General features: G+C 41.3%; 1 long non-coding RNA gene and 1 pseudogene across 1 annotated transcript; both read left to right on the top strand.

The window, feature by feature from the left end:
* The first annotated feature begins 32,314 nt into the window (after window positions 1-32,314).
* On the top strand, window positions 32,315-52,579 carry LOC144323111 (uncharacterized). The gene is made up of 3 exons (XR_013388645.1): window positions 32,315-32,861; window positions 34,176-34,330; window positions 52,483-52,579. It is a non-coding gene; the product is annotated as an uncharacterized LOC144323111 (long non-coding RNA).
* On the top strand, window positions 41,862-43,023 carry LOC144323110 (large ribosomal subunit protein uL10 pseudogene; annotated as a pseudogene).
* Window positions 52,580-72,089: the final 19,510 nt, after the last annotated feature.

The raw sequence follows: 72,089 nt of genomic DNA, 5'->3' as shown, positions 1-72,089 counted from the left end.
ATCTAATTCATTTTCCAAAGCTCCCACATCTCATCCCTGATTATAAAACCTAGTATTGACAAGACACAGTAGGAGTAAATAGAACGTATATATTATGTGTGGAACACATGTGCAAACCCTACCAAACTGAAGCTAACATTGTGCTAAAAGAATAATAGATTATGAGCAAATTACCTTTATTTCCAGAAAATGAGCATAATGTGTCACAGCAAAATCAAAGTATTAAAAAACACTATCATTTGATAGGCATCGTAGAAGATTTCAATAATATTCAGCATTTAGTCCTGATTTTGAACAACAGCTAGGTAGGAAGAGTAAGGCTATTCCTTCAATGTTAAAAAGTCTATCACAGAACATCCATATTCATATCACGATTAATGTGAAATACTGGAATCATTTCCATTAAATCCAGAAGCAAGATAAATCTAATATGTCAATAATTATTCATTTCTATTCTGGAAGTTCTGAGGCAATAATATGAGAAAGAAAAAAAAAGGTAAAAAAGATTTTGAAATGTAAAAATATGGACCAATCAACAACTTTCTCATAAATGTAAAACAGATGGATTACATAATAAATAAATTGGTATAACTTCCTAAATTTAGAAAAGATCAATTCCATAGCATGCCTCAAATAAATTAGAAATAAATTACATTTTAATTAAATGTAAATGACTATAAAGCCACTATAAATAATTGTAGGTTAAAATATACATAATTGTGTAGGTAGAAAATTCTGTAAACTGAAACCTATGGCAAAAAAAAAAAAAAAACACTTAAAAGGAAAATAAACAAAATTTGAGAAAATCTCTTTTTAAAACAATCAAAATTTAACACAAGTTTTATATCCCTAGTAGAGAGTACTTGTTTGTAATTGCTGCAAGTTACAAACAAGATATAAATATACCAATATGAAAAATGGACAAATGTCATGAGTAGGAATATTGCAAAATGAAAAATAAAAGTAGCTAAGATTTGTCACTGGTAAATTTAATTAATGAATTATTGCTTTTCCCACACAAATCAAATTGATAACATTAAAAACGACAATATCTATCTACAGCAAGACATTGAAAATAGCCTAAATGAATAAAAATAGGTAATTGGCTAAACAAATTATGATATGACTGTACCATGAAATACTATGCTTCCATTATAATTGTCTGTTGTGAAAGAAAAACACCACGTGAAAATATAGACAATTACTGTTTAGTAAATAAGATAAGTTGCCTAATATCTTTGTAGTAAATATTCATTTTTTTAAAAACCAGTGCATAGACACCAAAATATTAAAAACATTGTTTTCTCCGTGTAATAGAAATAGGAATGAGTAATACCTTTGCCTTCTTTTTTTGCTATGCTGTCAAATTTTGCCTCCATTAAAAATAAATAAAAAGATCTCTTTGCAATAAAAAAAATGTATAAATGAATGATAAAGACACATGCTGTAAATGTTGAAAGCTAACCATAACCCTGATTAATAGAAGTAAATTTTATTTGTTATTCTTCAGCCGATAAAGAGACACATGCTTTTGCTAATCCTGATGTACTGCTTAAAAGTGGAAAGGGAAAAGGAAAGAAGAAAGAAAGAAAGAAAGAAAGAAAGAAAGAAAGAAAGAAAGAAAGAAAGAAAGAAAGAAAGAAAGAAAGAAAGAAAGAAAGAAAGAAAGAAAGAAAGAAAGAAAGAAAGAAAGAAAGAAAGAAAGAAAGAAAGAAAGAAAGAAAGAAAGAAAACCAAAAAGTGAAGAAGAGGGAATACTAGGCCAAACTCTGACAGTAAGATAAATGAATTTTTTTATTCCAGAATTTTATAGGCTTTTAATACCAAAGATAGTAAGTGCCCAAATTTAGTCACTGCCATTGCCACCCTCAGACAAAATGAGAAAATAGGAAGATTACTACCCAGTGATAGATCCTGTAGAAGAATGTATTTCCCTAGAATACAAGTAGCTGTAGCCATATGATGCAGGCTATTTTTTACTTTATTTATTATTTTATTTTATTTTATTATTTTATTTTATTTTATTTTATTTTATTTATTAATGTATTTATTTATTTTTTTTTAAGTTGAGCATCATCAGCTGGCGTGAAACAGGGAGAGGTAACATGAAGTCCAGTAACGTAACATGACCACACGTGTTTTGAAAACATTTAGCTCTGGATCCAGCATGAGCTCTAAGTATAGATCCCTAGATCCAATTTTCTGTTGGCCCTGGGAGGCAGAAAAATATTCTCCGAAGCATTGGAAGTGTTGGCAAGGTAGTAAGCACAGAAAATAGGAAATAATTTAATGTGGTTCTAAACGGTACTTGTGAAATGTCTTTAAAAATAAATCCTTTCTGACTCTTCATTATGTTGCACAAATGAGAGGCCCAAAAATTATGGCTCGACACCCATTTTACATTCAAGGTCAGATAGGCAACAATCAGGCGATGATATTTTATTCTCCTGCACATATGAAATTCTGTTTGAACTCATCAGAGTGAATTTATAGATGTGCTAAAGCACCCAATGAGAAGATTGCGTGTAAGTAGGACAAGTTCCCTTCTCGGTTTCCTAATGCAAGTAAATTACTAGCCAGGCATGATTTCACGTGGTATAGGGGAGAGAAGTTAATAATTTTTGTTCCAACCTTGACCAAAATACAGGCCTGGATTTTTAAGGACAACAAATTTAAATATCTTGGCAGTGATCATTCAGGAATATTTCTGAATAGGATACATTCACATGAGGCCCTTTTCCCTCTGCCAGCGTCTCTGTAACTACTAGGCGCTCGGAGGGAATAAAAACAAAATATCTGAGTGTAAACTGAACCAGAGTCGAATATTTATCCACAGCAATTTAATCTGAAGAGATGTTCTTCTAGCATTTAGGGTTTGGTTGAATCCCACAAAACCCTGCAATATTTAGAACCAAAATTGGAAGCCCTGTCCTCAATTCACCTCCCCATATCAGCCTTCTGTGGGCGCTAAGTGAGTCTCACGACGTTAAATTGTATGGTGACATCTACTCCGCGCCGGGTCATGTCAAAACGTGGACCTTAACATCTTCGTGGTTGTGACTGTGCTGCCACTTTCGTTGGATGTTTTCTTCTTAATATTTCAGAGGTGTGAATTCACATATTCCCAAAATACTCCTCCCTAGGCTGGGGGAGAGGCTCTGAGAAGGGGAAGGACACACGGTTTGAAGGACACACGGTTTCACGAACACAGAGTGTGTTTAGTTAATCCTCAACAGCAAAACAATAGAGGAGAGATTGGAGGATACCCCATATAATTAATAGGGTAGAACTAAGCACGCCACACATGCTTCCGAGAAGACCGCAGAATGCACTGCGGAAACACACAACACGATGCTTAATCACTTGAGAGAAATCATGCAGAAAGCACGACACGTACCACATCCAAGATGATGACCAAACCTCTTCCCAAATCATCCCATCTGGTAAAGCTTCTCCAAGGCCCAGATTGCACCAGGCCATCCTCAAGCATCCTCCCCGCTGCAGGCATCCCAAGCTAGCCTTAGCCCCACTTTTGTCCATGTCGGCAAATAACCACACAATCCTCCTGTCCATCTGGAGGCGTCCACACGTCTGTAAGCTTCAGAATGGAAGAAGGGAAGGAGGACGAACCACCAACTGGGATTTTTCCAAGGGCGTGGGGTGAGGCGGTGGTGTCTGGGGTCACACCAAGAGCATAGATAAGCTGATCTCATGCAACAAGGAAGATGATGATCCAAATTCAAATAAAAACCATGTCGTTGAGAACAACACACTCTCAACAGCAACATGTGATCTTTCGGGAAAACTGTACTAAGAGCAAATGAGTCTTGACCGGGTTAAATGATCTCTTGTGTTTAAGAAACAGACTTTTCCACCTAAATTATCGATAAGGCCACCGACCAACTTCCGAAAGGGATGCTTACGTCTCTTTCACGATCCCTGAATCTGTGTCCATCCCCACGGCTGTCCAAACCTATAGGATTGAACTGTTATGATTTTAATTAAACTTGTGCAAAGTGTCAGATGAAAAAGCAAATCTGACCAAAATACAATGAAGCAAGAGGGCGAGGCTTAAAACAATATTAACAACTAGTGTTTTGTGGTTTCTCTGCAACTGCCAAAGGAGATTGAACCCCGGGTGAGGGAGCATTGGCTAATAAATCGCCAAAGGAAAAAGAAACCACCTCTATTCAGTTCAGTGGAATGTATTTGCTGACACTCCAGGGAATTCTGGAGCAAGGTGAAACTTTGCACCCAGAATACTTTAGGTACTGAGCACATACTTAGCACTGGATTTCCTAAAAATACGCATAGGAAAATTCAGAATAGGAAAAAGCGCAGGGCAGCCCGGGTGGCTCAGCGGTTTAGCGCCGCCTTCAGCTCAGGGCCTGATCCTGGAGACTCAGGATCGAGTCCCACGTCGGGCTCCCTGCATGGAGCCTGCTTCTCCCTCTGCCTGTGTCTCTGCCTCTCTCTCTCTCTCTCTCATGAATAAATAAATAAATAAATAAATAATCTTAAAAAAAAAAAAAGAAAAGAAAAAGTGCACAGAGTCTTAACCCTTGGAGGGCTAGGGGGACATCACCATCAGGTTCGAAATACAGACTGTGGATAAAGTGCAGCCAAACACGAGGCTAATGTGCCCATTTTACTTCCTTCTTCCTGCAGCTCTGATTGAAAGGGGTTGCACACATCAGTGATGCCCTATGCATATGGTTTTGCATTAAATTTGCAATGTCAGGTTTGTTTATTAAAAAAAAAAAAAAGTCATATTTTTAACTGCTGGCCCCTGGGGCTCTGTTCTGGGCAGTTACAAGTTCCAGCCAGTTCGATTCTGATTTTTAAAGAGACAGCCCTCATTTCCTTGCACTCTCCATGGAGACCTTTCAGATTTGGAGCAAAACTCTTGGTTTATGTCTTCCATGGCCTTGCAGACTTACAATTCAGTTTATTTACTTAGCACAGAAAGTGCACTCCTGTGGGCCATGACTGGCGGGTGGCCACTGCTGGTCCTTGGAAGGCTCATGGAGTTTCTATTCCTTCTCCTTCCTTCTCTCTCTCTCTCTCTCTCTCTCTCTGGCTCTCTCTTGCTCGCTCACCCTCTTTGCTTGAACACCACTACTGTGAAAAGATTTTCTCCTAGTGCTTTGGAGACTGTTCACATGGTTTTGTTCCCATGTGGAACTTTTAACCCCATCCATACACCTAGTGGCAGCCTGATGGTTAATAAGGGGCAGAAATCTTTACAGTCTTTTCCACCGTGGCTGAAATTCTGGCTTCTGTAATGTATGCCCAGCCGTAGCACTGCTCCTAAGCAGTGGAGGAACAGAGGGCCTCCCATTCCAGGCTTTGCTGCCACTTCAAGGAAAATGCAGAGACTTAGCAGAATATTTATGAGAAATAATTGCATAGATCTGTTTTGCAGTCCACTCAACCACATTAACGTCGGAGTCGTTTTCGCTTTGGTCTTACCACGGAATTTTGACTTAACGTTATTCTCCATCCATTTTTTTTGTTTTGTTTTGTTTTGTTTTGTTTTACCCGCCTCTTTAGCTTAAGGGCACCAAAACATAAAGTGAACGTGATCATTATGAGGTTCTAGAAATATACTGTAGCTGGGATTCCCAGATAAGATGGTCATTAGAGGACTAGTCTTTTATGTCCTGAAAACCATATGGATGACTACACTGCAGCCTGAGACGTCAGGATGGGTGGGGGGCCAAGCGGTCACGACTCTCACAGCTAATCACTCATGCTCCATCCAGGAAGTACTGTTGTTTGCAATGTGGCTTAGGCTTGTATAAACTCGATTCTTCGATATCAAAAAAAAAAAATCACCTAGGGCAAAATTATGTGTTCAGTACAACTCAGCAGGGCAAGCTTTCAGCTGGAGTTGACCCAGGGAAACGGGCAGAGTGGAAACCTTCCTCAGGACCACTGTCCATAACTCCTGCTCTGCCATCTTCCGTCCCCCTGGACCTCTCCTAGAGCCATTCAGAGAACTCTAGAATATTCCCTGAGATCCTACTATTTTCATGGCAGTCCTGAGCAAAGAGAAATGTCACTTTTACACGGCAATTTCTCCCACCGTGGGACTGAGTTAGGAGCCACATGGGAGATGACACCATCACACGAGGTGTCACCTGTGATGAGTCATGTCATAACTTGGTAGGGTCGGATGTTAGAGCTGCATCATTGAGTCAGAGTGGTGGGGAAGCTAACACAGGTTTGCCTAAGTCCGTTAAGTGCTTCCTGGAAGGGCTATCCTGATGGATGGACAGTTGTCTGTCATCTTAAAAAAGCTTTCCCTCAACATTATCAACATCACCACCATTCTCAGCCTCAGCATCCAAGACCATTCACGTACTACCTATTTATCAATGACCCCAGGATAGCATTCTTATTTCAAATGACACTATGGTAGATACTGTATTTTTTTTAAAGATTTTATTTATTTATTCATGAGAGACACAGAGAGAGAGAGAGAGAGAGAGAGAGAGAGAGAGAGAGAGGCAGAGACTCAGGCAGAGGGAGAAGCAGGCTCCATGCAGGGAGCCCAATGTGGGACATGATCCTGGGTCTCCAGGATCACGCCCTGGGCTGAAGGCGGCTCTAAACCACTGAGCCACCCGGGCTTCCCAGATGCTGTATTTTTTTAAGATTGATTGATTGACTCATTTGTTGATTGATATGAGAAAGTGCACAGTGGGGAGCGGCAGAGGGAAAGGGAAGGAGAAAGAATCTCAGGCAGACTCCCTACTGACCACAGGGCCCGATGTGTGGCTCCATCTCACAACCCTAAGGTCATGACCTGAGCTGAAATCAAGAGTCCAACACTTAACCGACTGAGCCACCCTGGCGCCCCTGTAGTAGATATTGTATTTTTTTTAACCCCATGACCATTTATTTAATAGCTCTTGGGTTATCTTTGGGGGAATTATCTGTTTTCTATTGATAGTGGATTTGCTGGGCTAGTGAGGCCACATTCCACACGAGAGGTGAAGAGGTCCTCAGATATCCCTTCCTTCTTCATTCTCCCAGATTTTGATAATGATCACATCACACAGCAATCTCCTTGAGGATTCATGAGAGATTTTGGAGCCGTTTTCGTTTCCCAATGTCTCTATGCTCAGAGCCAAAAAGTTATCAGGTTCTGTCAATGGCAGTCCATAAATTTTCTTGAATCTCCTTTTCATCCCCTCTTCCCTCCATTGTCATAGTTAGGGCCGTTGGCGCGTGTCCTCTGCACTAATGCAATGGTGTCCTCGCCAGCGTCCCTGCCTTCCACCTCTCTCCACCCCAACTCTGCAATAATAAAAGCAACTTGAAGTAATTGATCCCTTATGATGGTCCAGGCATTAAGCTAAACACTTTTTCAAATCTAATCTTCGTAACTCTCCTGAAGTAGAAATTACTTTTCTGACCAGGAAAGCAAGGCTCAAAGATCATGAGAAACTTACTTGCAATCACCCAGCTAATACCTATTCTAACCAAGATTTGAATTCCGTTCTACAGGGCTCCAAATTCTATGCTCATCACCCCATACTCCGAACACTCGTTGGCATATGTGTTTCCTCCCTAGACTGTGGCTTCTTCAAGGTCTGAGCTTTATTGGCTTTCTTTCCTAGCTTCCACCCTGCCCCACTTTATTCCCCACCTAGTGATAAGGTGGGTCGTGTCATTCTTTTACTCAAAACCCTCCAGTGATTTCCCATGATGTTTAGAACACAATCAGGAACACGTACAGGGTCCTTCAGGCTTCATGTGCCCTGGCCACCTGCTGTCTCTTTACCTTCCTCACCTCTACCTTCCCAATCCTTCCCTCCTCCTCTGGATTCAGCCACATGGCCTCTGAGCTATTTTTTAAACAGGCCAAAGACACACCTACTCAGAACCCTCACACTGACCATTCTTCCTGCCTGGAAGGCTCTTCAACCAGAGGTCTACCTCAATGTTCCTCTCATTTCATTCAGAACTCTACCAAACGTCAGCTCCTTAGAGAAAACTTCTCTGACCATCCACATAAAATATAAACATAAAATCACAACCATCATCACACCCTTTACCCTTCTTCCCATTCTTGACACTGACTACTGTCGGTCCTTACCCACCCACCTGGGTGTACATTTACCTGTGTCTGCCAAGCCCACTGAAAATGAACAGGCCTGTGACTCCTTTCTTCTGGGCTACACCCCCAGGGCTTCTGCAGCAGCTATTTGGTAGGCATAAGTGAGAATGTGAATCTCCATTTTCCAGTGTTTACAACATTGCCAGGTGCACTTCAGGAGCTCAAAACATAGTATATGTTGAGTGAATTGTGGTGCCAGTTATATTAAGAACTGCCATGGAATTCCCCTTGCGAACGTGACAGGTCAGAAAAGACACACCCAAAGAGACAGTGCAGGAATTAATTAAATAATAAGAAGATCCTAATTTGACAGACAGTAACACAGGAAAAAAAAAAAGAAAAGAGACTTCTAAAATGTAACTAAAAATTTTTAGAGATGTTGTGCTTCAGGATCTCGGGACTCACCCTGCCACACATGTCTTCATATAGAAGTCCTTCCCGATGTCATCTCCAGAAAGAAACCAGCTTCTCCTTGTTCACTCACAGACCCTTCATAGACAGGAATGCTCTAAATCAGGAATACCTAATCCTTTCCTCTCTGACTGAAATAAAGCTGGAATTCTCTTCTAGGACCACGTCCCAGAAATGTATTTAAGTCCATTTTAGCATAAGCTCTGAGCCATCAGTAAGTCCTCTTAACCTTTAAAGAGCCAGGTGTCATGGGAAAATACCGCTTTTACTGGGAAACCCTACAATTTCTTCCCAATGTTATTATTTCCCTCTTTCTAAATGTCCTGGTGTGTTTTGGTATAAAATATTAACCTTTATCTGTAAATGACTCCCATTTCCTCTTTAGCAATACTACCGCTTACTCAATACTTTTTCCTGTAAATAGAAAATATATTCCATGTATTCCAGTTCTGTAAAGTCTCTCTCTCTCACTCTCTCTTTTTCTCCCTCCTTCCATCCCTCTCTCCCTCCCTGTCTCCCTCCTTCTCTTCCTCTTTCCATTCCTCCCCCCCTTCTCAGATGACTGAAGTTTTAAGTCTGGGTGACTGAGTCCAGGGATGCTGTTATATTAGAAATTCTGAAAAGATTTGTAGAGAAATTAAGTTTTGAGGAGAAGGGAATATATTCTGCTTTGAAAAATTCGAGCTCAAGATGGCATTGGACAATCCAATTCTCCAGAGTTAAATGAATATAGGAGCCTAGAGCTGTGGTTAGATTCCCTACTATCTTCCAATTCACCCCAAGCAACAGTATGAGATGGGAAACAACTCTTGCTCCAACATACTTTGGTATCTTTGCTTCTCTACAAAAGGAAGGAAGGAAGGAAGGAAGGAAGGAAGGAAGGAAAAGAGAGATAGAAAGAAAGGATTCCCCATAATTCCAAAAATAATGCAATTATGCCCAAACATATATTGAGGAGCTATTGTGTCTCAGGCGTTGCCCTTGGTTTTTTATATATACAGACCTTTATATAGTCCCAAGCAAGCACTTAGTAGACCCTTTAGAAGTCTTACAAAAGCCTGAGTCTTCAATCTGAAGCCTGGGTCTTTCATCGTGGTGAGGGTGCAAACCCCTAGCCCTTGAAGTTCAACCTGTAGCGACAACTGTCACATGTTAACAACACCTTCCAACACTTGAGTTTCTGTCCCTGCAGACTCGTGTCACGCTCAGTTTGCCCAGCATGCTCCGGCTACCTCAGCCTGACCTGGGATGCTTTCCCTGCTCTCTTCCTTCCGTTCTGTCCCCTTCCTGCATTTTAAGGTCCAGGACGTGGCTCTGCCAAGGGACGTCTCTGAGCACTCCCACTCTTTCTGATCACAAAGGGCTCTGAAGTCTGGCCAGAACTTCAGTACTTGAGTTTAAGTCCCTGCTCACACTTTGCTGCTTCATGTGAGCTACTCATTCCTTTCCCACTGCAGCACAAGTCCCTCCAGAACAGCAAACCAGCGTCCGACCTATTTTGCAACTTTGTCCCACTCTGAGTCCTTGCTAGCTCAATGAGTACTGGCTGCTGAAAAGAGCCACCAACGTCCCCGGTACAGCCATTTGTAGCTGAGAGGACGAAACTTTGATGTTCTGTTAGAATTGACCCAAATAAGCTTCTGTTCAAAATGAACTGTCATAAGTGAGAGCCCTGGACTACACCACAGAGTGTAGGCTGGGTGGCCTTGTTGGAGGATTTCCCTCTTGCAGGAATAGATGGAGGGCAAGGGCCTCCTCCCCATTCCCACCTGGACCCAGACGTGGCTTCAACAGTACTGGGACGATAGGACATAAGGCAGGTATCTGCCAATGGCACTAGCATGCTGGTTCTTGGCTAACCCAGTGTCATCTGGGCTCCAGGAAGTTGCAGAGTAGACTCTGACTTACCGAAGGGAGGGGTTCCCACTCACTCTATATCCTTAGTCTACTTCAAGATTCTGTGGCTTTGTCAATTCCCTTACTCAGGTTCCCCCCACTTCCAGTCTGTCTAGGCCTTCTTCACTCCTCTCAACCCAATCCAGTAGGAAGGGCTGCAGACCGTGTTGATTTCGGAGAGGGTCTCTCCTTCATTCCAACCTTTCCTTCCTGGATAAAATGCTTTCTCCTCCCCTCCCTTACTCTTGTCTTTTCCTCTCCTTTTCCCTTCCTTTGCCTTCCTTAATCCTTCCCACTTGCTTAATCCCAAAGACCAGCTCCAGGAAATCTGGATCCAAGCTCCACATTCTCTCTAGCTCACCTTTGGTACACTCACGATGTCATTGATGGAACTTCTGTGTGTCTTTCCCACCTGCTCATCTAGTTTCCCATATTGGGCAGAACTTGCCTTCTGTTTTCTTTTGCAACAACAAACATACAGGGAGAGATGAATGACTTGGCAACATATCTCACAACTCAAGGAGGAAATTAGCTGCTAAGGACCAGCTCCAACCAGCTGCTCTCTGGACTGACCCCATTCACCTTGAAATCAGGGCATCAGAAAAAGAAAGAGGAAAGGAAAATTGCGTGCATAGCTGCGTTGTTACATGCTTCTGAGAGGGAATGCGTCTGTGTGCAGTGAGGGTGAGGGAAGATTTTTGTGCACAGAGGAGAAAGCTATGCAATGGGACAAGAGAGAGATTTGCCTCAGTGGTCTTGACAAAAATCAGGGGAAACTATTCTATTCAAAGGAATTATCCTGTACCTACACAGAAGAATGCCTAATTCTATCCCACTGTGTAAGTCGCCTCATTTTTGCTGGGTTGTAACTTTAGGTATGTGGGCACGCAATTAAGATTTTTCTGGAATCACCTCACTTAACCCAATGACAATGGGGAGCAGGATTTCCCCATCTTAATAGCTAGTTCAGAGCCCAAGCGGCCGTCCACCAGCAGCCGACGTGAGGAGAGGCTGAGTGGCAGTTCTAATTGACCATTTCTACCCATGTTCCTCTTAGGAACATACAATATGAGCTGTCACAGCTTCCTGCCAATCACAAGAAATCTGACCTAGAGAAAGCACCATCTCAGAGTAAGGGCTGTTTATACATCCAATGAATTCAGCTTCCATTGCATTATCTTATTTTTAGGCCATTGCAGAGAAAAGCCTGCCTGATCACATCATAAAATCATGAATTTAGTAGATTATAGAGGATGACTTCAAATCTAAATATGTCCTCTGGCTGCCCAAACAAGAGGCCATTTAGCATTTGACATCATCTAGTGTTAGACTCTAAGTTTGTTCTTTGGGGATACTCAGGAGCTTTGCAGAGTCACAGCTTCCCAAACACTTGGGAGGTGCGCTGTTTTAGGATGTGGAGGAGAAAGAAAATAATGAATTTGTGCTCTCATGTACAACGAAGAGAACTTCCAGATGCGCTATTTTCTTGCCACACGAGGGGTTAAAGCAACGTAGGAGATTTATGCAGAGAAGTTACATGCCACACTTGCCTGTTTTTCCTCCTTTTACGGTCAATGAGAGATGTTCGCTCTGACACAATTTCAACAACACACATGTCATAAGCAATGGGGACGGGAAAGGAAGAGAAGCCCACAAAGGCAAACTAACTAGACAGACAGCAGCTCATCAGTGCCACCTGCTCACACTCAGCTGCCGTGGAACTGTCTTGCCATAATAAGGCCAGACACACGGATTTCTAAATGTCTCTCCAAGTGGTTAGTTAGCAAGGTGGCCACACACCTACCGACGCAATGACAGCAAAACTACATGGGAAAACACAGTGTTTCAGTTTGTGCCTGCCAACTCCACTCCATCAGGGGACACAGTTGGTACCTTCTCCCCCAAAGTTAACAGGGTGTGGGAAAGATAGAGGAACTTCTGATTCCCCACCCCAACCCGGCAGGAGGGAAAGGAAGGTTGTCAGACAAAGAAATGCCCTTCCAAATGCCCCACCATGAATGGACACATAACAGGTGTGCTTCCATTTTTCAGGCTCACTTTTCAGCCTGTCTCTGGCCAGTGATTAATTCTGCAGGAACTATGGCAACTTCGATTATTGCTCACAAATATTCATGGCCCCCTCTCTGAAGAATTATATTTCACTCCCTATGGACTGGGCTTAGCCATGCAACCCATACTAGCGCAATGAACTCTGTGGAAAATGGTGTGTATCGCTGACATGTAGAAGTTTTATGAGCCGATGTGTAGTCTTCAGGCTCTTTTGTCCCCTACTTAATGACAAGCAATGTCCCTTTGGGGTATTGCTTTGTCAGTCTGGGTTCTGGAGCAGATAGAGAGTGAACAAAGTGAACAGGGAGCAGTACTGAAGTACTCCCAAGATGGATATGACCAGAAATAGCCCCTACTGTTACAAAATTTGGAACTCATTTGTTACTGCATCATAACCTAGCTTATCCTGACTGACATAGCCTCTTTCAAGAAAACTAATGGAACGTCTATGATAAATCCAAGAATGGGGGCATCCTTGCTTGAGACATTCAAGCATTTTCTCCCTCTTGTCATAATCTCTTTCTTACCACTTCTTACCTCTTGGGTTAGTTCTGTCCTTGGTTTATTAGTCTAATCATCCTCAAGTGGGGTATTAGGAAGGACAAATCTCTAGATCTCAGAGACATACCAGTGAATACAAATCAAGCAGTTGATGGATTGGTTAATTCAACTTGAAGAAGTGACTCTGGATCTGACAATTATAGAACATATTATCCTCTTTGAAAATCAGTTTACTGTCTTTGCAATGGACATATTTAGCCAGTTTTATAAGAAAGCATGTTGACGTTATCTCTTAATATTAGAAAGATATGACCGGAGAGCCATATGGTAAGAAAGATCTGTGATAACATAATATGATGGTTTTAGAGACTATATGAAGGGAAAGAAAAGCATCTCAAACTTAACATGGTTGGAAACTATGACAATGTTCCAAGAAACAGACTACATGCTGTACTTTAAGCATAAAATCCACTCTATAGCAAGATACTTTTATCTCATTTACCCAGTTACTCTACACTGATATATATCTATATACATCATGTGCATATATGTATATATATATATATATATATACATATATGCACAGCATTGTGTTTTTTGCAGGAAACAGTTTTGAAGCTTATCCATACTTTTTATTTAATAATTAAAGGTAATATCCATTTATATTTAACCTAAAAATTGTAAATTTTTATCTTATTTTTCTCCTTCAGATTTTAAGTGCTAATTGCTTAGACAAGTGGAATATCTAGATCTGAGTGGATGAGAATGTTTCAGAATTACCAATTAATTATAAATTACCATTAATTATAAAAGCAGAGCAGTAATACAGAATGCTTAAGGTTTGACATCACAGTTAGGAAACAACATTCCAGCACCATTGTATATTGGCTTTGAATGAAAGCATCTTGGGCCCTGAGGCCCAGAAAGGTTTAGCAACTCACAAAACAGTGGTAGAGCAGAGCCTAGAGTTTTGAAGCCACCCCTCCAATATGTTGGTCCTCCCCTTATAACTGTGTGCTGAGGATGGACTAGACTTAGTTAAGAAAGTCCATTTAAAAAGATAGAAATTTGTTTCAAGAAGAACATAGAGTGTGGGAAAATTAGGAATATGGAAACTGTGAATGCCAACAATCCACTCAACACAGGTACTTCATTCAGGAAAATACCCAACAGTCTCTCAGCTTTTGCTTGGATGTCTCTGGTGACCAGGAGCTCACTGCTCTTTGAGGTGTCTATTCTGTAATGGGGCCTTGCTAGTTAGCAACAAAGTCTTCCTTGGGATGAACAAATACTTTCCTCATGGGCATTTCCATAAGCTGGTTATAGTTCTACTCTGTCCTATAAAATTAATCTAGGTCAGTGGTTTTCTTTTGCATTTTTTTTATTGGAGTTCAATTTCCCAACATATAATATAACACCCAGTGCTCATCCCATCAAGTGCCCCCCTCAGTGCCCTTCACCCAATTACCCCATCTCCCCGCCCACCACCCCTTCCACTACCTCTTGTTCATTTCCCAGAGTTAGGAGTCTCTCATGTTTGGTCAGTGGTTTTCAAACAAAGGTATGATTTTGCTTCCCAGGAGACATTTTTTATCATCACAACCGCCAAAACTCTTACTGACATCTAGTACATAGAAGCCACGAATACTATTAAACATTATAGGGATCCCTGGGTGGTGCAGCGGTATAGCACCTGCCTTTGGCCCAGGGCGTGATCCTGGAGACCCGGGATAGAATCCCACATCGGGCTCCTGGTTCATGGAGCCTGCTTCTCCCTCTGCCTGTGTCTCTGCCTCTCTCTCTCTCTCTGTGACTATCATAAATCAATAAAAAAAAAACATTATATATAATGCACCTGACACCCCCACAACAAAAATTACCCCAAAATGTCAATAGTGCCAAGATACTCTGATCTAGACCAATTCCCATTTGCTAATATAGCCTTTCACATATTTGGAAGGTCTTTCTTTCTAGGTCTTCTTTCCGCTGAATACCTTTAAGTTTCTCATTCTGCATATGACTTAGTTTCACCATCTTGCAGTGACTGTTAGACGTGCTCCCCTGGGTCCTTGTCTTTCATTAATTGAATCAAACAAAATGGCACACTATCCTCTAAATCATACGTAGATCCAGGGGACTGTTAATTGCCATGATCATAGCACCACAGGTGCTCAATGCACTGAGAAGTACCAACAAACCATCACTAGAAGCCTGAAAAGAGTCCGATGTCTTAGATCAGAGTGTGGATTCAGTAAGACTCCATGGTACTTAGATGATGGGAGGAATAACGGTAATTGCAAAAATAATACCTACTCTTTATTGAGTACTGATGCTATTATGCCAGACACCCTGCTAAGGGCTTTATATGCCTACTCTCATTTAATCCTCCCAGCAATCCCATGTGATAGTTGTGTTATCATCTTTTTACAGATGAAGAAATCTGCTTTAGGTTTAAAAACTTGCCTAATGTCACAAAGCCAGTGATCCCACTGGCCAGGACTGGCCAGGACTCAAACCCAGATCTGCATTATCTCAAAACCCATGTTCTCAATCCCCACAGCATGCTCTAACCCCACCTCCTCAAAACACGGCACATTTTACAAGACAGTAATACACTACCATCAAGTAGCTAATGCATCCATGTTAACATGCATGCACATATCTTGGCAGGAGGTCTTACTCCTTTGCAACCTAAGACCAGAACAAACTTTGCAAGAAAACAAAGCTACTAGGACACATAAGTCTCATATTTTAAGAGCCAAAAGCTTTGTGTGTTTTTAATAGTCTCTCGGGTAAAAACAATTCAACAGTAACATGAAGAAAGGAAATGTTGGCAACGTTCTCATGGCCCTCTGTTCAAGAAAGTTGTCCCACTCAAAATTGAAAATTCTGGTCTGGACCATCCCAGATTCATGAGTATCCTGGGACCTCACATGAATGAGTGATGGCTACAAATCTTTGTGTGCCTTTGACATATCAGGTTTGTTTTCATTTCAAAGGAGTTTGGGTAGTTTCTGCTCAGTGCTTTTACATTTGCAGCCTAAATACAGGAGCTTTTAGAACTATGACTCACACGGATCTTTACTTAGAAGAAGGTGGACTATATTTTTTCTTTTGGCAGCTCTTAAATTATTAGTCAAGTTACCATGTAATCTTTGAGTTTCACCAAGTGGCTTCAAGGATTAGATACTAAGAGCTGGGGGAAAGTGCTGGGATTACAAACTTTCACTGTGCCGCAATTTAAAGCCCATCTTTTCTTTCTCATACATCCAGGAACATATTTCTGCCATTTTTATATAGCCCTTTCCTGAAGACAAGGAAAAACCCAGGCAGCAGAGGTGAGGGAGGACTCCCTTGGCATTTAGAAAGCAAAGCTCTTTGAGCTAGAGAGATGCACGGAACTCGTCACAATTTAACTTTCATTTTAAGACTTGAGTCTTGGATATTGGTCTCTTTTTGTCAGCATAAATATCTCCTCTTTCTTTGTTTCTAGGGTGACCTCAGTTCTCCTCTACAGCTGAGAATATCCCTGATGCATAATTTCCTTAGAATGCATTTGAAAATGAATGCCTTGTACTTACACCCTTTAACTACCCTCAAACCCCAAGATGTCCTCTGAAGTTTCCACCTGCTGCTAGTTCTTACCCCTCTAAAATAAGGCAAAAATCAACCATTAATGAAAGGTGGAGCTGATGCAACTCAGCCATTAAGGACAGACCAGAAAAGCCCCACCTCTCCTAAATAACTTCATCCTTTCTAATTGCCCAGTGGGATTGAAAGATCTATAATGGGGATGAAAAAAAAAGAAAGAAAAGAAGAAAGAGAAGAGGAGAGGAGAGGAGAGGAGAGGAGAGGAGAGGAGAGGAGAGGAAAGGAAAGGAAAGGAAAGGAAAGGAAAGGAAAGGAAAGGAAAGGAAAGGAAAGGAAAGGAAAGGAAAGGAAAGGAAAGGAAAGGAAAGGAAAGGAAAGGAAAGGAAAGGAGAAAAGAAGAAAAGAAAAGTAAAGAAAAGAAAAGAAAAGAAAAGAAGAAAAGAAAAGAAGAAAAGAAAAGAAGAAAAGAAAAGAAAAAGAAAAGAAAAGAAAGAAAAGAAAAGAAAAGAAAAGAAAAGAAAAGAAAAGAAAAGAAAAGAAAAGAAAAGAAAAGAAAAGAAAGAAAAGAAAAGAAAAAAGAAAAGATAACCAAAGTGTTCCTTGTAAACGTATACTGACTGTGAGATTGAATGGATATTGCTCTTGGGTCTTGTGGTTTCCCCTGCCTGTTGAGTTTTGTGAGAATTAACTGAGATAAGGGTATGAAATATCTTTAAACATGATGAGGCAGCTCAAAATTCAAAAGATTAATATTATTAAGTATGAGGCCTGATCAGAACAAAATCCTTGTCCTGGTGGATTTGGAAAAAAAAAAATACACTCACAAGTAAACATCCTTCAGTTCAAACATTATCACTTCTTGGGAACATTTCCTTAGTTCTTCAGATGTTATTGAATCACCATCATCTGGATTTTCCCAAGGAGCTCACCCAGCATTCCCCATGTGTGACTGCTGATTTCCTCATTTGTTCCCCTATTAGACTGAGAGCTCATTTCAGTGGGCGGGAAGCTCATTTGTCTCTACCCTGCCTGGTGCAGTGCCTGCTATATAACAGGCCCTCAACAAATACTCATTGATTTCATTAATTAATTAGCTAATTACTAATAGCCACTCAAATCAGCATATGCTGACTGCCAGCTAGGTAGAGACAGTGACTTGGGATTCAAAGTAGGCCTAGATATATGCAAAATGTGTTAGTAGAGAAGAATTGGGATTGGAAGAAACACAGGGATGAAATCCATCCACCTGTCCTTCCACCCATCCACTCATCCTTCCATTCATCTATCCGTCCTTCCATCCATCCATCCATCCATCCATCCATTCAATAAGCATTGCATCTTCCTACAGACCAAGGAAATGCAGAAATGTGGGGGTTCAATTTCAGGTATGGGTAAACCTTAGAGAATCATCGTAAATATGAATATAATTATGCAGTAATGCACAGAACAGTGTCTAGAATGGAGAAGTAAGAAATTAGGTTTTAGAAGCAGGCTAGTGTCAGATGGTGCTGTGCCTTGAATGCTTGGGCAAGGGCTTCGTGCTTTATTTCATAGGCAATAAGGAGCTAGTTTGTAGAGGGGAAAGATAGATGGTTTGCAGAAAGCAAGGGCCGGAGGCAGAGAGACCTGTTAGGAGGCTGTTACAGAAATTCACTTCTGGGGGGATGGCGGTATCCTAGGCTCCTAGAGAAGTTCCCCCTAGGGTCTCTTGCTCTTGCTCTAACCTAATTTAAGTTGTAGATGCTTCTATGAAGATACCAGGCTTATGTTGCTTCTAAGTCAGGACCTGGGCAAGAGAAGGAGAAACCCACAGGAACTAGAGTAAAGCATCATCTAATTCAAGGCTTCACACCATTTCACCTTAGGAGTTGCATCACTCAAACGGTTAAGGAGAATGGTAAGTCTTAGGGTAGCTGTGGGCAGTCCCCTCTTCCAGGCTTTCCCTATACCAACCAAGTATGAACATCTTTCTTTGAAAAGACTTGTGTTAGAAAACTACATCTTTATTTCTGATTGAAATTAGATTAGAAATATTTCCAAATAAAATCATGTATTTTCTCTACTGGGAAGGTGAAGATGAATAAAACATTCTTAAGTTTTCCTTGAGGTTAAGAAAAGTAGAATTGATCCTCTCAGTACCCAGTTTTGTACCCAATTCACAATTTTTCTAGAATATTGGGAGTCATTCAGGAAATCTTCCAATATGTTCTTCAAAAAATCTCTTATTTCTCTTCTATAAGCAATTAGGTCAAGTGACAGAGATACCTAAAATCAAATGACAACTTTATCTTCCCAAACATTTTCCAAAAGGCTCTTTCCCATTTTGGGTCCAACAGCTAGCTGTCTGTGACTAGTTCTCCTATATCATTCTTCCATTCCTATTTTTACTTTAAATGCAAACTGTTTTTGCTGTTTCCCACAATAGTTTTAGCCTTTCTTGGTAATCTAATGCCCTAGCCAATTTCCTGAGGTAAAGATGTGTTTATATAAAAATTGCTATCAGAAAAGCAGCTCAAGCAATGAGAGAAGTCAGTGTACATTTTAACTGACAACTACATAAATAGATGGAGATGGAGTCACATGTCACAGTCTTGAGTTATTATATACATCGCCCAAGCACTGACCACATGCACGCAAATTTACTCAACAAGTGGGTACTGAGTGTCTCCGATGTGGTGGGCTCCATGCTAAGCAGTGAGGCTACATGAAGGAGCAATATTGCGTATTATCACATTTTCTGCTTGCTAACCTTCACTTTATCTATCGATATATGGACACTTTCTGAACTGGATAACAAGCTGCCAGAGGACAGAGACCATGTTTCATTCATGCCCTATGCATCTAGACTCTTCCTAAACTGGGTGTGGACTAGACACAGACAATGAAAATCAGAAATTCTCCTTTTATGGTTCTACCTCTTGCCTTGAATTCCTCCAATGTGTCCATGCATACATGAGTTGCCCAATCTAGGCTTTGCCACGTCAGCTCAGGTTGCTTATTTATACATGCAGAACTTCAGCTGTCTCATCTAGAAAATGGGTAAAATTATATCTGCTCTTACGTGTAATGGTTATTTTGCAGCTTAAATGAGACAATGACATATGAAAGCCCTTTGTAAACTCTTTTTCTTAATTTTATTTTTTTATTTGAGGGAGACAGAGAGAGAGAGAGAGAAGGAGAGAAAACGAGTGGGGTGGAGAGGCAGAGGGAGAGGGAGAAGCAGACTCCCAGATGAGCCAGGAGCCCAACATGGGGCTTGATCCTGGAACCAGGAGATTATGACCCGAGCCAAAGGCAGATGCCAAACAGACCGAGTCACTCTGGTGCCCCTCTTTGTAAACTCTTGGTATAAACATAAATGTAAGGAATTATTATATGTACTCCTACGGTGGCTCCAGATTGTTCCCTGGCTCTTTCAGAAATAGTGTTAGCTCCTTAAATAAAGCCCCAACCTCTTGGAAGACAGGGTTTTATGTCACCTTGGGCAATGATGGGCCTGTAACACAAGGAAGTCAGTAATGGGTGGATACTGTAGAGCCTTGATGTCATAGCTCACAGTCATATCTAGCGGAGAAATGTACGCACACGGCGCTACCAACAAGAACATGAGTATATCAGGAGAATAAACCAAAGAGACAATGAAATCGATCATTTGCATGGTCCTATAGGGTCACCACTAAATACGTGGAATGACTGACCACATGGAATGTGCTAGTACAACTTGAGGAACTGAATTTTTAGCTACCCTTAATTAATTAAAATTTAAACAGCGACACATAGCTGGTGACTACCTCATGGGACGGCACAATTCCAGTCACAGTTTTGCCATTGGAATGCCATTAGCTGTACGACTCCAGGAAAATCTGTTCCCTTCTCTGAGCCTCAAATTCTATCGGAGGGAAAAATCTCCTAGGTATCTCTTTCAGGTAAAATGTGTGACTCAACATACAAGAATAAGAGTTAAGACACAGGAGCTAATATCTCCATACAGATTTAATACTCACACATACCATAGGTAAGTATGTAAATGTGAGTTCTCAGCCTATCTGTGCCTCAGTTCCTTTTTCTATAAAAGGACAGGGAGGCGACAAGAGAAACTGTATTTCGGGCTATCAGAATTAAATAATTGAATAAATATAAAGTAATAGCACAGCTCCTGATGCTCTGCAGTGCTGAAATGTCAGCATTTTTACGACCAGCACTAGCTAGCTATGAGAAATGTCTGTCTGTAACTCTCAGAGCTCCAGTTTCCTTATTTGATAGGCGCCTTCCCAACTGCACAGGATTTTCTGAGAATAAAATGAGATGACACATACAACCAATCTGAAACACTAAAATAAAAATAAAAAAAGAACAAATATTAGTTTTATCTTATTGTTTAAATTCACGAATTTAGTTGAGTCTCAGGTTAAATCCAGTCTCTCAACATTCATTCAACCTTTAGAGAGTGGCTACTGAGTGCCAAGGACCAGTCTTCAGGCTGCAGGTTCTAGCAGAGAACAAACGATGCCCTTGCCCTTTGAGAGTTTACTTGGTGGGGGCCGGGGACCCACACACACGCACACACAAACACACACACACTCACTCTTTCTGTAGTCTCAGAGTCCGGCTGCCTCAGTTTGACATCAAAATCTGCTGCTTACTACCTGTAATTCCAAGCAAGTTACTTAACTTTTTCAAGCCCCTGTTAGCTTATCTGTAAAAGGGAATAATAAGGGGAACCTTTGAAGAGTAAGTGACATAACGTATGGAAAATGCTTGGCACAGTCCTGGCCCTTGGTACACGGTCAATAAATGGTAGTTATTATTGTTTGTATTCTTAGAGCATAAAAAACCCGCTTTCCCCTCAAGACACAATCCTTTGCTGAGTTGTGAGTAATGTGCACGAAGACAGATCCCTGTTTCTGGTTTTTCGTGCTACTCTGGGACTTCCAGACTCCTGTCCGTCTAGAAGTCCCCCAGCATGAATGAGTAGGGAAAGGGGCAGAGGGGGAGGGACAAGCCGACTCTGTGCTGAGAATAGAGCCTGACGTGGGGCTTGATCTCACAACCCGGATATCATGACCTGAGCCCAGATCAAGAGTTGGATACTTAACCAACTGAGCCACCCCAGGCAACCCTTGAATTGTTTCAAAGAAGAGGAGTCCTGAGCTATTCTGCCTCAGAAAATGGGTCAACCTCAAGGGAGGCCTGCACACAGGAAGGTGTGAATGGGAGGGAGCAGTGGGGCCCGGGAGGGTATGGGGTGAAAATGGAGAACTATTCTCATCTTCATGGGTCCCATGTTCAAAGCTGGTCAGTCCCTGCGTGTGCCCTGTATTGTCCTGGGCTGCTTTTTGCTAACATCAGTCATTGCCTAGAAGAGAAGTCTGCAGGGGAGGTGGAGGTGGTTCAGCCAGCTAGTTACTAAAATAACGGCCCTTGCCTAGCGATACAGGCTGCTGATAACGCGGCAGCAGCATCAACCGTGAGGATCCCTTCACCCTTCCACATGTGCCATAAAGAACCTCCTTCTGTGATGTCTTCCTCCTCTTCAAGACTCAGTGTGAGGTTCATTGTAGCCTTATTTTTTTTGATGCACAAAAAGAATTGGACATTGGAAGGGGACGCATCTGCCTGAAAGAGAACTCTAGACCCCCATTACTCTTCTTGGGAGGGTTTGTGACTATCTAACTATCAACAATCCATGATGAATTAAGTAGGATGTTTTCTGGGAACAAGCCAGGCTGACCATGTGGCTAGGTGGTTGCCTGTGAGCCATGTTTCTAGAACTAGAAGGATCATAGGCTGTTCAAATCTCTCATCTTGCCCCAGTGTCTTAAATGTCACCATTGCTTCTTCCTGGCATGAAAGACCTCTGATAAGACAGGAACTCTGCCTGGGAATCGAGCTATGACCCCCCATCTCATACCTCAGAGGCCCACATATAGAGAGAGGTAGGTACCAGGAGAGGATAAGGGGTCCAGGGAAGCAATGGGAAGCTGCCCAAGGCAGGCACTCCACAGTGGGTACAGGTCAGGAAGGGCTGCTGGAGAGCTGTAGGGCCTTTCTGGGGGTGATAAGTGCTGCAGGTCAAATAAGGATAGATATGAAAAGAGGAAAGGAAAGGTCTGGAAAGGGGAGAGAAATTCATCTTCAATACCATCCCCTTCACTATTTTGCTAAGGGAGCAACTAACTGACTTGTTACATAAAGAACTGGTCAGGGTAACCCCATAATTCATGAAGTTTATTTTCCCTTTCTGGAAGTTGCAATTGCGAACTTTGGAGATTTGGCAACAGGAGGTAAGGATGCTGCCAGGGGGAGGAAAGATCTAGTGCAACCCCGCGTGGGCCCCCCGTCGCTTAGCGCTCACAGCACAACCTTGCCTTGTATGGCCCTGGCCACCGGAGTTCCCTTCATGGGAAGGAGTCCTCCCCAAGGCCCTTGTCAGCACCTCCAGCCACGAGCTCCGTCAAGGAGTGGAGACAGCGGTGCAGGAGGCTCTCAAAGCCTGTGACAGCACGGGACTCGCTCATCCCCACCCTGATGGACCTTGGCTCCCTGAAGTTCAGGGTCCTCCCTGCAGGGCTCAGGCCTCACCCTCCTGCTGGGATAATTTAGCAAACAAGCAACTGAGCAGAACCGGTTGCCTTCGCGCATCTACTCTCGGCCCTTCCAGGAAAAGGCCGGAGAGACCTGAAGTCTCTCGGGGGACCCTTGTGGTTACACAAAGGCACTTCGTGTACCTCGGGGTGGGGGGGGGGCAAAAAAAAGGGCAAAATATATTTATTTCTTTTTCCTTATTCAAGAAGAGGCTCTGATCTAAAGGCTCATGTTCCGGGGAGACAGAGCTCATGGGAGATGGAGGCCGCAGACGTCACCCACGATAAACAGGCACCGCGGGGACAATGGGAAGGGGAAGGTGAAGAATCGCCTCTCTGAGCAGGGGGGTCTGCCGAATGCGTGCGAAGGGGGAAGATGCATCTGATTGTGTTTACAAGATTCATTCACAGCACAGCAGGCAGTATTCACACTATAATATTCACCCTAACACAGATAATTTGATTTTCAACCTGGTTATCATGCATTCAGACATAGCAATACATGAAAATATATGCTTTAGCAGTGCATTTTAAACAAGGTTGCACACTTTAAGTCGGAATATATTAGAGGTGAGTGTTGAAGTTTGCAATTGGAGAAAGTCCTAGAAATCTCCATTCAGCACATTGGCATATGCTTTGAAATTACGCAGAAAAATCTTTGCATTATGTTTCCGCTGCTGACTACCTATTTATGTATCCATACGCATAGAGTATGCAGTGAAAATGATAAACTTGCTTGCTTTTTGAATTTGTCACGGCCTGAAGAGTCTTCAACTTGCCTTCGAATCCCGAAGTCCAATGAAAACCTGACTCCGCCCACGCACCTTGAAATTATAAGCATTACTCCTGTAAGTGAGCGGGCGATGACAGACGAGCTGGTCCAGCCCCTTCACGTACCAAGTCGGGAAACTGAGCCAAGAGCCTGTAGGTGACTTCTGCAAGGTCACACAGTTAATAAGTGAAGAATTGAGGTTAGACGTCACATCTTCTGAATTTGTTGTTCCTGCCTTTCCATCATTAGAATCGAATTAGATAAGATGTGGGGAGTAGTCTCTCTTTACCAGCTGGTTAAAATTGAATATTAACATTGAATTCACACATTGAACATCTAGGCGGAGATAGATTGCTTGATCGATAGATAGATAGATAGATAGATAGATAGATAGATAGATAGATTATTGATAGATAGATAGATATTCATTCATTGGGGCCTTCGCTCCACAGGCCTGAGAGTTAGACAATGAGTGCAAAACATTAATTCACTCCAAAGCGGCTGGGTGGCTCAATAGTTGAGCATCTGCCTTCAGCTCAGGTCGTGACCCTGGGGTCACAGGATCAAGTCCTGCATCGGGCTCCCTGTAGGGAGCTTCTCCTTCTGCCTGTGTCTCTCATGAATAAATAAATAAAATCTTTAAAAAACTTAATTCACTGCAAAATTGCTTCCCCATCGTCTTCATTCCTCTACCACCTATGGTATTAGTCAATAAGGGACATTTCTTGGCCATGGGGAAGCCCCAGTGGATAGCCCTGGTTTTGGAAGAAGACTGTGGTCCTTTAATGCTATAGAGTGACCTTCTGAGATTTGATATGAGGCTTCAAGAGATTGACTTGTCTCTTCATCAGTGATAAATCTCTGTGCCAAATGTAGTGACTAAAGACCGACTGGATTCCGGGTCGAATACCCACACTTCACAAGCTCGAGACAATTGCTCCCTGATGGCCTGGGAACAAATGGATAGTTGGGACACATCGGGAGGAAGAGGTTCCCCTGGAAGAAGGGAGCAAGACAGGTTGGGGGCCACTTCGCCTCTCCCTGCACTCCCTCCATTTGAGGAAGAGTAAACATGCCTTGGCTTTTCCACACTCGGCTGGGGCCCACGTGCCCTTCACCTCACAAATCACCAAGTTATTCTGCTCACAGAGTTCTGAACAGTTAGTTGTAGCTAGGACTGGAAATCGCCCAAGAGGCTGGATGGCACGAAGCTTGTGAGGATCCGGTTAACAAGAGGTGGTGACCCGAGGCTCTGTCTCCATGAGGCCCGAGTAAGCCCTGTCGGAGAGAAAGCACCTAGGTCACCTGGGAAAGAGTTACTCTAAAAAAGAGTTTTTTTAATGTTGGAAAGCACGCACTTTAGAATTGCCTTGTTGTAAAAATGTTTAAAAATGAATCCGTTTCTAAACTGTCTAGGAGGTAAAGTAACATAATCCCTAAGTGTTTTCAGGCCCTCTGCGGCCAGAACCAGCCTGGTTTGCGCCCCCTCCAGCCCTTGCCAAGAACGCGGTCATTAGGGAGGCCACTTATCCTCTCGTCGCGTTCCACTCCTCATCTACAAAACTGTGCTCTTCTCTAGGCCTGTGAGGATTTAAATTCGTTCATTAGTACTTACAACAGTGCCTGGCACGAATTAAGTTCTCCTCAGTGGAAGGTTGGGCCCATTTTCTTATTCTACCTCGAATGCAGATATTAGGCCAGAAGAAAGGTGACAACCATTCCTTTTTTTTTTTTTTATTTACCACTCCATTATTCATAAATTGCCTTAAGAACCAGGCTGCGGTATTACTACTGGCACCACCCACCCAAATAACCCGAGATTCTTTCAACTGGTACCCAGCTTCTGAGAATATAGGGCACTCCCGTACTGGGTCGGAGCTCGCTGCTTGCCCTGCGCTGCACAGTTAACAGTGTTCAATGACCACATTTATTAGGAGGAGAGCGGCGACAGTAAAATCACAGGAGCACAGACTCCACCTCACCTAGCGGAAAAAGGGAAATGCAAATGCCACATCAACATCCACATCCAGAAGAAGAAGGAGGAGGAGGAGGAGAAGGAGAAGGAGGGGGAGAAGGAGAAGGAGAAGGAGAAGAAGGAGGAGAAGGAGGAGAAGAAGAAGAAGAAGAAAGAAGAAGAAGAAAAGAAGAAGAAGAAGAAGAAGAAGAAGAAGAAGAAGGAGGAGGAGGAGGAGGAGGAGGAGGAGGAGGAGGAGGAGGAGGAAGAGCAAGAAGAAGAAGACTCTTCTCCCTTTCCCAGGCTCTCTGCCCAAGCCGAGCTCCACGAGACAAAGGAGAGGGTCCTAGGTTTTCTGGAATCCGAACACCAGCCTGGGCAAGGCCCGCGTGTGCTCTGGCTCGGCCTTGGTGGGTGCAGGGCCCAGAGGCCCAGGGGCCCACCTGCCTCCCAGTGGGTCCGGCCTTTTTTTTTTTTTTTTTTTGCCCCACACATGACTTTATTTGAGAAGCCCCGGGCACAGCCCAGACACCCCAAGAACGCAGAGGGGAAAGCGGAGCGTCAGGGGGCAGGTGCAGCGCACGCCCCGCCCCGTCCAGGCCCCTAAGAGCACCGAGAGCCGCAGCTCGGGCTCCCTGGCCCTGCCCCTGCTCCCTGGGCTGGGGAACAGGTTTGGGGCTGCCAGCGAGCCCCTCCAGCTACCCCCCCACCCCCGGGGAAGGGTTAAGGCCTCGCTGAGGCTTCCATCAAAGCCTGTGGCCGGGCCGGCCGGGCCGTCCAGGGACCCGTGGGGCGGGCCCGGGGCTCAGCGTCTGCACCTCCCGCAGGTGTTGGGCTCCGCGTTTTCCAGGAGGAACCGGCTCCTCCGGAGGAAGAGGGCGCGGGCGGGCGGGAGAGGCCAAGCGCCCGGGGGGCGGGGGCAGAGGGTCCCCGACGTGTGCTTCGGGGCCGAAGGCTCCTCCTGGGGCCCCGCACCTGCTTCGGTGCGCGCCGCCTCGGGGACAAGGGCCTCGGGGACAAGGGCTGTGGCCTGGAGAGCCGACCCCGCTGCCGCGCGGGGCTGGGGGTCGCAGCCGGGGCCCCTGGGCGCCCCCACACACACCCCCACCCCTGCAGCGCGGGCTGAGGGTCGCAGCTGGGCCCCTGGGCGCCCCCTGACCCCCACCCTCCTGCAGCGCGGGCCCCCGGGGACATCCCCCCCCCAGCCCCCCGGGGGTCGCAGCAGCTCCCGCAGCTCCAGCCGCCCGCCAGGGCGCAGGGCGCAGGGCGCAGGGCGCAGGGCGCAGGGCTCGGGCCGCGGGAGGCGGCGGGAGGCGAGCTCCGACGGGGAGGCCCGGGCACTCGCCCTGCAACCCGGAGGGGAGCGCGGGGAGCCGGGGAAGCGCAGGTGCGCGGGGCGGGAGCACCTGCCGCGACTTCTGCGGAGAAGGGCCGGGCCCGCGGCTGTCGGGCTGTCTGTCCGGCTGTCGGGCTGTCTGTCCGTGGGGCAGGCCGCGGCCTGCGGGTGCCCAGGAGCCGCGCCTCGGGAGGGACCTCCCCGGGGGCGCCGCCGGAGCGCACAGCGCTGGGAGCCCAGGCGGCCCAGGGAGGCGGCCGCGAGGACGGGAGCCGCGCCCCACGCAGGGCCCCACGCAGGGCCACCCCCCACAGCCGCCCGCGGGTCTTGCTCCTTCTGGGGGGTGGGGGGTGGGGGGACCCCGCAGCGGGGAGCGGGGAGCCAGCTGCCGCCTCATTCTGGCAACGGAGCACGTCCCGTGGGCGCCAAGCCTGTGCTCATCCCATCAGCCGCACAACAGCGGAGGCCTGCGGGGCACAGGGGTGTGGGCGCCCGTCTGCCCCCCACGGCTGACTGCACAAGTCAGCCCGCCTGCCCTCTGGGAGCCGAGGAAGCCTGCGTATGGCCTCGGTCCTGCAGAGCCCCTCTGACCCTACGTGCAGGTGTCCCAAGGCCCCAGGCTGGTGTCTTCCTCTTCAGACATCCCCGCGGTTCAGCTCCCAGATTCCTCTAAAAGGGATCAGAGGACGATGGAATCAGATCTCCACCTGTACACAGATGCGTCTGGTTAAATCAGGGTTTGTCGGTCCCTCACTATTCAGATTTGGGGGCAGGTAATTCTTTGGTATGATGGGGAGGGGGGTTGTCTCGCGTTGTAAGATGTTTGGCAGCATCCTTGGCTTCTTCGGACTAGATGCCCTCAGCTGAGACCTAGTGAAAGATAATAGGTACTGATGGAACATAGGCGATATAGATAGATGATAGACGATATAGATAGATAATAGGTAGATGATATAGATAGGTAATAGATAGGCAATATAGATATATGATAGATGATAGAGATATTAGATAGACAATATAGATAGATAATAGATGAGATAGATAGATAGATAAATAGATTAAATAGATGATATAGATAGGTAGTAGATAGATAGGCAGTATAGATAGATAATAGATGATATAGATAGGAAATAGGCAATATGATAGATGATATAGATAGATATTAAATAGACAATATAGATAGATAATAGATAGATGATATACATAGATACACAGATACATAGATAGATGATATAGAAGGTAATAGATAGGCAATATAGATATATGGTAGATGATATAGATAGATATTAGACAATATAGATAATAGATGATGTAGATAGGCAATATAGATAGGTAATAGATAAATAGATGATATAAATAGGTAATAGATAGGCAATATAGATATATGATAGATGATATAGACAGATATTAGCTAGACAATATAGATAATAGATAGATGATATAGATAGGTAATAGATAGGCAATATAGATAGATAATAGATAGATAAGTTATATAGTAATAAAGAGAAATAAGGAGTCTTATGTTCTTAACTGAGCACTACCTTTAGGCTGCACGGGTTCTGAAGAGAGGGAGCCAGGCTAGGAGCTGGGCTACAGCAGTGTTGGTGTCACCAGCTTTTACCAAGTACTTCTGAGCCCAGGACAGGGCCCAGGGTCAGTACGCTTTTATGCATGAAATCATTCATTATTATCTCTATTTTTTTAAGATTTTATATATTGGTTCATGAGAGACACAGAGAGAGAGAGACAGAGACACAGGCAGAGGGAGAAACAAGCTTCCTGAGGGGAGCCTGATATGGGATTCAATTCCGGGACCCCTGGATCATGTCCTGAGCCGAAGGCAGACGCTCCACCGCTGAGCCCCCCAGGTGTCCCAATTATCTCTATTTTCACCGATGAGAAAAATGAGCCCTAGAGAGGTGACTAACTTTTCAAAGGAAGACCAGCTAAGAAGCAAGAGAGCAAGAACATGACCGGTTGGGCGTTGACTGCTAGGGCAGCACCGTACAAAGAGACAGCCACGAGCCACGTATTGAACACTTGGAGTGTTGGAGTGTGACAAGCCTAAAATGAAGAGTGCCCTAAGTGTAAAATACACTCCAGATGTCAGAGAAATGTGGAAATGATGCCCTACGTTTGTCGGATTAAATAAAATACATTATTAAATTTTATCAGTTGGGGTTTTTTTTTTTCATTTTTTAGAATGTGGCTACTAGAAATTTTTAATATGCCTACATGGCTTGCATTAAACTTCTACTGGACAGTGCTGAGCTAGACCATGCTATCTCCCCTGGCATCAGTTTTAAGAAAGGCTGAAAAGGAAAATACTGTGCTTGGAGGCCAGGAGAAAGATACCCGTAGCAAGGGAAACAGCAGCATCATCTTTTGTTATCAAACCAAAAATAAATACAAGAAAAAAATCAGAGAAATCTTTTTGGAAATAAAGTTATCTGTGATGTTGGTAAAGGGCCAAATGCAAAAAAAAAAAAAAAATAGTTTCAAGGTATTTATATTTACATTCATATGTCAGCACAGCTAATGTCTTCATCCATAACAGATGCTGATTATTTGGCCCCAGACTCAGCCTCGGTGGACCTGCTGCTGTGTCAGCTCACATGTGCCCCCTCGTTCCCTCCTTCCCGATCATTCCACTAGCCTTGCTGACTATCCATGGCTGAGGTTTGCGTGTTTTCCCTGCTCGAAGGCGAAGGGTAACTTCCAACCATGTTAGAGAGTTCCAGTCACTGGCCTTTCCTGAAAACTGCCCTTAGAGTTCTTCTTTTCCCTAATCTTACGCAGTCTTGTCGTCCAGAATGAGTCTCTGTGTGCTTTCCCGGCACCTGTTTAACCCAGAGGGTCCCTTGTACCCCTGCCCTTGGCTGGGGATACCTGCCCCTCCCAACGTCCCACGTCTTCTCTGAGCCGGGCCATGCGATCCGTGGGGAAGCAGGTGGACTGGGGGGGCGGGGGGGGCGGGTCGCCTCCAGGTGATCCAGACTGAATCTGGGCTTGACAGCGGCACCAACCTGGAGGCTGCGGCCAGGACTGCCAGTCTAACCGCCCCCCATCCCTGTCGGGCCCTGCGGGGTGCAGCTGCCTGGCCGGCCACAGGCGCCCCACCAGCATTTCACTTGCCTTTGGAGTAAGATGGGCCCAGACGGCAGGAGGTGATTGCCGCTCCCCAGGGGCCCGCGGGCCTGCACCTGTCCCCGGTGCAGCCTCGAGCCGGGTGGCAGACAGCAGGGCCTCAGGGGAGCTGCCCCCACCACCCTGTCACTGCAGCTTCACATCCGCTTCCCTGATCATCGCACGGCTTGGAAGCGTGGGATCCAGGCCCAGGGCTGAGGACCGGTCTCGGGGCAGCAAATCCCCAGCAGAGGGGGGCTCCGGGGCAGACGCCGGGACAGCACGCCCACCGTGACGGCCACCAGGCTGTGCCGAGCACCGGGTGCCCCAGGGGCGGGCGCCAGGCCGGAGGGGCCCGGCCAGCCTGCGGAGATGGATGACCGTACCCGCCGCATAACCTCCCACTGCAGCTTTTATGGGAAGGTTTGACAAACGACAGCAGCGAGAGGAACACGAGAGTGATTAAAACCAGCCCTCGCCGAGGCGGAGATAACTGTCCTGGGGCTTGAGTCCCCCAGAGGCCCCTCAGTCCCCCCCCAAGCCCCGCCACTGCCTTGAGTTTTCCAGAACCTTTTTCATCTAGTCACGTCTTGCCCCCTCTCCCTCTACTGCTCCTCGTTCACAGTCTTGTTCTTTGGCCTCAGTTTACCCAGTGGACTCCAAGCAGCTGGCCTTGGATGGGAGTCTTCATTCACTCAATGCGTCAAAAATGCTCATCAGCTTGCTGCCCAGTCAGGAATTTTTGGTCTATATTTACCAGAACGTTCCCCGAAATCCTTCCAAAGAACCTTTCCTCTTGAGGGAAATCACCTGCGTCTCCTATTAGAAACAGATTCTCAGGCCTCCAAGGACATTGACTGAATCTGAATTTTCCAGGGAGAGGGTGGCCTCTGGAGAGATGGAAGGAATCCTCATCATCCAAGAGGCCCGGAGAAACTGCTGGGCTTTGTCCTGCCCCGGCCCTCGCAGCGACTTGGCTGCCTGGGGTGGAAGAAGTCGGTTCAAGTCTCTGATCTCTGAGCTCTTCCCCTGATTAGTCTGGAAGCTTCTGTCAAACTAAGATTCCAGCGGCCATCCATTAACGGGATAAAGTCCATCGAAGGCAAAATGACAGGGCCCATCCTCGGTCATGCTGATGTGTCAAGCCGGACCCCATCGGAGCGACTACAACCAGAGGGCTGTGTCCCCAAAGAAGCCAGGATGTGGTGACAAACATCAGGAGGCCTTGACGTCAGCCAGGAAATGAGTTTTGCTCAGGAACAGGCCGTCCCCAACTTGGTCATCATGTTCTCTGCAGCATCCAGAGCTGTGGGGTCACGTCACCCTACCTGCTGGTGAGGACAAGTCTCTAGTCGCCTGCAACACACTCACTGGCAGGAAAATCACTGAGCACAGCCCCGGACTCGAGCGTGTCCTGACCACAGCTTCCTGGAGCGAGAAAACCATGGCAGCGTCTGCCCATAAAGCACCTTGAGAAGAGCACGCGTGGGAGCCCAGGCCTAATACACCAAGTGATTGTCAGAAATCAAGGCCACCCTCCCCGGGACCCCGGGCGGAAGGAGATACAGGCCACCCTTAAAAAGCCTTTCCTTTGTCTAGTCGGCGAGCCCGGGAGAACCATCACTGGACTTAGAGACCTCGCTGGCCTCGTGTTTATCTTTCCTGCACAAACTTGGTGGACGATGCGAAGCCCGGCCGACACGAGGGCTGGCCCGCGGCCTGTTAATACCAGGCCTTCGAAACAGGCAAGCGAGTGACTCCCACAAACTCAACCTTCCCTCCCCCCGATGTTCCCACGTGCTTTCCAAATGCTCCATTAGGCCTAATACCCTTATCATCGGGGCGTCAGGACATTCCCAACAACAAACCCACGTGGGGAGAGGCAAGAGCACTGAGGCAGCCCCCCCCACCCCATCACACTGGCCCCTGGGACAGGATGGCACAGCCGGGTCCTGAGTATCCTTGTGCAGGGTTCTCGGGAGGCCCCAGGCCGGCTACATGGGCAACACCTGGGCGAGATGCCTCGGTGACCGACCGACCGCTCATACTTCAGAGCCCTACAAGGCAGGCCAAACCCATTTGAAACGACAACTGTCACTACTATAAACGCGCGTGATTGCTCCGGGAGGGGGTAACGTGATGCGCTGGAGACACGGGGCGACCACAGCCCTGGGCCCGGCTCCTTGCACCAGGGGCCAGCCGTTGGTGACCCGCCTCCGACCGAGGGTCGAGAACCATCACCCAAGGAGATCCAAAGAAGGAAAGCTCCACGGGGACAGAATGAGCCTGGCGTTACCTGTCTAGCTTATGACCTTTTCCCTTTCTTTCCTTTTTTTTTTTTTTTTAACTGTCCTTCAAGGGGGCTGAAAAGCAATTTTCATGCTACGGCTCTAAATATCAGTTTATCCCTCTGACAGGGTTCTGAGCATGCCCAGTAGGGATGATTTAACACCGCGCTGATGACTTGCAACAGAAGATCGTCCTGTGAGAAGGTGGGCTGCCGCAGCTAATGGGCTCTTGTTTCAAAGGGATGCTGTGTGTACATTACCAGCGGATGGAGAAGGTGCGGAAAGGCCCGGGCAGCCATTAGGAATGGAGTGTTGTTGATGATGAAAAGGCACTTTACCGGTGAGGGAATGGTGGGAGAGAGAAGGCTTATCTGTCTTTTTGATTAGAAATGCATGCTTCCTTTCATCATCTGAGCTGAAAAATTGGCTTCTGCTCTTGGTTTATGAAACCATTTTTCTTTTTCCTTTCTTTCCAGGTTTGCAAACTGCTTAATAAATTAGTTACTGTGAGGTACATGGGTGCCACAATAACCTTAGAGGCTTTTCCCAAATGCATCCTTAATATTTTATAAGTATTTAAATAGATTTATTCAATTTGAGCGGGCTGATTTATTAAAGCTGGCATTCGGGCACAAAAAGGGGGTTCTATGCAGATGAAAGCCAATCACAAGAAATTTAAGAGGTGCTTCGGAAGTTTTTTCTTAGGAATTAGGGCAAAACTTTTGGATACAGCTAATTGAGCGAACCGGGTAAAGGAATCATCAGAAGCTTGGAGGGTTGAAATGGAAGCCTCAGGCCTGTGGTCACCCGGGGTGTTCTGAACCGTTCATTCATTCGTTCATTCATTCATTCACCCATCCAACCAGTGTTTCGGAGAGTAGTGGGAGCTGTGCTAGGCATTCTCTTCAGTCCAGCTTTAAAAGACTATACTAGGACCAAAACTTGCATCTTTATAGCTCTCAGCCCCAGGAGGACAACAAAAGTCAAGTCGTCTTGTGTCTGGTTTTCTGAACTGCAAATGAAAGAACGACACCCCTCTTCCCCCCCTCGCCCCACCCACCGGCCCTGCCCAACATTTTTGGCCTTTAAGTGTGGTTCCTATCTCCAGCAAAAAGTGACTCGAGTGTCCTAGGAGTTCCTGTGAGGGTGACCCCATGTCGGCAGGTGTGCGGAGGCCGAGCCCCTCAGCCCGCCGGGCTCTGGGCCCGCAAGAGCCCCTGTGCCCCATGCTGGAACCTCAGTGCTTCCAAAGACCACTCGGAGCCCCCGCGCCTTCCAAAAAGCAGATTCTGGTTTCCAGCAGCATCAGACGCTCATGCACACTCCCTTGCTGATAGTCCAAAGCAATCTGCGAAAAGCTGAATTCTGTTCTACCAAGAAAGAAGAAAAAAAAAAAAAAAAAAAAACGAAGGCAGGCCTGGAGATTTATATCAGGTCACAAAAGCTTCGGAGAAAGTAGTCAGAATTAAAGAGAACATAAATCATCTTTTCAAAATATATTTTTTTCTTATTTACCAGATTTCTACACGCAGAATATTCGTCAAGTATTAAATCTAAATAGACATCCAATCCTAAAGAGGATGAAATATGTGAGAAAGTACACGATGATCAGTCTCGAGCAGCATAGCAGATAATGCCCCCGTGATACTTTGGAGACCGTGTGAACAATTAAGGTAATTATCCATACTAAAAAACTATTTTATAGAAACGGGCTGCAAAGAAAAGAACCACATTAGGGTCTAAACGATGAGAAAGCAGCAGCCACTCGGGCAGTCGTTCAGAGGCCTTACCTTTTCTTTTCTCCACTACTATCTGTTTGACTAAGAGAGCTGAAAATTATACCATTTGTGTTAGAATCAAATGCAAATGGAATAATTGTCCCTTCTCTAATCAAAACACATTTGTGGATTGAAATACCACATGGGGCAATTTTCAGTTAATCATGGATGTTAATAAATATGACTCTAAGCTCATAAACAAACATTACTTTGGCTAATATAATATAGGAAATTATTGTTAAGCTTGATCAGACATGTAACAAAACTGAACTTTGCAGAAAGTCGGCAAATTAACCGTCTGAAAATAGAGACGCGAACCAGCGGTAATGAAAGATTAGATTTAGCTAAAATGCTTAGACAAATCGTGCATTAGCACTAGGAAATATTTAAAGCTGGCTTTGCTGAAAATGGAAAATATTAAGTACTGTCGGAGTATTAGCTTCTTTAAAGAGCAAAGAACCAGATGCTTAGTGATTGGAGATTTAAAAACTAGAAAATCAGGTTTACCAAAATCAAAGTCACCCAGAGCCTGAATTATACCAAAGCCTCTAACAACAAACGGTATTTTCAAGTGAAATAGAAATATTTAGTACTCACTCTATTTCCATCACTGAGCTTAGAAGCCATTTTGAGATTCCTTAATGTTAGTCTTCCCTAAGTATAAAATATGTATTTATTTTGGTCACAAAATACCACAGTGGCTATAAAAGTATCCCAGTCCTCTAGAAGCCCAGGGCTAGATTCAGGCCTGCAGAGGGACTAGTCAAGGAGAAGCTGATGATACCACTTCCACCTTCAAAGAAAAACCCTGAGCTTACACCACAAACTTGATACATAGGCCAGGGCCAAAATATCTTCTCTCCAGATCTACTTGTTTCAAAATTATAACATGTTCCTCCAAGCTGAGCCTTTCGCATTTACGGGAGTGGGAAGCTTCCACTTGCTTCCGAGGAAGCCTAGACAGCCTGCTATTGGGTCAAGAGCCTGCCCTGGAGAGAATGCAGTGTGAGAGGTTTTTTTTTTTCCAGTTTTATAGAGAAACAATTGACATGTGTCACTGTATAAATTGAAGGAGTACAGGCCGGCGGTTTGATTTACATGTGCTGTGAAATGATTGCCGCGGTAGGTTCAGCTAACATCCATCATCCTACATGGGCACCAGAAAAAGAAAAGGAAAGGAAAGAAAAGAAGAAGAAAAATTTCTCTTTGTGATGAGGACTGTTCGGATTTACTCCCTTAACGATTTCCTGTCTGTCCTACAGCAGCGTTCACGGCGGTCCCCACGTTGCGTATTACATGCCTCGGGCTGGTGTGTCCTCTGACCAGAAGTTTGCACATTTTGGCCACCTCCTCCGTTTCCACCTTCCCCTCACCTCCACTTCTGGCAACCACAAGTCTGTTTTTTTTTTCTACGAGCTTGTTTCTGTTTTTGTTTTAGATTCCACATTAGGTGAATCGTACAGTATGTCTTTCTCTGTCACCCCCATCTTACTTAACAAATGCCTTCAAGATCCATCCATGTTATCACACATAGGATCCCCTCATTTTTTTATGATTGAGTAATATTCCATTGTGTGTGTGTGTGTGTGTGTGTGTGTACACCAATTTATTTACCGATTCGTTCATTCATTCATTCATGGCTGCTTAGGTTGTTTCCAGGTCTTCCTATGGGAGTACTAACATCTTGTCAGGTCAGTGTTTTCATTTCCTGTGGATATATTCTCCAAAGTAGAGTCACCAGATCATACGGCAGTTCTCTTTTTAATTTTTGTGATTTTTTAATCTTTTCCATAGTGGCTGCACCAATTTATGGCCCCACCAAGAGTGCACAAGAATTCCCTTTCTCCACATCCCTACCAGCATTTCTTGTCTCTGGTCTTTTTGATGATGACCATTGGAATAGGTGTGAAGTGGTATCTTCCTGTGGTTTTAATTTGCATTTCCCTGATGACTAATGATGCTCCACTTCCTCTCATGCATCTGTTGGCTCTTTGTATATCTTCTTTGGAGAAACATCTACTGAGGTCAAACCTTGGTTAAAATTGGGCAATTTAGGTTTTTTGGCTATTGAATTGTAGGCATTAGTCATATGTTTTAGATATTAATCCTTTATCAGATGTATGGTTTGCAAATATTTTTCCTGTTCTGTAGGTTGTTTTTGCACTTTGTTGATAGTTTCTTTTGTTGGGTGGAAGCTTTTTAGTTTGAGGTGGTCCCACTTGTTTTTTTCTTGTCTCTTGTGCTTTAGGTACCATATTTCAAAATCATTGCCAGAGTTCATGTCATGGAGTATAACTGCTATTTTTTGTTTAGGAGTGTTATGTTTTTAGGTCTAGCATTTAAGTCTTTAATACACTTTGAGTTAATTATTTCTGAGTGGTATAAGGTAGGATTCCATTTCCATTCTTTTGAATGTTCAATTTTCCCAGCACCATTTATTGAAGAGAACACATCTTTTCTCTGTTGAGTATTCTTGACTCCTTTGTCAAATATTAGTTGGCTATAAATGTGTGGATTTATGTCTAGTCTCTCCATTCCATTCTCTTGGCCTGTTTGTTTTTATGCCAGTACCATGCTATTTTGACTACCATAGTTTAATGAGATAGCTTGAAATCAGGGAGTGTGATGCCTCCTGTTTTTTTCTTCTTTCTTGGGATTTCTTTGATTGCATATAAATTTTAGAAGTGTTTTGTCTGCTTCTGTAAGAAATGCCATTGGAGGGGCACCTGGGTGGCTCAGCAGTTGAGCATCTGTCTTTGGCTCAGGGCCTGATCCTGGAGTCCTGGGATCGAGTCCCACATTGGGCTCCCTGCAGGGAGCCTGCTTCTCCCTCTGCCTATGTCTCTGCCTCTCTCTCTGTGTGTCTCTCATTAATAAATAAATAAAATCTTTAAAAAATGCCATTGGTATCTTGATATGGATTGTACTGAATCTATAAATGGCTTTTCATAGTATTGACATTTTAACAATACTAATTCTTCCAATCCATGAATATGAGATAATTTACCATTTATTTATGCCTTCTTTGTCTTCTTTTATCAATGTCTTATAGTTTTCAGAGTAAAACTTTCTCCTCCTCGGTTAGGGTTATTCTTCAGTATTTTGTTTTTGATGCTATTGTAAATGGGATCAATTTCTTTTCTCTTTTACAGAAAATCCATTGTTAGTGTCTAGAAACACTACTGGTTTTTGTATGTTAATTCTGTATACTGAAACTTTATTGAGTTCACTGATTAAACTTAACAGTTTTTTGTTGAAATTTTAGGATTTATCACCTGTGAAATTATTTCCTCTGCAATAAAAAACAATTTTACATCTTCCTTTCCAATACTGATACCTTTTATTTCACTTTCTTGTCTGACTGCCTTAGCTAGGACTTCAAGTACTATGTGGGATAGGAGTGTTAAGAGTCAATGCCTTGGTCTTATTTCTGATCTTAGGGAAAAAGCTTTCAACCTTTTACCATTGAGTATGATAGCAGATGTCAGCTCATCATATATGTCCTTTATTATGTAGAGGTAGGTTCCTTCTCTGCCTAATTTGTTAAGAGTTTTTATTATGAACAGAAGTTGAATTTTGTCAAATACTTTTTCTGCATCTACTGAGATGATCATATGATTCTTTTCTTTTGTTCTATTAATGTACCACACTGATTGATTTACATATATTGAACCATCCTTGCATCCCAGGAATAAGTCCCACTTGATCATGGTGAATGATCCTTTTAATATCCTGCTAAATTCAGCTTGCTCGTATTTTGTTGAGAATTTTTACACCTGTATTCATTAAGGATAATTGGCCCCTATAGTTCTCTTTTTTAGTCGTGTTATTTCTCGTTTTGGTATCAGGATAATGCTGGCCTGATAAAATGAATTTGGGAGTGTTCCCTCCCTCCAGTGTAAGGAAATGTTGACATCTAAGCTTTAGGAAGAAACAGCAATATTTTATGTATTACAGCTATTTTTTTAATCTCCGGGTCAATCTTCAGATCAATCTCTACATATCTGTGAAACTAAGTATAAAATCACACTCTATACATATAACCAATGCAAGACTCCATCTGAAAAATTCCAGTAATAAAGGCCAAAAATCAGCCCTTCCTTTGATTTATTTAAGTAACTGTCACTCTTCTCCACTTGTACAAAAATGTAGATCTAAGTCTAGAAAAGGAAAAGAAACCTTGAGTAACTAGTCAGTGAGTTCATCCAAGAAGGCCAGTTTCAATATGTGTGGCATCTTTCTACAATCTACCTTCCACTTTTTAAAAATTCCAATATTGTCAAGTATGGCAATCAATACATATGGCTAGTGAGAATAATAATTGTGTCTACTTACCAAATACTACGTATTTATAAGTCTTTGTATTTGTGTTGATTTACCTTATTAAAAACTCTTACAACAATTCTCTAGGGTAGGTACTGTTTTTAATCCTCATCTTTTAGATGACAAACCACAGCTTAGAGAAGATAAGATACCTATCCTGATTACTGGTACAGTTGGGATTTGAACCCAGGCAGACTTCAGAATTGCTGGTGAGGATTAATGAAAGCATAACCTTTCAAGCACATGTTGTCACTATTCTGAATTTCTTACATTAAAGGGATCCCTGGGTGGCGCAGTGGTTTGGCTCCTGTCTTTGGCCCAGGGCACGATCCTGGAGACCCGGGATCGAATCCCATGTCGGGCTCCCGGTGCATGGAGCCTGCTTCTCCCTCTGCCTGTGTCTCTGCCTCTCTCTCTCTCTCTGTGACTATCATAAATAAATAAAAGTTTAAAAAATAAAAAAATAATAAAAAAAATAAAAAAATAAAATATTCTGTGTAAACCAAAATTATAAAAATGTGCCCTTTCTACATTTTATATAATAAAATAATTATCCCTATTAAAAAGTAGAACTTCTATCTTTTAGGTTTAGGTTCACAGCTTGTTGCTCTATCTTCTCCATTTTCAAGGAAATAGAGTAAAAGAAATATTTATCATGCTGTGGGTCCTTGACTGAATCCACTTGCCCTTCTTTCGTACTGAAAACCAGACTAAACATTTCTGGATGTCTACATTTTAAAATTTCTAACAGTAACGAGTAAACTCTACCTAGGGTACTCTGACAAGACCTCCACATTGTCAGCAGGCCTCACATTCTACTGATTTGATTGCACCAGTGTACTCATGGTCCAACCCTTTCTGGGTCCACCCATCCTTGGATCATTCTGATATACAGTCTGTGTAAAGCACTCACTGTTTTTGAAAATCACTGTTGGACCATCAAGAAGGCAATGAGCTTTCAAGACGTAATATCTTAAAGGAACCTATAAATGAAATAGGTCAAGGATGAGGCACATAAGTGGCTGGGAAAAAAAAATCTACATTTAGTTTATACAACTTCAGCTCCCTGTCTGTTCAGATTCCATATAAGGAATAGTAACTTTTCAAGCAAGCAGGCCTGGACATATTTCTTGGCCTTATAATTCTCACAGTTCTAGACATTCCAAGGTAGAGGGTCATTCAAACAGAGTTGTAATTTCTTGTGTATATTTATTTCCAAAGTATCTTATGCATAGTTTCCCAATGAAATCATACATGGAGGCTAGGGGAATGCTAGCTGGGTTATTTTTCAAGCATGCCTAGAAGAAGCAGTCAAAAGAACTGCTCTGTCCTTTTCAAGAAAAAGGGCCAGACTTGAGCTGGATTACTGCAGCAAGAGCTTTGACCACTGTGCAGTTCACTTGACCTGCAGCTTTTGTCTTGAAGATGATGTAAGCAGAGAAGAGAGAGGAAAGACATTCATGAGATTTAAAGAATAAACTTCCCTATGGTCACTTAGGAGAATGACATGCATAATACACACGTCAGACTGGTGAGGCAGTAATAAGAGAGTTAGTCCAACAAGAATGTTCTGAGAGGCCAACCATCAGCAGTCAAGGGTCTCCTCCAAATCCCAACCACTCACCAGCAAAGCACACTTGAGTGCACTACAAACTGCCTTAGTGCTTTGATGGCCTTATCTGAAAGAGGTAAAAGAGGTTGGACAGACCAAGATGGCAGCATGTTCTCAGATCTAGTCGCTACTAAAAATCAGAAGTCAAGTATTTAGTATTTGTTTTACTGTACTTAAAAATAACCAAATGATATATTTATAGTTTTATGTCTCTAGGTAAAATTTAAAAGGCAGGACACCTAATGAAATGAGGAGGTTTTGAAAATCTGCACAGATCCAGGGATGATCATTATCAATTCCCAGATAATGAGAATGGTTTAGTCAAAAGGCAAAATGATTTAAGGGAAAAGTGGATGACTCTGTATTCATTCGACAAATATTTATTTCTATCCATTCATTCATTCAGCCCTTACTGGACAGACATTCCTCTAGACACTTGGGATATATCAGTGAATGAGACATTAATCCATGCCCTCCTGGAGCTTACATTTTCATGGTGAGAGAAACTCACCATTAAACATTAAAGACAATAAATAAGAAAACTTTCCTGTAAGTGAAAGCATGTTAAGTGGTAGGGAAGAGAGAGATAATTGAATGGACTGAGGGGATCAGGAGTTTCGGAGTTGGGGGCCAGCACAGGTTGCCCTCTTAAATACAGGGTTCAGAGTATCGCCCATTGAGAAGGTGAGGATACTTGAGCAAAGACTTCTAGATGAGGGAGCTAGCTATGCAGATCTATGAGGAAGAGCCCAGAGTTTGAGAACAGCAGGTGCCTGTAAAGACCATGGTTCCTTGCCCCAAGAGGCATGAGAAGCTATTGCAGGGATTTTCCCCAAAGAAAACTATGACCAACTATGTTTCTAAATTGAGAAACTGTATTCCCCAAATGTTTCCTTGGACAAGTAAGGTATGTATGTATGTAAATACAGTCTCCTATTCTTAATAATACTACTGAACACTCATTGGGCACTAAGTGTTGGTTTTCTAGTTGGAAGAATTTAGAACAGTCTTGCTCTGTCTAAACTCATTTACCCTTTAATCCTAAAGCTGAAATCAGGCATTTGCAGAATTAGATTCTACTGGCATTTATCAACTATCTGCTTCTGTGCCAGAAAAAAACTGTGTCCATCATAATTGGGAATAAAGGATACAAGCTGAGAAGTGTATAAAACACACATTGTAACTTAATCTCCTTCAAGGTGAGGCTTCTCATCTGTTACACAAAAGAACATCTTCTATTTCTGAAAGTTTGGTGATGATTAAATGAGCAAACACATCAAATACCTGGAACGGTGTGGGGCTCACAGGTAGTCACTTAACTAACACTGCTTATCTTTCTCTCAAATCGATGGAAGATGTTACTGTTTTAAAATTAAACTAACATGAGGCCAAAGGGGTGCCCAGTTTCCTACTGGCGAAGTAAAGTGCTATCCCCATACCATCAGCAGAACAGGATTTTTAAAGAAGTTCAGAAAGAAGTTTAAGCCTCCTCTCTCCAGACATCCTCGTGAGAGTGACATCGTCTTTAAACCCTGCGTGGCAATCCCTGACGCACCACCGCGATGCCCAGGGAAGACAGGGCGACCTGGAAGTCCAACTACTTCCTTAAGATCATCCAACTTGTGGATGATTATCCAAAATGCTTCCTTGCGGGAGCAGACAATGTGGGTTCAAAGCAGATGCAGCAGACCCGCATGTCCCTCCGCAGGAAGGCTGTCGTGCTGATGGGCAAGAATACCATGATACGCAAGGCCATCTGAGGGCATTTGGAGAACCCAGCACTGGAGAAACTGTTGCCTCATATCCGGGGGAATGTGGGCTTTGTGTTCACCAAGGAGGACCTCACTGAGATGAGGGACATGCTGCTGGCCGATAAGGTGCCAGCTGCTGCCCGTGCTGGTGCCATAGCTCCATGTGAAGACACTGTGCCAGCCCAGAACACTGGTCTGGGGGCCAAGAGGACCTCCTTCTTCCAGGCTTTAGGCATTACCACTAAGATCTCCAGGGGCACCACTGAAATCCTGAATGACGTGCAGCTGATTAAGGCCAGAGACAAAGTGGGAGCCAGTGAAGCCACACTGCTGAACATGCTGAACATCCCTCCCTTCTCCTTTGGGCTGATCGTCCAGCAGGTGTTTGACAATGGCAGCATCTGCACCCCTGAAGTGCTTGACATCACAGAGGAAACTCTGCAGTCTTGCTTCCTGGAGGGTGTCCGCAGCGTCGCCAGTGTATGTCTGCAGGTAGGTTACCCGACTGTTGCATCAGTGCCCCATCCTATCATCAATGGATACAAGCGGGGCCCGGCTTTGTCTGTGGAAACTGATTACACCTTCCCACTTGCTGAAAAGGTCAAGGCCTTCTTGGCTGATCCATCTGCATTTGTGGCTGCTGCCCCCATGGCTGCTGCCACCACTGCTGCACCTGCTGCCGCCGCAGCCCCAGCCAAGGTTGAAGCAAAGAAAGAGTCGGAGGAGTCGGACGAGGATATGGGATTTGGTCTCTTTGACTAATCACTAAAAAGCAACCAATTCAGCCAAGTTTATTTGTGAAACACGGAAATAAAGGCTTACTTCTCTTTAAAAAAAAAAAAGAAGTTTAAAATGTGCTTGGAATATTTGGAACCTTTGGGGGCAGTCAGAAATTAAAGTCAATCAAAGTGCATTGAGAGTACAGGGTTTCGTATGGAATTCCCAACAAGAAACTCTAGTACAGCTCTAATGTGTAAGTATTATTCAACCCTCACTGAAGCCTACAGGTGGCAAATAAGGGCAAAATAGTGACTGAAAAGAAAACTTTGCTCTTAAGTGACATTTCTGGGAGACTATTCTTAATTATATTAGACAGAGTCTACACACAACGTCACCTGGTATAGGAACGCTTAGATGTAGTCACTTCCTTCTGCTGTTGACTTTGATCAAACTACTTAACTTGCTGGGCTTTCAGAGGGAGAACAGTCGAGCATGCACAGAGTACAGAGATATTTGGGTGCAAAGGATCCCCAAAGTTGCATTACATAAGCAGCTGCCACTGTCCGCAAGTAAGATCAGCATGGAGGTCATTGAGAGAGACTTTAGGTCAGGTCCCCTGGGTCCCCAAAGCTGGGCCCATGGCCAGTCAAAGACAGCCTTGAAAGACAGGACCTGGCACGATTGTATGTGCTCAGCCATAATGCAGTCCGCCTTCTGCATGTGTCTGGCTGCCCTACCCACCGTCCAGCTTCTGACCCCATCTGCTTATTTTGCAAGGGCCGCAAGATCCAAGATAAGCCGTGGCTTAGAAGCATCCACAGAAGGCTGCTTTGCCTGAAAGCTAAGATCCAATGGAGCCTGGAGGCAACACAGCTATGATGCCCAATTAGCTGGGAGTTCATTTTGCAACACAATCCCCTTTACTTGATGTACTTTCAGCATTGCTTACGAACTATATCCTACTTAGGAGTATGAACTCTCCAATTATTTGCCTTACATTATGAATCATTTATCTAGTCAATCTAATATTCTTCCCTTATGCATCTTAATACTTCAATTAACTATTATGAGTCATTTGTTATTTGTATACCAGAAAACTGCTTTCCGAGTTATTACTTATTGGTCATAATCAATTAGGGAAGTTTTTAGAGTATGGTTGTCTTATATAAATATACTGGTAAAGTTCAGCTCCTATGATTTCTGACAATTAAATTGTTCTGTCACTTGGGGACTCTCATTAATCTCAACTTGTCATCCTTGTTTATGCAGGTTATAATGGGCTATGTGTGTAAGTGAAACGAGATGCTAAAAGGCTTTGGCTTTTTAACTCTTTGATGAAAGTAAAATTGAAATGCTTTCTTAGAGTGGTGACTTTGATTTCTACAGTCTGAAGGAAATGTGTTCTAGACAGTAGCCCATCAATTCCACCATAAGCCCCAGTGATCTTTATGTAGGTTTCTAATGAAGTGGCTAGAAAAAGATGAACTGGCTCCTAACCACCCGGATTCTTGGAATTTGTACATCCAGAAAAGGAAATCACAGAGAAAAAAAAATCCAATTGTGCCATTCCTCATCTCTACTGGCCAACCTCTGAAAGCTCTAGGTATAACTATAACATACGTGAGTAGAAGGGAAGAATCATCAGAGTGGTCAGAAAGATCCTGGGGAAAAATTTAGATGTCAAGTACCATTGACGATGATTTGATCCATGGCAGGGATTTAAATGCAAGGAGTTGTGGTGAGGACTACTACAGGATTAGTATTAAGATGTAATTTATTGGGCATCATTATTTATGATGTGAAATATGCAAACAGTGCATTAATTAAATGCAGGTGTCCCTACCTTTAGCAAAACCTCTGACAATAATTAAATTATACAAAATAACCCAAGTCAACAGATTAGAAATCTGAACAGAAATCTAAGAGCTTTAATAAAGTCATAAATCACTATAAAGGAAATGGTAGATATTATTACATTGAGACTGAGTCTTGAAAAGAATGTGTAATAATAGAACTGATGAAAAACGGATCTGAAATAGAATTGTAAGGAACAAGGGGAGCTCATATGCCTAGATGAAGCTGCTAATCAGAAACTGGTTTGAGAAATAAAAATCTGGCAAAAAAAATACTTTAAAAAGAAAAGAATCCAGATTCACCACTGTTGACTTCCCAGGAACATTTAATGGTCTCATATTTGTTGAGTCGCATCACTCTGTGATGTTAAGCATGGTGGAGAGGGGCCAAGTTTGTTCTCTGGAAAAAGCTTTAGTGACTCCGAGTCTCCTGTCTAGTGTAATACCTTAGGACCCACTCCTGAAAAGCAGAAAGCTCACTGCTGTGCAAGAACTTTACTTCCAGGGTTGGAATAGAATCACTACTTAGGCATCAGACATCCTTAATTATGATTCTGTGGTTCTATTTTTACTATTCTAGTCTCTCCTATCCATAATGCCACCCGTGCCTTTCCCGTGTAAATACAGCTGTCGTTGACTGCTTCGGATGGGCCAAGCACTGCACTGCATTCTCATTTATCTGCACGACTCTTGAAAGTAGATAATCTGATTATACCCTTTTTTATAGACGGATAGGGAGTTTCAGTAACTTGCTCAAGGTTAAGTCCAAAGATGTCAACCCAAACTGCCTTCCCCTAGACCCTGGCTTGAACCACTCCACTGGCATGACTTCCTCCCCGTGCCTAATTCATCCTTAATGCCATGTCAACCATTTCTCCATTTACCCCTGTGAATCAGAGAACCTTAAATGCAGCTGAGTCATCTGAGGTACCAATTCCTTGAGGGCAAGGACTGCATCTTGTTTACTTTTAAATGCATCCCCCATGCCTAACCCAAAGTAGTTATTGATAATGTCAGAGGAAGACAGTGGAAGAAAGAGACACATGAGAAGAAGGTATTCCTAAACTCAATGACTTGTTACGCCAAGCTAGCATAGGAGGACATACGATAAGAGAAATGCAATGGAGTGCCAGTTAGGAGGCAAGGTGCTTTGTCCCACTCTTCTGCTGGTGTACTGATGTGCAAATAATTTAGTTTATCTCGGACTCCATTCCTCATCTATAAAATAAGGAGTTGGTCCACCACTTGATCCCTTGCAGCCCCCACATTCTCTGATTTTATATTGATTTCAATAGTGTTTCTTCCCAACCCCACCAGTCACCATGATAAACCTGCCTTGCACTAAAACCCCTTCCATGTACCAAGCACTTTGTATACATTATCTTCCTGTGATCCTCATAACAACTCTGCGAGGATAGTATTATCGTTCTCATTCAGCAGAGAAAGTAAAGCTTAGCAGGTTTACAAGCTCAAGGTCACGCGGTCAGTGAGTGCAACTGAGGCAACCCTGATCTCATACATTTAGAAATTTACAAGTCTACCAGAACTTGAGAACTGTTAAAACTCTTAGCTAAATGGCTTCTTAGAAAGCACAAAATACTATCCCGTGACCCTGAAAAGTTTCCAATGTGATTTCCTCAATCAACAGGGATCTGGGACTTGAGAAGATGAAACAATTACCGAGATGTGATTTTTTTGGAATTGCCACATTCGTAGTCACAACTGCGTCTCTAACCCTGGGCAAACATCTCACAAAAACATCAGATCACTGCAAACCTGTCAACACTTGGCCGTCTCCACCATCTCTCCTAAGGCCAGGTCCCAAGAGTACTTTCTGTCTGTACTATTCGGTTGTCACTTAATCACACACTCTCTCATCTAGGCTGTTGCTTCGTGTGCCTTACTCTTGCCTTGCCAACACAAATACTGGTTCCTTAAGGACAGAAACTGAGCTTTATATTTCTTTCCAGCCTTACAGTATCTACAGCAGAGTTGAACTCATTAAGTGATCCTCCCTTTCATTCAACTTATTCATCACATTTTCAGCAGGGGATCAATCAGTGTGCGCTTTCTCTGCCCCCATTCTTGTGTCCTAAAAGCACCAGCAACAGTTCAGCTGTTACTCAACTGCAAACCACCCCAAAGTGTCTCCAGAACCACACTGTGCTGCTGAGCCTGGCCTTTGATTGCCAAAAATAACCTGGTGCCAAGGTGAAGAATGTCAGCTACGATGCCTTCTGCCTTCCAGGAAAGGGTTTGATTCCTGTAGAGTGCTTCAGGTGATGCCGTTCTGTATCAGTCCAGGGATGGTAGGTTTAAAATCAGGCCCAAGAGAGAGGAGGATTAACAGAATCTCCAAGGTCCCAGGGAATCCTGCCAATTCCTTCCCCATGACTGGCCTACTCCTGTCAAAAGCTGAGATCATTGACTTAAGATTCCTTCTACTCAGCAATATGGATGATTCCGACACCTGACTTCTGGTTTTACAAATACTGCACCACAGAAAGCCCTTCAGAAAACTCATGATAGCAGAACCCAAATTTTTCAAAATGTATCATCCTGAGAGCATCTCTCTGCCTGTAGAGCAAATGGAGCTTATGTAAAAGATCTCGATATCCCTTTAAAGACCATGGACTTTGCATAACAGAAAAGACATAATCGTTGACCATGAAACTCACCCATCTTTGCAGGAACCCCTCTACAGGGTGATGTGCTTTGCATCTTCCAGGAAATGTGCTGCAATATGGCATTACACAGTCGTCGCTCAGGGCAAAGCTGTTTGATTTCAATAACAAAATTCAGAGATATTTTCAAGATATACCCTGAAGTATTAGAAATACTTTCTCCCAGACATATGGAAAGTTGAAGCGCAAAATATTAAGATCTACTATGGAAGTTGTAAGATAATTTGTATTTTCATTCACCCAGAAATAGCTGTTAACTGAAAAGAGAAAAATAACAAAGGAACCATGAACACTCAGTAAAAAATAGCTACTACACGCTAAGGCACCCTGTGAGCCAAGCTCCCTTATAATGTCCTTTTCATTTAATCATCACAAAGACCCTCCGAAGTAGGATCTATCCCCATTTTGTACTTGAGACTTAAAGCTTCAGACACCTCCAGTAATAACACCATTATTAAGTGCTAGTACGAGTATTCAAATCCAGATCCCACCCACTCCAAGGCCAGGCTGTAAATCGCCAAAATTTAGTTTATGTGTCCATCCTGGCAGAAGACTGGACATTCAGAGCTGATCTCGGAATTTGATGTGTGTGACGAATGAAATTGGAAGGATGAGGGACAATTGCCAACTTCCCTAGATAGCTCCATTTGGCCCTGCTGGGCAGGTGCAGTGGGTCCCCTTAGATTTGCTAGTTAAGGGACAGTACATCAAATAAGGCTAGAGTCAAAGGGGAGGGTAGAAGTGCTGACTTTGAGCATGTTCTCTGAAAGTGCTGTTATTTGAAAAAGCTGTACAGTGTCAGAGCTGAGCAGAGATCCAGCTGTGAATAGCACTCTGCAGAGTGTTGATAGAATCTGGGCTGTCCAGCTGTGAAGGGCCCGGAAGTGCTTGAAGAGGTGACAAGCACCCGAGCCCTCCCTCAGCCCTCCCCGACAGCTGTGGCCATTAACAACAGAAGCTACAGAGACTCACTGCAGCCAAAAGCCACAACACTATACTCTCAGCCTTACGCCTTGTCGGGAGCCTTAAACCACCTCCACCAATCACAATAGAAAAAAAAAAAAAAACAGCTGCCCCAAGACAACAATGGCCCTGACATTGGGCCACAGTAATGGCCTAACTCCATGAGGAGTATCAAACCAGAGAAATCCTTCCTTGGGCTCTTGCCAGCGCCTCTACTTTTGGTCAGGGGGTAGAAGGTGAAAATGGGCTACAGTTGGCTTGTCATCCGGGGATAGGGTAGAAAATGACAACAATGTGATGTAGAGGCATCAGCAGGGGCTTTGGAGTCAGTGGAACCTGGGTTCAAATTCTGATGCTTCTGTGACTTAGTTATGCAAACTTGGAAAATTGAATAAGCCCACCAAGCCTTTCTTTTTTCACCTTTAAAGAGAGTAATCGTAATTTCCTTTTAGAGTTATAGCAAATACTAAATGAGATCAAACATAAATCTCTACACATGGTGGATTTCCAAAAGTATTAATTTTCTTTCCTCCTGCCATGCATTCAGAAAGGGGCAGATATAGCAATTTTCTGCTAAGAAATCTCATGGGTTGGGATTTCATCTGTGGGTGATGTGATGAATAAAGTGAGGACTTCCAACAGTAGCAACCTTTGAATTGGTATTTTGCCCCCGATGAAAACTATATTCAACATTGGCAAATACAGAAGTTTGTATGTAAACAAAAAGGTTTAGAAACTGTGACCTCATTTTTACCTGCAAAGATTCTACTGTCTTTCAAGTCCAAGTTCCATCACCATGTACACTATCAATATCTCTGCTCCAAGGGGCAGAAAACCAAACATAAATTGGTTTAAGCTAAAAAATAAATATAGGGGTCAGGTAGCTCAGGAGTCCAGTTCAACCTCAGTTCCAGATTGATGAAGACCTCAAATGATGTCAGCATGATCCAGCCTTCTGCCCGGCTTCTCTGTGCTCACTACATTTGAGGATCTGCATAGTGGCCCACACTACCTTCAGACTCCCTTTGTTGAAAAATCCAGCAGAAGAGAGAAATGGCTTCTGGGATGGGTACATACACATGCACACACACATATTCGAGGCCCAGATTGGGGTTTTTATATTTATTGGCAGATCCAACTCCAGCCAGGTGAGTGGGTTATAAGCATTAGCCTGGCATGTGACGCCTGGGAATAAAGTCAGCTGGCACATTGGCTGAGAATAAAGAGGCATGATAATTTCAAAACAAATTGGGGTTACACAAAATCAGTGTAGGTACCCCACTGAAAAACCAGCAAATGTCCACTATTACATTCTAGCCCCACCGAATGATGGCCTTTATGTCCTTTCCATGTTTACTAACTTCTCTGGTGCCACTCACACAGTGCTTATTACATGCAACTTTGTAGTGTAAGTTAATGACTAGTGTCTCGAGGCCAGAGGCTATTTTAAGTGTGTTTGTCTTTGTCAACATTGTCTTTCACAGTGCCTTGCCCGCAGTGACTAAATTGAGGGAATTTAATAGAAATTAATGAATTTAACATACATAAACATTGAAAGTGAATAATTGAAGTCAAAAGTTGAAATAGTTGACCTGTAGAAGAGATTAAGAGGAAACAATGTTAGAATTATATGGTTTCTGGGGGAGAGGAAGAAAAGGAAATCGAAGGTCCTTTATTCAAAAATTGCTGTCAGAAATCCCCAACTTCCTTAAGGAATTTATTAAGGAGATTGAGAGGGTATATTGCTCAGAAATACCAAATACCCTCTGTGGAAAAGAACCCTGAACTTTCCAAGTCAAACCATCAAGATAAATAATTAAAGGAAAATATTCCAAAAGGTGAAGGAGGAAGGTGAATTAATGGGAATGGAGAGGAGAGATAGGAGACAAAGGCTCTGAAAAAAAGAAAATGGTTTTCGGTCAATCCACCAAGAACTTAGGAGAATAAAAAATTGCAGATAAGAAAGGCGAATTCACTGTCAAAATTGCCCCCAAAAAGTCTGTTTGTAGGATGAGATCTGGTCACCATCAAATCCTGTCTGGAGGAAGTCCTCATAGCATGAGCCTGAAAAGTTGATTAAGTCTCTTAAATACGACCACACTCTTTCTTAATTAACCTCTGGGCTACTGGGTCGCGGAGTGTAGATTGCTTCTCTTTTATTAGCAATCACCAATTCTACCTTGTCGGGATTGCACAGAACACAAACAGGTACAAGCAGTCCGTTACAGCCTCATTGTTGACAAAGGTATTTCAACTGAGAATCTCCTTGTAGGAGAAGTTAAATGTGTCTTGGGTCAGGAGAACATTTGGCAAAATAGAGCAAGAGGCAGCAAACTATGGCCAGTGCGCCATGTTCAGCTGTTTTTGTAAAGTTTTATTGGCATATGCCCATGTCCGTTTGCTTAGTATTGTCTAATGGTTGCTTTCTGTTCCTGCAAGGGCGGAGTTGAGAAGTTCCCCTAAGGATCATACAGTCCAAAGAGCTTAGAATATTTATCATCTAGACATTTACAGAGTCTATAGACCCCTGCCACGGGAAACAGAGCATCCCCGGCCACCAAACCCGAGAGTGGCTTTTCTACCCATTCTCAAGGAATCAGTCACATCAATGGCAAAATGGCAGCAAGCTGGTGTGTCAGCATCAGCTTCAGTAAGACTTGTGGACTGTAAGGAGAGAAAGCCAAGGAGCCTGACAGAGAGCAGCAGGCCTGGTTACTGGGTAGAAGGTTCAGCCTTCTCGGTTGAGAAACCAACAGGGGGCAAGATGGGTGAGGGGGCAGGTGCACGTCAGGCCTCCTTGGAGAAAGGGGGGGGGGGGCAATTAGCAAAAAAACATCCAGTGCCTATGTCTGCCTCAAAGTGTTTCTCTTGCCTGTTACTGCTGCACATTTGAATGTTTTATTTCTTCAACCCTCCGAGCATTACCAAACAGTTATTATCTGAGCTTCTAACAAACAATTATTCCAGCTCCTAATTTATATTTCAATCATTTTAACTACTGATCTTATGATCACATCCAGGCTCTGATCACATTAGTGTCTATTAACTATGCAGCAACCAATAAAATCTGCATGAGAGACTTATTCCATATATACTCCCTTAGCACAATTTATTAAAATAATGTAGACTATTAACATTTAAACTAAATGTAATATATATATTTAATATAAAAATTCTCATTACTGTGATTAATAAAATTTTTAGTGTAAGCTGATATTTAGTTAGAGAAAATGAACAAGTTAAGCCGACTGAACTATTTCAGTTACATTAATTTAATTAAATATGACTTTTACATTATGTAGGATTAGGTACATACCGCTGATAATTCTAACATATTTAAAGAATCAAAAAGTAGAATTCCACTATCAAAGTTACAGTCGAATCGCCAAAGGTTGTTTTAGATGAAGCGTATTAACCTCTCTCACCGAAACCCCCTCACTTTTCCAGAAATGCTCTCAGGAATTACAGAAGCTGAAAAGTAGTGCAGTAATACTACACTATTTTTCTCCTTTACAAATCTCATTGTTTAGGCTTTCCCTGTTGAGCTGCTCTAGGGCCGTGTGTGTGTGTGTGTGTGTGTGTGTGTGTGTGTACAGTAGAAAGAGGCAGAGATAAAGACAGAGACAAAGAGACAGATCTCATGCTGGTTTTTTAAAAAAACCATCTCCATTTATATAGAAACATTTCTGGAAATAATGTGCTGGTCAAACTCCACTTTCCTCCCTGTGGGCTGTTCCATGTCAACACCCTGACCTGGGCTCATACAACTGCCCTGCTACTTCCTAACTTTGCAAACTGGCCAACAACTACTTCAGCCCACTTTCTCCATCAGTAAAATGGAAATGAGAGTTTGTGAGGATAAAGTGAGATGAGTCAAAAAAACCACCTACCTTCTAATGGCTGTCCCTCCAGAGCTGGGTCTCTTTGCCTCTGAAAATGTTATGCTTTATTATTCCAAGTGCAATCTAATGGCCAGCATGGCTGAATTATCTTTGCATTCCAAAAATGTTTCCTAGATGGCCACATGGCCGTGAATCCATATCGTTGCTCTTTTCTGCACTCTTTATCTCCATCTTGTTCTGCTCTGTCTTCTGTGTTGACAACATTTCCCTGACAGCAAGGTTGTCCCTTGACCTTTCAGGGCTAAAAGGTAGAAGGAGAGACTACGTAGAGCACTAACATGGGGCTCTGGAGGATCTGGGTTGAGTCCCAGTTTACTTGCTACATGGCCTTTAGGTAAGTCTTCAGTCTTTTTAAGTCTCAATCGCCAAGCCTGCTAAATGGGTATGGCCAGTAATAACACCTACCTACAAAGTCGTTATGAATACTGAATTATTACTGCAGATTAAGTGCTTGAAGAGTGCCTGGCTCATAGGATGAGCTCAATAATACCATCAATGATATTGGGCATAGTGATTCCTAAAACAGAAACACAGCTCTTCTAGAGGCTGGGTCATGTGTTGGTGGTGAGTTCAGAGCTTGAGGAGACCCAGAGACATTTCTGTAACTACCAGAGTATTGGGAGCTGTAAAGATTCAATTCTCTAGAAGGAAGAGAGGATAGGATGAGAATAGGATACCCCACCGTTTGGCTCACGTGGTTTATTTCTAAAGGGTCTGCTTGATAATGACTGAAATTTCTAGCATGGCTAGATTTAGTCACTTTCAGAGAGCAAAATAAGAGCAAAAAGAAGAAAACCTGCCCCTAAAATCTCCCACTCTCACAAACACACCAAGAATCCTGATGTTTGATGGTCTGGTCTCATACCCAAACTGCGGTACTCCTGCCCCTGCTACTAAGGGACAGGATGATGTGAAAACAAAATGCTGACTTTCAGGCCTAAGATCAGCACTCATTATTGTAATTCTAAAACCAGGAGGAGAACCCGAACCCGGCCTGAATTATCACCCAATCTCCTTAATAAATGTGGACAGGGAAATCTCAAGAAAGGTGCTGGCTAATAGGCTGGAACAGATATTCCCACACCAAATCCATCCCAATCAGGTAGATTTATTTGGAAAGGACAGTCAGGCAATAATGGGAAGCAATTATTAAATGCAGTGCAGTGAACTTCTGGAGACAGGGAAGAGCCCATGGCTGTCATTTCACATCCTTCTCTGAAAGGCCTTTGATCACCTAGCCACTCTGTCCCTCCCCTTCATTCAGCAATAATTTGGACTGAAGGCAGCATTGTTCAGGTGGAGCTCTGAGGACTAACGAGTCCTCCCCTCCCCTTGTGCAACAAACTAGTTAATAGGACTTATGTCATCACTTTTGTCAATTTCCTGTTACCCTTATTTTATTTCAAAGTTAAGTTAGAAAAAGTTCATCTTTTGATAAGCCCACCAATTCTAGGAATTGGTCTTTTTTTTTTGGCAACTCCAATAGAAGTTGTTTGGGGGCTTATGACACGGGTTATGGAGATAGACTTCCCTGATTTGAATTCTGGACCCAACACATATTAGCTGAGCAATATGACAAACTTTCTGTGTTCAGGGTCCCCATCTATGAAATAGGGATAATGTAGTATAAGCTTAAGTGGGGTGCTGTACAAATTCAGTGAGTTCACAAGCATTAAGGGCAAGGTAGTGAAGCCTTTCACATTATAAGTGCTCAGTAAATTTTAGCAATAACTGTCATCATCACCCATAGCATAATTTTGTTATTCTGGGAATTATCCTTTGCATCTGAGGCCCCATAGTTCTTTGAATTGGGGATCAGATATGGTTTAAAATCTTCTTAGAAGACTTGCAACATGGGATGGCAGCTGAAGGATTAGATTGGACTTACAATACCTGACCCTTCATAAGCTGTATACTGTAAGAAGTTATTACATGTAAGGCAACTCAAAGACTATTTCTTCCAGCAATAGAACAGGGACAATTGAATCATATTTCAAGGTCTGACCTCTCTTCCAGTCTTCTTTGCACTCAGAGCATTATTTGCTGACTACGGTGGAAAATATGGCCTGTGCATGTGATCTGGTGTCAGCACAGTCCATTTCAACCTCATAATGACTGTATCTTAAATAGTGGAACAGTTAAGACATCAGCACCAAGCTAATCAGACCTTTCCATTCACACAACAAGAAGAAAGACTTTTGGTTTCACTGTCTCACTCAGGCTTTGTCTTCCAGTCCTTCCTGGTCACAGGACTAGCCAGCTTCCTCAAGATGCCACATATGACACCTGAGTTACTTTGCAAGCAGAGTGTTACATCAGTCAGAAATGAAGAGATCCATTTCAACAATAGATAGAAGGCAAAAGAAGAAAAAGGAAACTGTCTCCACAAAAATCAGACCAGTCTTAAAACCAAATCTATGTTATTAATGTACCATGACTTTCAAAATTTGATGGACCTCCTGGCCTGTGCCTAGTTGTTCCATCTGCCAGGCTAAAGACCAAAAGGAACTTTGAACCATAATTAACAAAGTGCATCAAGACCTAAAAGATACCACCAAAGACCACTCTGAGGAACACCATCTTCATGGAGTCAGCATTACCCAGAAATAAGCCCAACCCGACGAGTTTTATCAAATTTAATCAAATTTATGCAAATAACTCGATCTCAATAGCTTAGCTCCAGGGGACTTCCTCTTACCAAAATCCATACAGACCCAAATACCATTGGTATGATTACAACCTGCTTTTCAGTAGATAATATATGGCTTTATTTCATTAGTGGAAGAGTCCTATGTTGCCTGAAACAATGAAAAGAGAAATTAACTTGGTCTGAGTTGCTGTTTGAGCTTGAATTTTGAAAAGCTGTGTCTCTTAATTCCACCCTGAGTTTAAAATATGGCACACCTGGACAATCTGGTTCTCTCCAGGGAACACACTAACTCTGGATTGTTTTATGCATTTGAAGTCCACCATATGGAACAACTGTGTCATTAAAATGGGCATTAAAAAGATTTGTTCACTCAGCTAGATTTAGACAGATAATAATACTTGGCACTTATATGGTGCCTTTCACCTGTCCATCTCAAAGTAAGCAATTTGTAAACACATATTGTTACAAACTCTTTATAAACCAGAGTTATATGTATTTCCCTGTGTATAAAACAGTTCCAACATGCCATACAATAAGTCCACGTCAAAATAAGAGATGGCACAAAATGAGAAAATTTTTTTTTTACTTAGTAAAACTTTTAACAGCAGTCCAAGATGTTACATACATATTATTCCAAACAGTAACTACAATCCATCCACCTCAGACAAAGAGATGCTCTACATATATGGCAAGTATTTTGTTTTCTCTTAAATAGTCATGGATCCACAATAACGGGATTTGCATACTAATTATAATGGTAAAAATGCCATTACTTAAATTAACTGTGAATGAAATTGACCAACATAACCACTTCTGCTTTGGTAATTCAGTGTTCTGACCATAAAAATTGATAGGATTCCTATGCAATTTCAAATAGATTTTCTGTAATTGTTATGCTATTTGTCTATCTAGTCTTTAGGTTTTTTCAATAGGTCAAAACTCAGAGGTTTGAAGGGTTGCCTTCCAAACCACTAATATTCTTCATAGCTTCACATATGTGTATAACTTATTTTTATGTATATTTCCCCTCCAACCCAGTCTCTCTGATCATACAGTGACTACTTTCCCTTTACTTGCACCTTTACTCTGTGGCTTCTTTACTTGTGTAGCACAAAACATTTTTAGGGATACCCAAGGAAAAAACTATGGGCTTCAGACTCTATTTATCAAACATGGTAATATAGATAGCAAACATCAATATAGATTAAAATATGTACTATATATATGTACATCACATCACAAGAGTTTGTGAGATGGGGTAAGACAAAGGTCATAGTATAAAGCTCAGCTACTGGATTGTGCAGAGTGGGCCAATAGCATGAGTGGAAGCTTATATTCAAGTGAACCATTTAATAAGATATTAATGAACAAAATAAAGCAGCCAATAATACATCGTAGCAAGCAGTAGGAAAAGATCTCCGTGAATAATCTAGATAATGTGTGTTTACTGTAAGAATCTTGTATGAACGGTTCCCAGATGATCAAATTTCAAAGTATCAATTTTTAAAGAGGATATGATCAGAAACATCGTTTTCATAATATCTAGAAAAGAGATGGAAGACTTAAATAAATGGCAGAGACTAACCAGGCAACATTAATGAGTGAAGCATGCAGGTACACAATAAAAAGGGAGGAACATAATACTAACATTTTGCTATGATGTATATCCCAACAGAAATTCTTCTGTGATCATATAAATGTATATGTTTGTAGAGGTATAGATAAGCTTATATGTAAATTCATGGTAATTAAATGTATACACATGCTCACACATACATATATAGCCCATATTTTTTTGAATAAACATGGAGGGGACCCTGTTGAAGTGGAAAACGCACATGTACCTTTGAAAGGGGTAGCTGCTCCTCTGTTCTAGGTAACCACTGCCATATAAGAATGTGGGCCCAGTGTGGACAGATATTTTGATTTCTCAACAGGATCCGCAAATGTGATTTTTTTTAGTATGAAAGCTTTTAATTTTCAAATGTTGCCTTCAGTTTTTGTTTGTTTGTTTTTTGGTTTTGCTTTTTGTTTTGGGCCTCAATTATTTTTAAACCCCGTATATGTCAACCAACAGTACTTCAGCTTGTCAAATCTTGCTCATTGGATAAAACCTCATAATTTCTGGTGTTCAATAAAGCTTGCTTTTCATGTCTGGGGAGAAACTATGATTTATTTATGATTTCATTTCCAGCACTCACAGAAATAAAGATTTATAATATAACGTTGACTATTTAGAAATAGTTATGTTCCATTAGCAAAATGAAAAGGCAATCTACAGAATGGGAGAAAATATTTGCAAACCATATATTTAATAGGGGTTAGTATACAAAATATATAAAGAATCATATAACTCAATAACAACAAAAACAAATAACCCAAATAAAAAATTAGCAAAGGACCTGAGTCATCATTTCTCCAAGGAAGACATTCAAATGGCCAACAGATACACAAAAAGGTGTTCATTGTCTCTAACCATCAGGAAAATGCAAATTGAAAACCACAATATCACCTCACACCAGTTAGGATAGCTATTATTTTTAAAAAATAAAATAAAATGAAGTAACAAGTATTGGCAAGGTTGTAGAGAAAAGGGAGCTCTGATACAATGTTGGTAGGAATGTACATTGATTACAGCCATTATGAAAAACAGAATGTAGGTCCCTCAAAAAATTGAAAACATAACTCCATATATCCAGCAATTCCAATTCTAGTTATTTAGCCAAAGGAATTAAAATAAGGATCTCAAAGAAAAACACTTGCACTTTCATGTTCATTGAAGCATTATTCACAACAGCCAAACTATGGAAACAACCTAAATGTCTATCCATGGATGAATGGATAAAGAAAATGTTATATTTACATACAGTGGAATAATATTAAACCTTTAAAAAGAAGGAAATCCTGCCATTTGTGACAACCTAGATGGACATTAGGCTGAGCGAAATGAGACAGACACAGAGAAACAAATACTGTGTGAGTCCACATATATGTGGAATCTAAAAATCTAACCTAGTAAAACTCAAAGCAGGCATTTGAGTAGAATGGTGGTTTCCAGGGACTGGATGGAGGAGGAAAAAGATAGGTGATGGTAAAAGGTACAAAGTTTCAGTTACGCAAGGTAAGTTCTGGAGACCTACTAAACAGCCTAATGCCTATAGCTAAAAATATTGTATTGTATACTTAAAATTTGCTATAAGGGAAAATCTTATTTTAAGTGTTTTTATCACAAAATAATACTAATACTAATACTAAAGATGGCAGGAGGAAACTGGGAGATGAGACATATGATATGACTTTGATAGTGGTGATAATTTCATGGTTTTATACCTATCCCCAAACTCATGGAGGTATACTTTAAATATATACAGTTTTTTATATGCCAATCATACTTCAATAAAGTTTTTAAGAAAGAAATTGTCAAGTTTCTTGAAAAATTATGGTTGTGAATGGGATTTACCCTCAATACAGAAACAAAGAGCTCCTACAAATGAATAAGAAAACTGGCCATAGAAATACATACATAAAAATATGAGTAAATTAGGGGCACCTGGGTGGCAAAGTCGGTTAAGTGTACAGCTCTTGGGACCCCTGGGTGGCTCAGAAGTTTAGTGCCTGCCTTCAGCCCAGGCCATGATCCCGGAGTCCCCAGATCGAGTCCCATATCAGGCTCCCTGCATGAAGCCTGTTTCTCCCTCTGCCTGTGTCTCTATCTCTCTCTCTCTCTCTCTCTCTCTCTCTCTCTCTCTCTCTCTGTGTGTGTGTCTCATGAATAAATAAATAAAATCTTTTTTAAAAAAAGTGTACAGCTCTTGGTTTTGGCTCAGGTGGTCTCAGGGTCCTGCACTTAACAGAGAGTCTGCTTAAGTTTCTCTCCCTTCCCCTCCACCCTTCCCACTGTGTGCATGCTCTCTCTCTCAAATAAAATCTTTTTTAAAAATTACTAAATTAAATGAACAAGCAAATATGAGAAGTAAAGGATACATGGCTATTAAACATAAAAAAGGAAAATTAATTTTAGTGCCATGCAACCCAAACTGAACTTTTTAAAGATAAGAAATACAATTTAAAATACTAGATATATAATTTGTAATTAAATAAATATAAATTTTTAAAAAGTATGGAACGAAATAATATGGAGGGACTTTTGTGAAGCTTGCTTCCAGTTGGGAAATGACAAGCAGGTCTTCCCTAGTCTTAAATCCAATAAAAAGTATGACATTTCTTTCACATTACTTCCTCTTTCATATCTGCATCAGCATTAACAAGTGGGTGGGTAGAAATTAGAGCTTCTAAATGTTGAGAGATTGGGATGTGTAGGAGCAGCTGGCAAAGGCAAATAAAAGTGGTCAAATAAATAGAAGCCAAATAAAAATAATAGGGGTCACAAAATCCAAGAAAAGATATAGCTTCTCATTGCTCCTGAGAGGTCAAACAAGATGATTTGTAAAAAGGTGACCACTAGGTCTAACTACCTGGAGGTCACTGTTGACCTTAACAATAGCAGCTTCAGTGAAGTAGTAGGGGACAGAGACTAGAGTGGAGTTGTCTGAAGAATAAATGTGAAGAACTGGGCAAAGATAATAGACTAAGCACACATGTCTAATGTATCTCTTACCTGAAATTCCACTTCAACACTGGAAAATATATGGTTCATAATAGACTAAGCACACATGTCTAATGTATCTCTTACCTGAAATTCCACTTCAACACTGAAAAATATATGGTTCAAAAAGAAAGTGTGGAGAATCTGATGATAGCATGTAAAATTATGGATGCCTTGTTCCAGCAATCTCATTCCTAGGGATCTTTATTACAGATATAACCACACATATTAGAAAAGGATATATCAACACGATAGTTCATTGTGATATTATTTATAATAGCAAAAGATTAGAAGCAGCCTAAATGTCCAACAATAGGCAACTGTTGAATAAAATGTAGTATGTCTACAAAGAATACTATGAAGGACTCTATGTGATTATCAGGATATACCTTCAGGGGAAAAAACCAAAGGGCAAAGATTTTGGTATGAGAAAGGGAGAGAGATAATTAGCATATCCATGTGTATTTGCTGTATCTTTGGATTAAAAAAAAATGAACACCAGAATAAAAAATTAGAAAGAGAGAAAGGAGACATGATGGATCAGAAATGAGTGAAAGTGAGATTCCCATTTAAGTAATTTTTGGCTTTTCAAACCTGGTAATAACATTAACTATTTTCTTTAGTATTACCTATTTCTGAACCATGTAATTGTATTATCTCTTTAAACCACTTTTTTCAATATATGAAACACTGCTTGGGGATGCAGAGACCTAGAAAGAGCATCACTTTCACCATTACAACAACAAAAGACTGAAACTACAAGTCCACAATTTTTTTGAAGCTATCAGAGATCTGTGGTCACAGAACCAACAAGTCTGAAATCTAAAGAAATACAGGTGGTTGGAGGGAGTGGTAGGATGTGAGCACCTGTTTACTTGGGACAGATACAGCTAGACACATATAAAGCTGTTAACAAATTCATGGAGAACATGGAGAACATGCTATTAAGTGAGTGTGGAGCCACTTGGAACCTATTAGAAGCAAAAAACTTTTTTTTTTCTTTTTTGCATAACTACTTACTTCAATCCTAGTATTTTGATGCCCAGCTTTCAACAACAAAAAAAATATGAGATTATAAAAAAACAACTGTCAAAAGACAATCAACAGACCATACTTGAATATAGATGTAAAAACAAGAAATTAAAGTACCATGATTACCATATTATATTAAAGTCCCTAACAGAAAAGATGGAAAACATGAAAATCAGCTGAATAATTTCAACACAGAAGGAAACTATAGAAAAGATTCAAATGGACAATGCTATTAATAAAAACATAGTAGCAGACATTTTCAAAATGCCTTCAACAGATTTTGCATGTAGACTTGACACAGCCAAAGAATCAGTATCCTTGAAGATAGATCAATAGAAGCTACCCAAACTGAAACACAAAGGGGAAAAATATGTGTTAAAATTAAAAAATAAAATATCCAATAACTACAAGATAATGTCAAGCCTCCTAACATGTATATAATTGGAACCTCAGATTGGTGAAAGACTAGTTGCTCTCACCATGAGATTGATAAAAAAGCAATAATGCCCTCTCTCGACGCTGTTGTTCAACATCATACTGGAGTCCTAACCTGTGCAATAAGGCAAGAAAGAGAAATAAAATTCATACAGATTGGAAAGGAAGAAATAAAACTGTCTACTCACAGTTAACATATTAATATAGGTGGAAAATGACAATCTATTTAATAAGTGAGCTATTAAATATATAAATATATTTATATAATATATTTATATTATATTTATATAATAAATAATAAATATATAGTCATCTATATAATAAGTGAGCTAAGTAAAGTTATAAGATACTAGGTCAATAAACAAAAATAAATTATATTTCTATATTCCCCCAATAAACAATGGAATATACATTTTGAAAAAGAAAAAAGGTACCTATTATAATAGCTCTAAAATATGAAATTCTGAGTATAAATGTGACAAAATAAATTTAGAATCTGTATGCTTTAGATCTACAAAACACTGATATAAAATATGAGCTAAATAAACAGAAAGATAAATCATGTTAATAGATTAGAAGATTTAATAATGACAGAGCATCAATCTCTCCAAAAATTGATCTATAGGTACAGTATTTATAGGTTTTGCTCACGAGTTTCTCAGGCAATACCATCTAAATACACCCCATACTTTTTAGGTTTACTACTATTTAGTTTGACTACAGTTTCTCAGGTTGTCAGTCACTAAGCTTTTTCAGCCTCTGTAAGCTTATTATTAGGATCATCACGTAGGAATGTACTACCTGCCACAGCCTGAGTATTTTCCAACGGTTCCAGATTTCTTTCACTTATTTTGCTCATTGAGGAATTGTCTTCACCATTTATGAAGAAGTTTAAGTATATTCACATTATTTAATTTTTAAAAGGAAAATGAAGAATAACATGTAAATGCCAAATTCTAGAATTATCAGTTTTTTCATATTAGGAAGGAACTCCCTGTGGGGGGGGGGATAGAACTAAAAATAGGAATATGTTTGTAAACAGACACTTGAGTATAATTATAGCAGAATGTTGAACAAATATATGGGAAACATTGTGTATGTGTATAGTAAGACTTAAATATACTAGATCTCAGGGGACAAACTTATTTTCCCAGAATTCTAGTCATGTAAACCTCCTAGGACCCAACAAAATATCACCATTCTAGATGGTTACATTTGCAGCTCATGGGATATATGTCATTAGTTCCATATCCTCCCCCCAAATCATCCTCAGTTCTCTGATGAATCTGTAGCTCTAATAGTAACAAGCAAGAGAATAATGCCAAAGTACTAAATTTTGCAATTATTTTGGGTGCATAGGTGCTCTCTTTTCTGTGCTTTTGTGAAGAATTCAAAATTGTATGAAATGGAAAATGGAATTCTGCTAATTGCACTGTATATCCAAAACCACTTTTACTCCTCAAAATTTTTCTCTCAGGTTCTCAAATAAGATTGATGCTTCTGGGCACATTGCCATGTTTATCCTGAAACATTTCATGACTCCCTACTCAGTAAACCAGCTAATCTCCAAGGGCACTTGGGTCAACCTGAGAAGCGAAGAAATGCACCAGACTTCAGTGGCAGCTGCTTGGTATCATGTTCAACCATGTCATTAAGATGCCTTAGTGAGTCGTGACTAAATATCTCAAATTGGCAAATCAACAAATTTCTATGTAATATCATATAAAGGTATTTGGCTTTCAAAGTGAGACAGGAATAAAAGTAACCCTAAAAAGATTCAAATGCTGATTGAGACAATCATTACCTCCAATATATTTTTAGTGAAATCTACAGGGAGAGAGATTTGAGATGCATCAAGTCAAAAATCAAAAAGATTTGCACATCAAATTTGCATATATGTATACATGTACATATATGTATATGTAATATGTGTGTGTGTTTTGCCTGACAAATGACTTCATATTGGGTATCCATTGCCCTGGAACCAATGCACATTACTATAAAAAGTCAAATAAGAGCACCAATAGGGTAACATGTTAGAGGTAAAATGACAAATAATCCACACAAAGGTAGATAGGAAGTAACTGAAAACTATAAAAAGATTGTTTATACTGATGATAATGGGTTTTTTCTGCACTGTGCCTGCTAAAAGCTGTAATTCCACCTATTGTCTGTATTTGCTTTTGGTTATCTTCTTGCTATTCTCTCTTACAAACGAAAATAAAAAAATAATCATTTTCCATTGTCGAAATACCCTCTTTATAATCACAAAAATATAATTCTTTCTCTTCTCTTGTCTAACCTAGTTCCTCTCACTCTTCATTGCTTCGCTCAAAGCTGACCTGAGCTTTCAATGTCAGATTTCTCCCGAACAACTGCACCTGCCCTGATTATGTCTAACCAGCTCCTATGCCTGTGGACCTCTGGTCCCTCTCCAATTAAGATGTGACTACTGAATACGGGGGCAGACCAGTGGAGATGGGGACATAGGCAGGACTCACAGCTTTCCTCTACCACTTCTCAACAGCTAAAGGTGATTACTTTGTAGCTGCCCATGTCTTCTTATCTCTACTCTTTTGGTTTCAGAAAATACCACTCACCTATGCTTGGAAAACCTCAGGAACTGCTTACAGATATGCATGCAATTTGTTCCTTTATCATTTTTCTGAGCTACCCATGCTGCAGCCTGCCGGTGTGCCCCCTTCCTTTCATCTGGAATCCCTCAATAATGATATGAGCCTCTTTTTTCCAAAGCATCTTCCCATGAGACAAAAATCAGGCAATTCCTCTTAATCATAAACTCTGACTGTTGGGTCTTCCGTCTTCAAACTTTTGGCAAGCTCTGTTTCACCTCTACTTGCAATTAGTAGAGACATCAGAGACTCACTTGAAAGTCCCTGCCTCCAATCACTATCAGCCTGCTCCAGATAAAAGAAAATAAAACTAGCAAACATTTCTGATTCCAAACAAGATTAAGTAGACATATTTCGCCCTATTCCTCCCACTAAGTATAGCTAAAACAAATATAAGACTGAAAGGTGGAGAAGAGAAGACAAACTACCTTGAGGTCCAACAAAGCTGGACTTAAGACCAACAACAGATATGGCAGTGGGTTCCCTGAGTTTTCCTTTTCTGCCTCTATATCCCAGACCGAGATACTTAAAAAGGCTATAATACGGTACAGCTCATTTTGGAGAAGGTTCTCACAGCTTTTCACAAAACTATACATAGGCCTATCTTAGATACATGAATTCCAATTCTAGGTACTTATGCAAGTGGAATTAAAGTATATTGTCACAAAGGACTCGTATAAACTAATGTTCATAACAGTTTATTCATAACAGATAAAAACTTGGACTTACTCATATGTCCTTTAATAGAACAATGGATAAATAAGCTGTGATTTCCTCATAAAACAAAATGCTACTCCTCTGTAAAAATGCACTCAACAATATGGATAAATCTTAAAGATATTATGCTGAGTTAAAAAAGCTAGACAGGGGCAGCCCGGGTGGCTCAGTGGTTTAGCGCCGCCTTCAGCCCAGGGCCTGATCCTCCAGACCTGGGATTGAGTCCCACGTCAGCCTCCCTGCATGGAGCCTGCTTCTCCCTCTGCCTCTGTCTCTGCTTCTTTCTCTCTCTCTGTGTGTTTCTCATGAATAAACAAATAAAATCTTCAAAAAAAAAAAGAAAACTTAAAAAAAAAAGCTAGACAGGAGTAGAACATGCCATATAATTCTATATATATGAACTCTACATGCAAAAAAATTCTATAGTAAAAAATAAATCAGTTTGCTTTTGTCAGTGAGGAATGGGATGGGGATAGGATGGAAATAGCCATTACGAAACTTTCTGGTATAATGAAACTCTTCTAAACCTGATAGAGGATTGTGTTACGTAGGTGTATGTATTTGCCAAATTCTAGCAATTACAGATTTAATTGTTCATTTCATTGTACATAAATTTTACATCAGAGATTAAGAACTATAAAGAAATATTGAACTCTAGTTAATGGTATTCATGTTGAAATATTTACAAAGAAGTACAGTAACATCTGTAATTTACTTTGTAATGCAACAGGAAATATGATGGTTGAATGGATGAATAAATACATGGCAAGCAAAGACTGCTAAATGATAATGGAAGAATCTAGGTGATGAGAAGAGATATTCACCATAAACTTCTTTTGACTTTGCTTTATTTGAGGAATTACTCATATATATATATATATATATATATATATATATATATATATAGTTGGTTGGTTTTTAAGGCTCTTTATTCTGTTATTTATTCTTTAGTTAATACCATATTATCTTACTCTAGCTTCATCTTAAATTCTTCCTCTTTAGGATTATCTGATCTATTTTTGGCCCTTTGATTTTACCATAAATTTTAGAATCAGTTTGTCAATTTCTACGACAGTTTCTCTGAGATTTTGATTGGAATTAAATTGAATTTATGGATAACATTGGGAGAAATTAACATCTTTACAATATTGGGTCTTTATGAACATATTCTGTTCCTCTACTTCACTCCTTAAAAATCTCTCAATAATGTTCTCAAGCTTTCAGTATAAAAACATTGACTTATTTTTGGTATATTTTCTCTTAAATATTGGGAGATTTTTTATTCTGTTGAAATGTCATTTTACTTTATTTGGAGAAAAGAAATGCCTAATTCTAGAACTGGGGCAAAGGACAACAAATGGGCCTGAAGCAACTTACGGAGAGCCAGAAAGTAAAGAAGTACTCAAAAATAAATAAATAAATAAGCCACATTGATAAGAGTTTGTCGAAGACACACAGGAGACTACTGAAAGTCCTCCCAGCAGCCAAAGCTGTAACAAATTGAGTAATTAAATAAAATAAAGCAGTATTGATTGACACCTGAAGTATAAAATAAATACTCATGAATCCATATTGACATCAGTAAATGATCGGATAAATAAATAAATAAATAAATAGGGAGAGAAAGATAAATTTCTCATGTAAGAAAGGTTAAAAATAACTTATGTAGATACCCTGTTCTTCACAAGGGGTGCATAAATCCCCATGTGCTAAGTGTGGGCCAGCCATGTGACTTTCATCCAAGGTATATACTATAGAAAGAAGGAGTGGGGGAAGAGCTTAATAGCGGGTAGAGAAATCTGATAAGCATTACCTCAAACAAATGACCATGATTAAAATCAACAGTGACAAATTGTGTGAATAGTATGCGCTCTTGCTATGTGATTAAAATGTCACTTTCCCTCCCTGGTCTTCTTCCCCAAAAGCCATAACCCCAGTCTTACCATGAGGAAAAATATCAGCCAAATTCCAATACAGTAGTATTTTACAAAATACCTAGTCAATTCTCAAACTGTCAAGGTCATCATAAACCAGAAACATCTAAGAAATTGTCATAGTCAAGAAGGATCTAAAGAGACATGATAATAAATATAACAAAGCATGGTATCCTGGATGAGACCCTAGAATAAGCAAAAGAGCATTAGACAAAAATTAAGGGAATCTGAATAAAATATGGGTTTTAGTTAATTTTAATGTATCAGTATTGGTTCACTAATTACAACAGATGTATCATACTAATATATATATTTTTAAGATTTTATTTATTTATTCATGAGAGACACAGAGAGAGAAAGGCAGAGACTTAGGCAGAGGGAGAAGTAGGCTCCAGGCAGGGAGCCCGATGTGGGACTTGATCCCAGGGCTCCAGGATCACCCTCTGGGCTGAAGGCAGATGCTTAACCTCTGAGCCACCCAGGCATCCCTCTTACTAATATTTTTTTTTAAAGATTTTATTTATTTATTCATGATAGTCATCAGAGAGAGAGAGAGAGAGAGAGGCAGAGACACAGGCAGAGGGAGAAGCAGGCTCCATGCACCGGGAGCCCGACGTGGGATTCGATCCCGGGTCTCCAGGATCGTGCCCTGGGCCAAAGGCAGGCGCCAAACTGCTGCGCCACCCAGGGATCCCAATCTTACTAATATATTAATAACAAGGGAAACTGGGTGCAGGATATATGGGAGCACTCTGTACTAACTTCTCAATTTTTCTGTTAATCTAAAACTGGTCTGTTGTACCTAAAAGTTACAAAATAAAGTCTATTTAAAAATATATATATAACAGGCATTATTTAAAAAATGATTTCTATTCGTTGAACTTTTACCCAGAGATCTTGATAAATTCTCTAAAATTATCTGTATATTCTTTTGAATTTTCCGTGTAGACAATCATATCATCTAAAGGTAATGACAGTTATATTATTTCCTTTCCATTTCACCTACCTTTGTTTTTCTGCCTTATTTCTAAAACTAGGATGTTAATACTATGTTAAATAGAAGGGTGATAACAGACATTTTCTTCCCCTAGAAAGCAGGAAGTTTTCAGCATTTTACCATTAAAAAATGGTTTGTGGAATTCTTTTTGTAAGTACTCTTTACTAGATTAGGGAAGTTCCCTTTTATTTATAATGAACTGAGATTTTTTTTTTTAATCATAAGTGTGTTAAATTTTACCAAATGCTTTTTGCTATAACTATTAATGAGATCATGTAATTTTCATCCTTGTCTTATTAATGTGGTAGATTATATTATGTGATATTTTTCAAATGTCAAACCAACATTATATTATTTGAATAAACTCCACTTGGTTGAGTTGTATTATACTTTTTATAAGTCACTGAATTAAATTTTCAAAAAGTGTTTATTATTTTTGTATCATGAGAAAGATTGGCCTCTCAGATTATTCGTCAGGATTTGATATCAAGATATTGCTAGCATTGTAAAATAAATCATGAATTACTTCTTCTTTTCTTATTCCTTAAAACTTCTTATATAAGATTGGTATAATTTCTTCTTTAAATATGATGGAAAAACCAATCAGTGAATCCAAATCCACCTAGGTCTAAAGATTTCTCTATGGCAAAGTTTAAATTGTAGATTCAGTAATATTAATATATATATGGACTATTTATATTTTCTATTTCATCTTGTGTGAAGTTGGATGTGTTGTGTATTTTTTGCAATCCACATCTCCAAACTTATTTTCATAAAATAGATCTATGTCTTATATGTTGTTTGGGATACCTGAAGAATCTATAACTATGTCTTCTTTTAATTCCTGATATTGAAAATTTATACCTATTCTCTTTTTTTTTCTCAAAGTTGCTAAGAATTGGTCAATTATACATTGTTGTCTTTTTTAAAAAGATTTTTATTTATTTATTCATGAGAGATACAGAGAGACAGAGGCAGAGACACAGGCAGAGGGAGAAGAAGGCTCCATGCAGGAGCCTGATGTGAGACTCAATCCTGGGACTCCAGGATCATGCCCTGGGCCAAAGGCAGGTGCTAAACTGCTAAGCCACCCAGGGATCCCCATTGCTGTCTTTTTAAAGATCTAGTTCATGGTAGCCATATAACAATCTAATTGAATTTCCATTTAAAAAAATATCCTTTCCTATATCCAGCATCATGGAATTCCCAAGTATTCAGATTCAAACAGCAATAGAGCTCTTTTTTCAAAAGCACTAAAAATTAGATTAAATCAGATCACCAAAAACCTTTCTAACACCGAGGACTTACAGAGAAGGTAATAGAAGGCATTAGGGAATTAAACCAGCAGAATGCATATTTGAAACGAGTGTGCTTTGATGCAGTAACAGATAATATCTGGTAAAAGTGCTTTCCTGGAGGTTTGTCCACTGGTCTCCCCGTGTTTCACTTGAGATGAGATGGTCGGTCTGGGAAACTACACTAATGAAGTAGTCATCCCTTGAAACTTTGATGGGGATGATGGAGAATGGCAAATTGCCCTGAAAGGGCTTAAGAAAGTTTTCTAACTGGTCTACCTGTGGAAGCTGGGGGCACTGGATTGAAACAGGTGACCTCTTAAGGTTCCTTCTAGCTTGATTCATTCGTAATACTGAAATAGAATCTGACTTAAGCTATCAAAACTCTTGATTAATTTATACTCATAGACATTGAATTTCAGTAGTGAAACCATTTTGAGAAATGGATTCTATTCTCTTAAAGAAATTCTCTCTTGAGAAATTCAAAATTCTATCAATGGATTATTGCCCTGTTAGATAAGTATGTCAAAATACTATAAAAATCTCACAGAACATGCTTAGTAGGCATCTGAGCTTTGACCATGTCTTGTACCACCACCCTCTATAAAATATGTATAAAATCTCCATATGTCCTTCTGTTAAAAATAAAAACTGGTATTTAGGAATAGCTATTTCCTGATAAAACTGCCCATTGACTTCTTTGCCAGGCAAAAGCAGCTCCTAAGTTGACACATTTCAGCCCATCTGTACATACAGCATGTTTCACATCATAATTCTAACACAGGCATCTTAACTTTAAATGAGACGAAACAAACATGAAATTCGCACTGGTGGGAACCCCCTGCCACTCAATTTGTGTTGGTTTTAACACCTTCGAATTTTATATATCCTTCCATATAAACAGTTTTGTATTAACTGCTGATATGGTGGCTTCCAACAATTCAATGTTGAGCTGTTTAAAAGCACTCATTAGCAGCTTTAATACTGAAGGGAACACATATATTAGAAAAATCCTGTAAACCCCAAATACCCCTTGGGCCCTGCCATTTGCGTGTAAAATAACTCAATAAAAAATATATACTATACTGTTAATCATAAGACCTTCCAGGAATATAATCAATCACAGGAGAAATGTAAACTATATCTTTATAAACAAAAAAAAAAAGAAAAATGAGAACTTCCATTTAAGCTGAGCATGGGAATCATCACAATGAGCAGATGAATTTATAAAACTAAGCACACTTCATAATAATGATAAAAATATTACAAGTGTATATACATCCAATTGCCATATATGCATGGCATTCGATTTTAGCACAACTGGCAACATATTTATTAAATTAACACTTCATTTATCCCTTTCTATCATGTCTAACATATATTAACTTTAACAGAAAAATAAAGAAAATAATCTTCAAGTATTTTCCACTATTTGAAAAATACAGAAACATATTTAATTTTTAAAGGATTCCAGGAACACATTTTTCTATAATCAAGAATGTCCATATAATCCAGTTATTTCTTTTTAAGGAACATTTTACATACCTAGCCATTTATAACTTCAAGGAATGTTTTTCTTTTCCCCAACTTTCCACATACCTTGATCAGAAAATTCTACTAGTTAATATTTCTAGTACATGTAAATAATTATATCCTGAGTGCTTCAAAATTACACTAATTCCTACACCATTAAGGAAGGAAAATGTTTCTAGTTTTTAATGCATTATAAGTGGGAGATATTAATTTCTAGATGAAATTATGCATAAGCAAGGGGAAAGCTTTGTACCAAGTTAATATTTAAACATAAAATGTTAAGTATCTCAGGAATTATGGATGATTAAAAGCAAATAGGACAACACAACCATACTGTATTTGGATTGGGGGACCCTCTCCCATTTGTGCAATTTTCTATCCCCCATAGCAAAAAGCATCTTTATATTTTAAAATTGTTTAGCTGTCAGGATGGATGGTTTGAACAGTAGCAAACACTCAAGACCAAAGAAATGGCATTCTTCAGTAAATATGTTTATGCTATGTCATATAAATGAATTATAAACAGTAGAGTAACCTTTTTGTTTTTATCATTAGTACTTTGTCATTTTATAAACTGCCACTAAGCCATACAGTATCTAAAACAAGTTTTGAAAACTTGCAGGAAAATTAACTCGTACCAAGTTATATATATTATTTTCTCATATAGTACTAATCATACTTTGCTATTTGGGGTGAATAGCTTTTAAAATTATACTTGAAATGATGGAATTGTCCCATTTTAAGTAGAAATTTCCACACAATGGGTAATTTCAATTCTTTCCAGCTTTATTCCACTATTAGAAACAGATTTAGTCAAAGACCTCACATATTTGCTATGAATATATCTTAAATGTATTTTCTCCTAAGAAACAAAGCAGGCTTGCTTCTCTTTCTTGCTTTAAATGGTGTTTTATGTTATAGGCTAATGAGTACCTAATAGTGTACTTTACGTACTTTGCATACAGTATTTCATTAATGACACTGAGCATTTCATGGGTGGGGGGTGGGGGAGCGGGTAGCATGACACTTGACAAGCTGGTTCATATAGGCTGGGAGTATGTTTACAGTTAACCAAGCCTTTTAGAGGCAGGTTCTCTGTCTCTGGCAAATATGGAGCTATACACCTTTCACTACCTGTGACAGGTGATACCGTCTCTCAGGAAATCCACATCTGCCCACTATGACAGAATTGGGACAAGACTGCAAGAGTTTAGGTCAGAGAGAAAGAGTATTCTTTACAGGCCTGCTACATTAAATTATAGGACCATTGTACTGGTTTCCTTGGACTGCTGTAGTAAAATATCACAAACTCGGTGGCTTAACACAGAAATCTATTGCCTCACAGCTCTAGAGGCCCAAAGTCCAAAGCTGAAGTGTTGGTGAGCACTGGCTCCCTCTGTAATCTGTAGGGAAGTATGTGTCCTTGGCTTCCTCCTAGCTTCTGGGGATGTCCATGTACCCTTGGCATTTCTTGGCTTATAACTGCAACATACCACTCTCTTCCTCTGGAGTCATGTGGTAGTTTCCCTTGTCTTGTCCCATGTCTTCTTAATAAGGACACTGAGCATATTGATTTAAGAGCCCAGTATCACCTCATGTTTATCATTTACATCCACAACAACCTATCTCCAAATGAAGTCACATTCTGAGGTTCTGAGGGTCAGGACTTCATGGTATCTTTCTGGGGGGAGGGCACGATTCAACCCAGAGGGACCATTAACCACTATCAGATGTGAACCTAAATTGGCATGCCCAGGCCTAAAGAGCTAGCCAGATCTTTCTCTGGATCATCTCTCTTCTTAGAGGAGTTCCACCGCCTAGAGATGGCATCATGGAGGGAGTCGCCCTTCTCCTTCAGATGCCAATCAGGCGGAAGAAGAAAGAGTAAAGCGAAGAGGTTAGGACTGCTGAGAATCACACTTGGACCGCAGTGTAACTACAAACATCCAGTCTATAATGAATATCTTCTTAGAGGATTTACGATGTACCGCCAGACAGAAAAAGTAAGGAAAGA

The sequence above is a fragment of the Canis aureus genome, chromosome 11 (genome assembly GCF_053574225.1).
Source record: "Canis aureus isolate CA01 chromosome 11, VMU_Caureus_v.1.0, whole genome shotgun sequence".
NCBI classification, from domain to species: domain Eukaryota; kingdom Metazoa; phylum Chordata; class Mammalia; order Carnivora; family Canidae; genus Canis; species Canis aureus.
This window is presented reverse-complemented; position numbering and strand designations above follow the sequence as displayed.